This window comes from Oncorhynchus keta, chromosome 10 (genome assembly GCF_023373465.1).
Source record: "Oncorhynchus keta strain PuntledgeMale-10-30-2019 chromosome 10, Oket_V2, whole genome shotgun sequence".
NCBI lineage: Eukaryota > Metazoa > Chordata > Actinopteri > Salmoniformes > Salmonidae > Oncorhynchus > Oncorhynchus keta.
In genome coordinates this window covers 63572993-63645081 of record NC_068430.1, presented here as the reverse complement: position 1 = coordinate 63645081, position 72089 = coordinate 63572993, and the positions used below count along the sequence as shown (strand labels likewise).

At 42.4% G+C, this 72089-nt stretch overlaps 2 protein-coding genes across 6 annotated transcripts in view; both read left to right on the top strand.

Moving 5' to 3' along the window:
• Window positions 1-12500, top strand: part of LOC118371476 (protein kinase C alpha type) — a 234586-nt gene extending 222086 nt beyond the window's left edge. For both annotated transcript variants that reach the window (XM_052527508.1, XM_052527509.1), the window contains one exon: window positions 8649-12500. In XM_052527508.1, the coding sequence (XP_052383468.1) occupies window positions 8649-8819 (171 nt within the window). In that variant the 3' untranslated portion in view covers window positions 8820-12500. The remainder of the gene's footprint in view (window positions 1-8648) is intronic.
• An 11837-nt stretch (window positions 12501-24337) lies between these two features.
• On the top strand, window positions 24338-60360 carry LOC118371475 (voltage-dependent calcium channel gamma-5 subunit-like). Of its 4 annotated transcripts, XM_035756918.2 has the most exons (7): window positions 24338-25391; window positions 40096-40335; window positions 47582-47668; window positions 50599-50919; window positions 55867-56007; window positions 57090-57235; window positions 57713-60360. In XM_035756918.2, the coding sequence occupies exons 2-7, from the start codon at window positions 40140-40142 to the stop codon at window positions 57983-57985; spliced, it is 1164 nt and encodes a 387-aa protein (XP_035612811.1). In that variant the 5' UTR covers window positions 24338-25391; window positions 40096-40139; the 3' UTR covers window positions 57986-60360. The 4 variants fall into 4 exon arrangements, with proteins under 4 accessions (XP_035612811.1, XP_035612813.1, XP_035612812.1 ...); XM_035756919.2 differs by lacking the exon at window positions 50599-50919 and having other exon boundaries at window positions 24434-25391; XM_035756920.2 differs by lacking the exons at window positions 47582-47668; window positions 50599-50919 and having other exon boundaries at window positions 24411-25391.
• The last annotated feature ends 11729 nt before the right edge of the window (window positions 60361-72089 follow it).

Genomic DNA, 72089 nt, shown 5'->3' with positions numbered 1-72089 from the left:
AAACACACATACTGTAGGTCTGAAACACACATACTGTAGGTCTGAAACACACATACTGTAGGTCTGAAACACACATACTGTAGGTCTGAAACACACATACTGTAGGTCTGAAACACACATACTGTAGGTCTGAAACACACATACTGTAGGTCTGAAACACACATACTGTAGGTCAGACACAAACATACTGTAGGTCTGAAACACACATACTGTAGGTCTGAAACACACATACTGTAGGTCTGAAACACATACTGTAGGTCTGAAACACACATACTGTAGGTCTGAAACACACATACTGTAGGTCTGAAACGCACATACTGTAGGTCTGAAACGCACATACTGTAGGTCTGAAACACACATACTGTAGGTCTGAAACACACATACTGTAGGTCTGAAACGCACATACTGTAGGTCTGAAACGCACATACTGTAGGTCTGAAACGCACATACTGTAGGTCTGAAACGCACATACTGTAGGTCTGAAACGCACATACTGTAGGTCTGAAACGCACATACTGTAGGTCTGAAACGCACATACTGTAGGTCTGAAACGCACATACTGTAGGTCTGAAACGCACATACTGTAGGTCTGAAACGCACATACTGTAGGTCTGAAACGCACATACTGTAGGTCTGAAACACACATACTGTAGGTCTGAAACACACATACTGTAGGTCTGAAACGCACATACTGTAGGTCTGAAACGCACATACTGTAGGTCTGAAACGCACATACTGTAGGTCTGAAACGCACATACTGTAGGTCTGAAACACACTGTAGGTCTGAAACGCACATACTGTAGGTCTGAAACACACATACTGTAGGTCTGAAACACACATACTGTAGGTCTGAAACACACATACTGTAGGTCTGAAACACACATACTGTAGGTCTGAAACACACATCTGTAAAACACACATACTGTAGGTCTGAAACGCACATACTGTAGGTCTGAAACACACATACTGTAGGTCTGAAACACACATACTGTAGGTCTGAAACACACATACTGTAGGTCTGAAACACACATACTGTAGGTCTGAAACACACATACTGTAGGTCTGAAACGCACATACTGTAGGTCTGAAACACACATACTGTAGGTCTGAAACGCACATACTGTAGGTCTGAAACGCACATACTGTAGGTCTGAAACGCACATACTGTAGGTCTGAAACGCACATACTGTAGGTCTGAAACGCACATACTGTAGGTCTGAAACACATACTGTAGGTCTGAAACGCACATACTGTAGGTCTGGTAGGTCTGAAACGCACATACTGTAGGTCTGAAACGCACATACTGTAGGTCTGAAACGCACATACTGTAGGTCTGAAACGCACATACTGTAGGTCTGAAACGCACATACTGTAGGTCTGAAACGCACATACTGTAGGTCTGAAACACACATACTGTAGGTCTGAAACACACATACTGTAGGTCTGAAACACACATACTGTAGGTCTGAAACACACATACTGTAGGTCTGAAACACACATACTGTAGGTCTGAAACACACATACTGTAGGTCTGAAACACACATACTGTAGGTCTGAAACACACATACTGTAGGTCTGAAACACACATACTGTAGGTCTGAAACACACATACTGTAGGTCTGAAACACACATACTGTAGGTCTGAAACACACATACTGTAGGTCTGAAACACACATACTGTAGGTCTGAAACACACATACTGTAGGTCAGACACAAACATACACACACAGATAAACACGTGAAAAATACTGTATGAACAAACTCACCAATCTACATTTTGAGATTGAGTCATAGACAGTCCCATCGTATGTATGTTTTTAGTGGTGGTGGTTGTCTGTGTTCTTTTTGGATTTTCCCTTTTAGATTCATGTGAGAAAGAAACATAATAGTATTATCTGATTACTAAAGAACAATTAGGACATTACTATAGACTAACTGATTTTGAAGGATGGAAGAAACAACTGTAGTATTTTATGTGTTGTTGACCAAAGATACAGTGCCTCAAAGTATTCACATCCATCGACTTTTTCCACATTTTGTTGTGTTACAACCTGAATTTAAAATGGACATTTTCTGTCACTGGCTACACGCAATACCCTATAGTGTCAAAGTGGACTTATGTTTTTTGATATTTTTACAAATTAATTCAACATGAAAAAGCTGAAATGTCTTGAGTCAATATGTATTTGTTTTTGCAAGCCTAAATAAGTTCAGGAGTAAAATGTTAACAAGTTGCATGATACGTTTCATGGACTCTGTGTGCAATAGTCGTGTTTAACATGATTTTCTTATGACAACCTAATCGCTTTACCCCACACATACAATTATCTTTAAGGTCCCTCAGTCGAGCAGTGAATTTCAATCACAGATTCAACCACAAAGACCAGGGAGGTTTTTCCAATGCTTTGCAAAAAAAGGCACCTGTTGGTAGAAGGGTAAAAAAAGTTGACATGGAATATCTCTTTGAGCATGGTGAAGTTATTAATGACACGTTGGATGGTGTATCAATACACCCACAAAGACACAAGTGTCCTTCCTAACTCAGTTGCCTGAGAGGAAGGAAACCATTCAGAGATTTCAGCATGAGGCCAATGGTGACTTTAAAACAGTTACATGTGATAGGAGAAAACTGAGGATGGATCAACAACCTTGTAGTTACTGCACAATACGAACATAACTGACCGAGTGAAAAGAAGGAAGCCTATACAGAATAAAACATGCATCCTGTTTGCAACAAGGCACCTAAGCAATACTGAAAGATTTTTGGCAAAGCAATTACATTTTTGTCCTGAATACAAAGTTTTTGTTTGGGGCAAATCCAATACAACACATTACTGAGTACCACTCTGTATAATTTCTTGCATAGTTGTGGCTGCATCATGTTATGGGTATGCTTGTTATTGTTAAGTTTGGAGTTTTTCAGGATAAAAGAAACGGAATGGAGCTAAGCACAGGCAAAATCCTAGAGGAAAACCTGGTTCAGTCTGCTTTCCACCAGACACTGGGAGATGAATTCACCTTTCAGCAGGACAATAACCTGAAACACAAGGCCAAATCTACTCTGAATTTGCTTGCCAAGAAGACAGTGAATGTTCCTGAGTGGCCAAGTTACAGTTTTTACTTAAATCGTCTTGAAAATAGTTGTCTAGCAATGATCAACAACCGATGTGAGAGATTGAATAATTTTGAAAATAATAATGGGCAAATGTTTCACAATCCAGGTGTGGAAACGCTTAGAGATTTACCCAGAAAGACTCACAGCTGTATTCGCTGACAAAGTATTGACTCGGAGGTGTGTGAACTTATGCAAATTAGATATTTCTGTATACAATTTCCAATAAATTTGCCAAAACTGCTATTGGGGTATTGTGTAGATATGCGTTTAAAAATATATATGTAATCCAATTTGAATTCAGGCTGTAACAACAAGATGTGGAATGAGTTGAGGGGTATGAATACTTTCTGAAGGCACTGGATACTAGTAAGAAGATCATCAAAACAACAGTGAGATGCTGAGTTTGTTCTGTGGTAGGATAGAGAGAGAGAGGGGAAGAGTTAGAAATGGAGAGAGAATACTTCAGCAAGTATTTTAATAGAAACAGACAACCATTTATCATACTAAATAGAATTCCTTTAATATGCTTGAGCGCGAGTGGTTTTTTGTGTGTGTGACACAGAGAAATACCCAAAGTACGTCAAATGGCAGTTTATGAGCAATGCCATCTGTCATTAAGAGTAGCACACCGTAGCGTGTACAATGAGTGACATTGTAACAAACATTAAACACAACGAAACTAAGCTATACAGCAGGTTTGAGTCAATTTCATTGGGGTCAACAGTCAGTCAATTCAGGAAGTAAGCTGGAATTGGAATTGCACTTGACTTCCTGAATTAATTTAATAGAATTAGCATTTGCACACGGGGGTTAGGTCTCAAAGGCAAAAAGAGGGGGAGGATGAAAAAGAGGAGAGGAGGTGATGAGAAAAGAAGTTGGACAGAAATGTATTGCCTTTAGTGGAAGATTTGGGAAAACGTGTAGGAGATTTTGTCAAGATCAACATGAGATGTGTGACTGACTGGCCATTGTTCAAACAAGCCAAATAGACACGACAGTATTTGAGGAGACTGATGAAAGAGGGGGATGGAAGGAATTTGTGCAATACTCCTTTCATCCATCTCTTTTGTGGTCACCTTGAGAGCGAGGATGTGTGTGTGTGGGGTCGGTTTGACAAGAGGTCTGTGTTTGAGCGCACAAATCTTTGTGTCTATAGAATGGAGTATGCTGTTGTTTCGGGGTGTCATTTGGTACAAAAACCCATAAACGTCATCGTAATCTGTCAGCGTGAATTCATTTGCGCCTTTCCTTCCACAATATGTATTACAAGGAGATCTGTGTTGTTTTGCGCCACAAAGATGTCACCATATCAGTATGTGCCTTCTCTCTTCTATGTTGATATGTGTTGTGGCTGTTTTCCTCTTCTCTGTTCTACTGTGCCTTGACACAGAGTGACAGTGGGTGGCTGGGAGCCAGTGTCACCTGTCTGTCAGTATAGGAGTCAAGGAGGACACAGGAGTACAGTCAGAGCCCCCAGGCTCACTGAACACACACACACATATACACCGCCCAACTCTGAATATAGGACAACGGGACTTTTCTACTTTGAACAGACACATACCACCACCAGCGTGCTGTGTAGACGACCACACCAACCCAATCAATGGAGGTTTTCCAAGCACAATGGAACACACACAGCCGTACAACAATGTAGACCTCCATAGGGAATCCATAGTGAATTCCACTCTGGAGAAAGAACTTCCACATCCAGACCCAGGCTTTCCATGTTAAAAAAAAAAACACTTTCGCACTATCATGCCAACCCAAACATTACCGTGCTGGCTCGTTTTTTTTTACCTTTCACATTGTCCTTTCGGGCATGGTTCCAGCAACTATGTTGGGTGTATTTCTGAGGTGTCCTAATCAGTGATTGATGTAGATTTCGAGTCAATATATCACCAATCTTCCCCTATCTGCAAGTGTGGCCAATGGAATTACACCTTATTGACATGTAAATTCAACAAACCAATCTGAATAAATAAACATCCAAGTAAATATTTCTGCAGTAGCAAGAGGAAGCATAACCAACCCTGTTACAGGTGCGGAACGAGGCCAGCACAGTACAGCTTGCATCTGCTTGTCTCTGCTAAGTCATGTAAATCAACCCATATCCTTTTCCCATGCCGGCTTACAGTACAGAGAGAGAGATACAGAGAGGGAGGGATATTCCCTGCCAGGTCCCTGGGGAGGTTTAAAGCCCATTAAGTAGGACAAACACACACACACAGTGTAGGTGGAATAACTGATGAGGACAGAGCGAGACGAAGAGGTGCAGCAGGGTTTCTGGTGTAAACACAGAACCACACTGTGAAGTTGGAGAATAAGTCTTTAATTCCTCAGTCCCCACTGCCTGTGTTCTTTGTAATGCCCCTGTGAACTTTTGTGTGTTATTATAGATTTACCATTGTCATTTTGTGTTTGACTGTATCCTTAGCAATGTAATGGTCCTAAAGCGTTTTGAGTTATCTATTTGAATTTACCCAATTCACCAAGGTACTGGCGACAATCCTTAGACTCTTAAGACCCAACCCAAGAGGGAATCACTGCAACCTACCAGTAGCCTCCAAAATAAACCACCATTTTGGGGAAGATTGCCTTTGAAAAGAAATGTTCCACCAAACTCTACAGGCCTTCACGTATCAATTGTTAGAAGGCACACTGTGTCATGAAGTAGAATTGAGGCCTTCACAAGTTCAAGCCACAGTGCCAGGCACTTTAAAGGGTGTCAGAAGTGTGAAGCTACTGACAGCAGTATTTTTGGTGTTGGCGGCCATTTTGTGCCATTTGCGTCCCAGTCGCCCTAATGTTCTTTAGTAATGCCGTAGGGCTAGAGCAGCTGCTCTTATTCAGATGTAATGACATACTGTCATGTAACAATCATTCAAGACGGATGCAAAATACTTAAGCAGACGTATTCTCCAGTCACTCTGGGTAAGGGCATCTGCTAAATGACTCAAATGTATAGTGTAAATCGATTTCTCTGCCAATTTTGCATTCAAGTACACAATACAATTGAAATAAACAACTGAATGCTGGCTTGACTCCATTGAGAACTATGTCATACTGTACATGCATACAAATCAATCACATAATGTACGTTTTCTTGTAGATGACAGAAATGAGATGTACACCCATGCTCCCAGAGCGTTCACAGAGTTGACCTTGGCTTGTTAGCTGTGGAATGCTAATCCAACCACCCTCGCCTGATACGTCTCCATGTTATTGATAGGTTTGGATAACCCTGTATTTACAGTCAGGATGAAAGCGGCTCCCCTTTTCTCACATTCAGTAGCAGAGGTTTGCTCTGCTCTTGTCAACACGCCAATTAACGCTTTGACAGTCGGCTGTTGCTATTTTGATTCAAGTGAACTTCCCGTTTGTCGCAACGCAATCAGCTTTGACGGGGGGGGTCAGATGTTACGTAAAACCTCTACATACAGTGGGGGTCAGATGTTACTTAAAACCTCTACATACATTTACATTTAAGTCATTTAGCAGACGCTCTTATCCAGAGCGACTTACAAATTGGTGCATTCACCTTATGACATCCAGTGGAACAGCCACTTTACAATAGTGCATCTAAATCTTTTAAGGGGGGTGAGAAGGATTACTTTATCCTATCCTAGGTATTCCTGTGGGGGTCAGATGTTATGTAAAACCTCTACATACAGTGGGGTCAGATGTTACGTAAAACCTCTACATACAGTGGGGTCAGATGTTACGTAAAACCTCTACATACAGTGGGGGTCAGATGTTACTTAAAACCTCTACATACAGTGGGGGTCAGATGTTATGTAAAACCTCTACATACAGTGGGGGTCAGATGTTACGTAAAACCTCTACATACAGTGGGGGCCAGATGTTAAGTAAAACCTCTACATACAGTGGGGGTCAGATGTTACGTAAAACCTCTACATACAGTGGGGGTCAGATGTTAAGTAAAACCTCTACATACAGTGGGGGCCAGATGTTAAGTAAAACCTCTACATACAGTGGGGGTCAGATGTTACGTAAAACCTCTACATACAGTGGGGGTCAGATGTTACGTAAAACCTCTACATACAGTGTGGTTCCGAAATTATTGGCACTCTTGATAAAGATGAGCAAACTTTACATAAAATAAATATTAAACTATTGTTTGCTCAAGAAATGGGATATGTATATTATTTTATACTAATACAATTGCTCAGAGAAAAGTATTTAGTTTCAAAAGTAATATTTTTTTAAATGGTAGGGGTCACAATTATTGACACCCCTAAAGATTCTTATAACTAAAGGAATAGTTTAGTGTTTGGTACATAGCATGCAATGATTACATCAAGCTTGTGACTCTACAAACTTGTTGGATGCATTTGCAGTTCGTTTTGATTGTGTTTCAGATTATTTTGTGCCCAATAGAAATGAATGGTAAAAAATGTATTGTGTCATTTTGGAGTCCGTTTTATTATGAATAAGAATATAATATGTTTCTAAACACCTCCACGTGAATGTGGATCCTACCATGATTGTGGATAATCTTGAATGAGTCCTGAATAATGATAATTGAGAAAGTTATATTGTCAATGATCATACCCTCATACCTCTCACCATTACAATAACAGGGGAGGTTACCATGTCTTGGGGGTATGATCTTTGACCATTTGTACTTGTTAAACAAAACATTTTTTTCTGAGCAATTTTATTAGTATAAAATAGTATAATTTCCACATTTTTGTGAGCATACAATATAGCTCAGTATTTGAATTATTTTATACAGTCGTTATTGCTCATCTTTCTTTTACATTTACATTTGAGTAATTTAGCAGACTCTCTTACCCTGAACCACTAATAGTAAGGAGTGCATACATTTTCATACTGGTCCCCTTTGGAAATCGAACCCTACCAACTGAGCCACACTTTAGTGTGTCAATAATTACGGACCCCACTGTACATCCAAACAGGTTATCGGGTCAGGAGCGACTAAGACGTGTTTGACTGTAGAGATCCTGACATCATCTCCCTCAATTCCCTCTGTGACTCTTTCCAAAGTCGTCTTCGTACAGTACAGATTGCTGTTTCACAGCTGCACGCCAATGTTACTTTTTAAAACCATTGGATTCCGTTGCATTAAAAAACATTGTAATCCAGGTGACTGGGGTTTCCTCCCAAATGGCATCAAATTCCCACTACAGTGCACTATTTAAGGGCCCATAGGGCTCTGGTCAAAAGTAGTGCACTATAAAAGGAATCCGATGTCATTTGGGACTCATACTGGGATGTAGAGCATGTCATGTGATGTTAGCGTGGGAACAGGAGGGGGAGAATAGGAATAGAAAGAGCGGTATCCGGTGCGAAATGTCCTGTCTTTCCCTCCGTTCTCTCGTTTAGCAGACCAGGCGATGGAGGTGGAGGGATATCTAATCAAGCCCGGTTTCTATTTGCACATGTATTTCTTCTTACCATTGTGTGTTCCGTATGTTACAGTTGCAGCCACCTACGCCTCCCATTTTAAAACCTTTCTGTCTCTCTCTCTCTTTCTATCCCTCCCTCGCAGTGCGGCAAAGGGGCGGAGAACTTCGACAAGTTCTTCACGCGCACCCAGCCCCAGCTCACGCCCCCCGACCAGCTGGTCATCGCCAACATCGACCAAGCTGACTTCTCAGGCTTCTCCTTCATCAATCCCCAGTTCATGCACCCCTCCCTGGTTTCCCTGCACACCGTATGAGGAGGAGGGGGGGGGGACCACGGACCCCCCTTCCTACCTCCGCTACCTACCTAGTACTAACCTTCCACCAACTGCAGCTTCTTGGTCCAACGTTACAACAACAACGTGGACGCTGATATCGACCACCATTTTGAGTTCCTCTATCAATGTATTAATGATGTGTCCTATAGGAATGGGACTTGGGGCTCTGAGTGAGAGGAGTTGGTGAGTGGAAGTGCTGTGTGTTTATGGTGAGGGGGAGGATGAAGGTTTGAGGAAGGAGATGTATGTAGGGTTGATATACTTTCCCACCCACCTGTTGTGTTTGTATTCGAATGGGCAATTATTTTAAATCAACTCCTATTGAAATTAATCATGATAGGTATTGAAATGAATCATGATATGTATTGAGATGACTGACCTGTTGTTTTGAATGTGTGGGGACAAAACCCATGAAACAATGCCAGTTTTTTAAAAACTGATTCTAGAACGAAGGGTTAACGTCTTGTTATACCCTGTACTGGCTATACTAGTCTCCATTGAAACCCAAGGGAACTACAAACGTAATCTCTTGTTTTGAGATATTGGGTCAGAGTTTGAGCCAAATATGAGGTCAGTACAGGGAGACTCTGTTTACAGTCCTACCTTGTGTTGGTGAGATTTTATTTCAATATGTGTCATAACAGGTGCCCCTATGTTTCAATATGCATCAAATAATACACACCCAGTACGAATATCATGACACACTAACAATAACACACACCTACAGATGTAGGCTCTTCATTTGATCACCCTATTGCAGGAAAACTTTCCTGCATTGCAAACTAAAAAGTGTAATGTATTTGACGTTTAGGCTTTTGAAGTCTAATTTCCACTTAGAAATGTCAGACTTTATTTTCCCTTAAGAAAAATGTATCACCCCCTTTAAAAACAAGGCTATTAATTATGATCCACCTAATAATTCACATTTCCTGTAGCTGCAGGATTATTTTCCTGCTGTAGCAAACTGGCTCAAATTAAGACCGTGAATCTGTACACACAAATTACAGTTACACAGGGATATATTGAACCTTGAACTACAGGTTGTATGGTTATCTTGTCATTAGGTTTACAACTGTGAGTGGACATTCAGACAGAACGCAGTAGAAGTTCTGGTTAGAGGAAGTAGGCAGTGCAACAGTCCCATCTTCTTTAAACACCAACACAAGAATCGCAGGTTAACAGAAGTATAAAGGTCGAGATCAAGTAACACTACTTTGCTGACAACCTTTTTACTATCCTCCCAACTTTGTTGTCACTGTTTGCCCACTTATCAAAAATGGCCATGATTCTCTTTGACGTGAGGAAGTCCTTCAAAGTTAAGTTCCTGAGGGAAAATTCTTGAGGATTTAGGAAGGAAATGACCGAGAACTCTGTTTTTTTTGTTTGTTTGAGAGGTAGCAACTAAATGAAATTGATGTTGAGTTATTGTTTGCTTACTCTATGAACCGTGCAGTATTATTGCATGCTTATACCCTTCTACATGGATATAACACCATTCTAACCATGTTGACTAGAGTATCACATTATTAAAACGTTTAGTTCCCTTTTCTGCTTTAATGTGGTGTCATGCATCCCCCCAATTAGTTCTAATTAATATTTTTATGTAACACATACCAGTGTATTAACTCTTTTGTAAATATTCATGCGTGATTTAAAAAAAAAAAAGGATAGTATCTCGCAGTTTTTATACCAACAACTGAATGTGATTTTATTACGTTAGATAGGTTAACATATTTCTATGTAAAAAACAAAAAAAGTACCCCAAAATATAAACTTTGTAACGATTAGGTAATAAAGTCGGTCGGGATTAGCAAACCGAGAGAAACATCTGGACGTATTTTGCAGATATTATCAAGCGTTTTCCGTTTGCTCTCATCTCAATCGCACGTATCCGATGTTCTTGAATGCGATCGTTGAGTGAGTTGACTGAATGTGTGCCTGGCTCTTGTATCTGCATGTTGTTGGTAGGGATGAAAAAAACGTGATCATGATATAAATGCTGCATGATACTCAGTACCAGTAACCAGGCCACTGGTCAGACAGCAAGGAGTCTCCGCCCAAACACAGATCCAGGATCAGCTGAACCGAAGCCATTCACAATTAGGAGACTATGGGCAAATCTGACTCCAGATATGCGGTTTGGGGAACTCTTAAAGACGTCTCTGTACTAGACCAGCGGGACAACTTGCTCTCTAGTGTGAAGGGGTTTTGTTTCTTCTTATCTTTAGTATTTGTTCGTATAAAAAAATTACAATTTACATAATTATTTTGTTGTTTTTTGGGGGGTTATAGATTCTGCTCAAGTAATTCAGGAATGTTTCTCGGAATTATCACCATAAGAATTCATATCTTCACATCTAACTGTTGATGGATTTATACAATTCCCTCGACTTTTGCTCCTTTTTTGCTCCTTTTCCTAACCTTGTAACTGTGCCAATCCTGAAATAGCCAGAACCCGACAATAGCAGCGTTGCACTAGCTGTAGTCATACCAATGACACGTCATTACCGAAGTCTTGTCAGTACAAAAATCTTGTCAATACCGATGAGTACAGATGTCTCTCCCTGGTAGACTCTTAGTGATTAGTCCAAGAGAGCGTGCCAACGCCACATATCACAACGTCTGTCCGACCCATGTGCTTCTCGCTGAAAATATGTAGCTAAGGGAATGCTAATTCAAATAATGTCGACTTGATTCTGATGCCAGTCAATTTGGCAGTCGAGGGAGTTCTTGTAGTTTTTTTATTTTTATGTCACGTTAGTAGCCTACACCTGCGTGTGCGTTTGTTTACCTTTGTGCTTTATAGCCGGGCAGCAGTATGACGCTTCTGCAACACCATGCCTGCTTACCCCTTACCTTACCTCTCTGTGCCTATCAGTCAGTGTGTGTGTTTACATGTGTGTGTATGTGTGTGAGAGAGAAGGAAGGAAAGCATAAATGGGTGGTTGATGAGTGATTGGGTGAATAAATGAGTGTGTGTGGTTGAGTGAATAATTGGTCAGTGAACAACCCCGTTCCTCCTATTGGCCTGTTAAACCCCCTATCTGGGTAGCTCATCTCCTCTGTTCATCTTTCCATTCCTCCCCCCTTTCTCAGTGCCTGGGCAATCGATCCATTCTCTTATTGACAAAGCCCTCATCCCTTCTCCTTCAAGATCCAATCAGTTCATGACAGCAGTTTTGTGTGAGAAACTCACCTGCCCCTTCCCATCCTCCCAAAACACACTGGGGAGAGAATTGGTTCGTTTTCACCTTCGTTTACATCCTGTGTTATATTTTCCTTTGCCTTAGCTCCTACGCGTGCGTCCCAAATGGCACCCTATTCCCCATACATTGCACTACTTTTGTCTATAGAACCTAGTCAAAAGTAGCGCACTATATAGGGAATAGGATGCCATTTGAGAAACAGTCAAGTCTCTAACCTCTCCCCCATTCTCTGTTGATTCATGTCCAAACCAAGCGCTTCTTCTGTCCCTGTACATAATGATTTAGATATCTACATAGACTTGTAAAAGAAAGAATATATTGTATTTTGCAAATGGTGTATGTTCGTCCTCCCCAAAACCCTTTGAAAGCGAGTCTGGGCTACTTACCTTGTAATCAATAGTGTCATTTGTACCTACTGTATGATAATGCAAATAAAAAATACAAATAATGGCTATTCGGAAGCTGTTGTCTTTTTTACTTAAACATAAACTCAACTCATCAAAATCCACTGTTATAAAAGGTTAGTTCCTGGGAATGACATTACTCTATTTAAATATACTGGGTAACACTTTACGGTCCATAATAAACCATTTAGAAGGCATTTACAAAATGTTTGCTCACCATGTTTGCTCACTACTCCCACATTTGTAAATGTTAGTGCCTTTTGAAATTACACTGGTCACTCCAAACATTTTGAAAGTGTTTCTAAAGTACAAATGGCGCTCACTTTAAATGGCAAAAAGACTACTAATGATTTATAAATGCCTTATAACATGGTTTATTACAGACTCTTAAAATAATGTGACATTTCTGTCAACTCACAATCATCAAGTGTTCTCAAAATGGGATTTGTTTTCTAGTCTTATTCTGAGAGATGCATCTCCTGCAGAACCCCAATATCACTGTCACCGTTTCCTCTCCTTCACTGCTGACTTGGACAGGAAGTTTGCAATTGACGAAACCATTGGAAAATGTGATTTGAGCAAATAAAGTATGAAAAGGCACAGAAATGGGGTTTTAGCTGTGAGGAAGAGAAGATGGCTTGCTTGGGGAAATGTCAGATGGCCTTACCTGATTCTTTGACAGTCAACCCATCTACACTAACAGCACGAGCACAGAATACAACAAGGAAATGACTTTCACTAACAGTTGGTCCAGTTGTAAATTGTTATATGAACACAAAGTCACAACAACATTTCTCATAAATGTCTGGTAAAAATGAAGCCTCCTGATTTATGATCCCTTACGAGAATCAACACATGCAACCAAGATGTATGACATTATGTCCACGATCTCAGTAAGCTTCAGTAACAGAAGTCCAAGTGTCTCTTGCCGTTTGGATAAGCGAGATGACCCTTAACCAAGGTTACCATCATATGCGAGGAAAAGGGGTGAGTACGGACATTAAAAGTTTAACAAGTGAAGCTCTCAGAAGAAGCGTGAACATGAGGTGCTGAATTTTTCATTGTGGACGCTGTGGCACAATCAAAGTGTTTGTCAGCTGCTGGCTTTCTCATTTACAAGCTGGTTGGCACAGGAAGGCCCCTGCAGATGTTCCAGTTACGGAGTTCAACCTGTACTTAATGTCTATCTGGCCCAGACCCGGGCTGTGTCTCAAATGGCACCCTATTCCATATATAGTGCACTACTTTTGACAAAAGCCCACTGAGTGTACCAAACATTAGGAACACCTGCTCTTTCCATGACAGACTGACCAGGTGAATCCAGGTGAAAGCTTTATAAACATCACCTGTTAAATCCCCCTCAATCAGTGTAGATGAAAGGCAGGAGACAGGTTTAAAGAAGGATCTTTAAGCCTTGAGAAAATTGAGACATGGATTGTGTATGAGTGCCATTCAGAGGGTGAAACATTTAAGTGCCTTTGAATGCAGTATGGTAGTAGGTGCCAGGCGCACCGGTTTGAGTGTGTCAAGAACTGCAACTCTGCTGTTTTTTTTCACCCTCAACAGTTTTCCGTGTGTATGAAGACCACCCAATGGACATGGAGTCAACATGGGCCAGCATCCCTGTGGTACACTTTCGACACCTTGTAGAGACCATGCCCCGACGCATTGAGGCTGTTCTGAGAGCAAAAGGGTGTGCAACTAAATATTAGGAAGGTGTTCCTAATGTTTTGTACACTCAGGGTATATAGGGAATAGGGTTCCATCTCCTCTCCCATGTGGACTCATGAGGTCATTACACCTTTGCAACCAGGTCAGACAAACAGAATACAGGAACTATAAAAGCTGTGGTAGGTAGGTAACGGATTTGACGTCATTTCCGGTCACAACTTGCAGGCTTGTTTTCGAGTTGCTGTGCGTTTTGTTGCCAACCTATTTTGCTACCTGACAACTTTACGGTTTTCACTTTTTAATTACCGTTCATATATTTATTTATTTTTTCCTCAACTTTTTCACTCCGGACGCTTTATCTGGACACGATTCGTCAGGACCTCCAACAGCCGAAGCTAAGTAGTAACATTAACATGATGACTTCTAATTGTAGTCGTTGTACTCGCCTTACGGCGAGGATAGCTGTGCTTCAAGCCCAGCTTCAGACGCAATCGTTAGGCAAGGGTAATTTCAGTGTAGGAAAGGATGAAACAGCGTCTGTGCCACCAGTAAGTACAGATAGTAGTATAAATCCCCTGGCACAGTCCCCGCAGCCGGACAACTTTCTCACAGTTTCTGGAAGGAAATGCTGTAGGAAAGCTCAACCTGTGTCGCTCATTCAGCCGACAGAAACGAGTCTTCTCTCGTCTCTACTCCTCCCGTTACGGGGTCTGAGACGCCGAAGCTTCCCACCATTAGCTCTGACAAATTGAAAACTCTAGTCATTGGTGACTCCATTACCCGCAGTATTAGACTTAAAACAAATCATCCAGCGATCATACACTGTTTACCATGGGGCAGGGCTACCGACGTTAAGGCTAATCTGAAGATGGTGCTGGCTAAAGCTAAAAATGGCGAGTGTAGAGAGTATAGAGATATTGTTATCCACGTCGGCACCAACGATGTTAGGATGAAACAGTCAGAGATCACCAAGCGCAACATAGCTTCTGCGTGCATATCAGCTAGAAAGATGTGTCGGCATCGAGTAATTGTCTCTGGCCCCCTCCCAGTTAGGGGGAGTGATGAGCTCTACAGCAGAGTCTCACAACTCAATCGCTGGTTGAAAACAGTTTTCTGCCCCTCCCAAAAGATAGAATTTGTAGATAACTGGCCCTCTTTCTGGGACTCGCCCACAAACAGGACCAAGCCTGACCTGCTGAGGAGTGACGGACTCCATCCTAGCTGGAGGGGTGCTCTCATCTTATCTACCAACATAGACAGGGCTCTAACTCCTCTAGCTCCACAATGAAATAGGGTGCAGGCCAGGCAGCAAGCAGGCTGTTAGCCAGCCTGCCAGCATAGTGGAGTCTGCCACTAACACAGTCAGTGTAGTCAGCTCAGCTATCACCATTGAGACCGTGTCTGTGCCTCGACCTAGGTTGGGCAAAACTAAACATGGCGGTGTTCGCCTTAGCAATCTCACTAAGATAAAGACCACCTCCATTCCTGTCATTACTGAAAGAGATCATGATACCTCACATCTCAAAATAGGGCTACTTAATGTTAGATCCCTTACTTCAAAGGCAATTATAGTCAATTAACTAATCACTGATCATAATCTTGATGTGATTGGCCTGACTGAAACATGGCTTAAGCCTGATGAATTTACTGTTTTAAATGAGGCCTCACCTCCTGGCTACACTAGTGACCAGATCCCCCGTGCATCCCGCAAAGGCGGAGGTGTTGCTAACATTTACGATAGCAAATTTCAATTTACAAAAAAAAAATGATGTTTTCGTCTTTTGAGCTTCTAGTCATGAAATCTATGCAGCCGACTCAATCACTTTTTATAGCTACTGTTTACAGGCCTCCTGGGCCATATACAGCGTTTCTCACTGAGTTCCCTGAATTCCTATCGGACCTTGTAGTCATAGCAGATAATATTATAATCTTTGGTGACTTTAATATTCACATGGAAAAGTCCACAGACCCACTCCAAAAGGCTTTCGGAGCCATCATCGACTCAGTGGGTTTTGTCCAACATGTCTCTGGACCCACTCACTGTCACAGTCATACGCTGGACCTAGTTTTGTCCCATGGAATAAATGTTGTCGATCTTAATGTTTTTCCTCATAATCCTGGACTATCGGACCACCATTTTATTACGTTTGCAATTGCAACAAATAATCTGCTCAGACCCCAACCAAGGACCATCAAAAGTCGTGCTATAAATTCACAGACAACACAAAGATTCCTTGATGCCCTTCCAGACTCCCTCTGCCTACCCAAGGACGCCAGAGGACAAAAATCAGTTAACCACCTAACTGAGGATCTCGATTTAACCTTGCGCAATACCCTAGATGCAGTTGCACCCCTAAAAACTAAAAACATTTCTCATAAGAAACTAGGTCCCTGGTACACAGAAAATACCCGAGCTCTGAAGCAGGCTTCCAGAAAATTGGAACGGAAATGGCGCCACACCAAACTGGAACTCTTCCGACTAGCTTGGAAAGACAGTACCGTGCAGTACCGAAGAGCCCTTACTGCTGCTCGATCATCCTATTTTTCTAACTTAATTGAGGAAAATAAGAACAATCCGAAATTCCTTTTTGATACTGTCGCAAAGCTAACTAAAAAGCAGCATTCCCCAAGAGAGGATGACTTTCACTTTAGCAGTGATAAATTCATGAACTTCTTTGAGGAAAAGATTATGATTATTAGAAAGCAAATTACGGACTCCTCTTTAAACCTGCGTATTCCTCCAAACCTCAGTTGTCCTGAGTCTGCACAACTCTGCCAGGACCTAGGATCAAGAGAGACGCTCAAGTGTTTTAGTACAATATCTCTTGACACAATGATGAAAATAATCATGGCCTCTAAACCTTCAAGCTGCATACTGGACCCTATTCCAACTAAACTACTGAAAGAGCTGCTTCCTGTGCTTGGCCCTCCTATGTTGAACATAATAAACGGCTCTCTATCCACTGGATGTGTACCAAACTCACTAAAAGTGGCAGTAATAAAGCCTCTCTTGAAAAAGCCAAACCTTGACTCAGAAAATATAAAAAACTATCGGCCTATATCGAATATTCCATTCCTCTCAAAAATTTTAGAAAAGGCTGTTGCGCAGCAACTCACTGCCTTCCTGAAGACAAACAATGTATACGAAATGCTTCAGTCTGGTTTTAGACCCCATCATAGCACTGAGATGGCACTTGTGAAGGTGGTAAATGACATTTTAATGGCATCGGACCGAGGCTCTGCATCTGTCCTCATGCTCCTAGACCTTAGTGCTGCTTTTGATACCATAGATCACCACATTCTTTTGGAGAGATTGGAAAATCAAATTGGTCTACACGGACATGTTCTGGCCTGGTTTAGATCTTATCTGTCGATCTCTGTGAATGGTTTGTCCTCTGACAAATCAACTGTAAATTTCGGTGTTCCTCAAGGTTCTGTTTTAGGACCACTATTGTTTTCACTATACATTTTATAATAATAATAAATAATAATAATAATACATTTTACCTCTTGGGGATGTTATTCGAAAACATAATAACTTTCACTGCTATGTGGATGACACACAGCTGTACATTTCAATGAAACATGGTGATGCCCCAAAATTGCCCTCGCTAGAAGCATGTGTTTCAGACATAAGGAAGTGGATGGCTGCAAACTTTCTACTATTAAACTCGGACAAAACAGAGATGCTTGTTCTAGGTCCCAAGAAACAAAGAGATCTTCTGTTGAATCTGACAATTAATCTTAATGGTTGTACAGTCGTCTCAAATAAAACTGTGAAGGACCTTGGTGTTACTCTGGACCCTGATCTCTCTTTTGAAGAACATATCAAGACCATTTCGAGGACAGCTTTTTTCCATCTACGTAATATTGCAAAAATCAGAAACTTTCTGTCCAAAAATGATGCAGAAAAATTTATCCATGCTTTTGTCACTTCTAGGTTAGACCACTGCAATGCTCTACTTTCCGGCTACCCGGATAAAGCACTAAATAAACTTCAGTTAGTGCTAAATACGGCTGCTAGAATCCTGACTAGAACCAAAACATTTGATCATATTACTCCAGTGCTAGCCTCTCTACACTGGCTTCCTGTCAAAGCAAGGGCTGATTTCAAGGTTTTACTGCTGACTTACAAAGCATTACATGGGCTTGCTCCTACCTATCTCTCTGATTTGGTCCTGCCGTACATACCTACACGTACGCTATGGTCACAAGACGCAGGCCTCCTAATTGTCCCTAGAATTTCTAAGCAAACAGCTGGAGGCAGGGCTTTTGCTCCTATAGAGCTCCATTTTTATGGAACGTTCTGCCTACCCATGTCAGAGACGCAAACTCGGTCTCAACCGTTAAGTCTTTACTGAAGACTCATCTCTTCAGTGGGTCATATGATTGAGTGTAGTCTGGCCCAGGAGTGGGAAGGTGAACGGAAAGGCTCTGGAGCAATGAACCGCCCTTGCTGTCTCTGCCTGGCCAGTTCCCCTCTTTCCACTGGGATTCTCTGCCTCTAACCCTATTACAGGGGCTGAGTCACTGGTTTACTGGGGCTCTCTCATGCCGTCCCTGCAGGGGGTGCGTCACCTAAGTGGGTTGATTCACTGTTGTGGTCATCCTGTCTGGGTTGGCACCCCCCCCTTGGGTTGTACCGTGGCGGAGATCTTTGTGGGCTATACTCAGCCTTGTCTCAGGATGGTAAGTTGGTGGTTGAAGATATCCCTCTAGTGGTGTGGGGGCTGTGCTTTGGCAAAGTGGGTGGAGTTATATCCTTCCTGTTTGGCCCTGTCCGGGGTGTCCTCGGATGGGGCCACAGTGTCTCCTGACCCCTCCTGTCTCAGCCTCCAGTATTTATGCTGCAGTAGTTTGTGTTGGGGGCTAGGGTCAGTTTGTTATATCTGGAGTACTTCTCCTGTCCTATTCGGTGTCCTGTGTGAATCTAAGTGTGCGTTCTCTAATTCTCTCCTTCTTTCTTTCTCTCTCTCGGAGGACCTGAGCCCTAGGACCATGCCCCAGGACTACCTGACATGATGACTCCTTGCTGTCCCCAGTCCACCTGGCCATGCTGCTGCTCCAGTTTCAACTGACCTGAGCCCTAGGACCATGCCCCAGGACTACCTGACATGATGACTCCTTGCTGTCCCCAGTCCACCTGGCCATGCTGCTGCTCCAGTTTCAACTGTTCTGCCTTACTATTATTTGACCATGCTGGTCATTTATGAACATTTGAACATCTTGGCCATGTTCTGTTATAATCTCCACCCGGCACAGCCAGAAGAGGACTGGCCACCCCACATAGCCTGGTTCCTCGCTAGGTTTCTTCCTAGGTTTTGGCCTTTCTAGGGAGTTTTTCCTAGCCACCGTGCTTCTACACCTGCATTGCTTGCTGTTTGGGGTTTTAGGCTGGGTTTCTGTACAGCACTTTGAGATATCAGCTGATGTACGAAGGGCTATATAAATAAAATTTGATTTGATTAATGAAATTGCTTACTGTAATGTTTGTGTACTTAATACTTAGAATTTCATATCTGTGTTTGTGTGAAAGCATTTGTGGAAGCAAATTCTTGTACTGTGTACGCTACACTATATCCTGTGCATAATGTCAAATCAACTTTGATGTGGCATGGACAGGCATGGACAGACATAGACAGACATGTGAGTACTATACACCCACCTTATGCAGATGTCTGAGTAGGTTGATCATCAGCTCCATTGCTGGGTAGACTGAAGGACAGGCTGGTGTTGATGAAGAACTATGGTGTCATGGGCAGATCTGTTAGAACTTATCAGAAAGGGCAGCCTTTTTGGCGGATCTACAGAGCGGATATCTACGGAGCGTCTTACCAACCAGCCAGGGGCCAATCAATGAGGTGGAAGGAGCTACATTCATTTCATGCCAATTCAAGGGATGAAATTCAAATATTGTGAACAAGCAGATATACTGTCCATTCGAAAAGTATTCAGACCCCTTGACTTTTTCAAAATGTTGTTATATTATAGCTTTTCTAAAAGTGATTCCTCATCAATCTACACACAGTACCCCATAATGACAAAGCAAAAACAGATTTTTAGAAAGGTTTACAAATTTATAAACAAAAAATTTTGAGAAATATCACACCAGACCCTTTTCTCAATACTTTGTAGAGGCATCTTTGGCAGCAAATACAGCCTTGATTTATGACTACAAGCTTCGCACACCTGTACTTGGGTAGTTTCTCCCATTTTTCTCCTCAGATCCTCTCAAGCTCTCAGGTTGGATGGGAAGTGTCGCTGCACAGCTATTTTCAGGTCTCTTCAGAGATGTTTGATCGGGTTCAAGTCCGGGCTCTGGCTGGGCCACTCAAGGTCATTCAGAGACTTGTCCCGACGCAACTCCTGCATTGTCTTGGCTGTGTGCTTGGGGTCATTGTCCTGTTGGATGGTGAACCTTTGCCCCACTCTTGAGGTCCGAAACGCTCTGGAGCAGGTTTTCATCAAGGATCTCTCTGTACTTTGCTCTGTTCATCTTTCCCTCAATCCTGACTAGTCGCTGCCACTGAAAAACATCCCCACACCATGATGCTGCCCTCACCATGCTTCACCGTAGGGATGGTGCCAGGTTTCCCCCAGACGTGAGTCTGGCATTCAGGCCAAATAGTTCATCTTGGTTTCATCAGACCAGATAATATTATTTCTCATGATTTTAGAGTCCTTTAGGTACCTTTTGGCAAACTCCAAGTGGGCTGTCGTGCCTTTTACTGAGGAATGGTTTGTCCTACCACTTTGCCATAAAGGTCTGATTTAATAGTCCATCTGACAGAGATAGTTGTAATTCTGGAAGGTTCTCCCATCTCCACAGAGGAACTCTGGAGCTCTGTCAGAGAGACCAACGTGTTCTTGTTCTCCCTGACCAAGGCACTTCTCCCCCGTTTGCTCAGTTTGACCGGCGGCCAGCTCTAGGAAGAGTCTTGGTGGTTCCAAGCTTCTTCCATTTAAGAATGATGGAGGCCACTGTGTTATTGGGGACCTTCAATTCTGCAGAAATGTTTTGGTACCCTTCCCCAGATCTGTGCCTCCACAGACTCTACAAACAAGCAAGATTTCTGGCTCTCACAGACCTGTAACTTCTTCTTTAAGAAGCTCCTCTGTCTTCCACTCGTTACCTGTATTAATACCACCTGTTTGAACTTGTTATCAGTATAAAAGACACCTGTCCACAACCTCAAACAGTCACACTCCAAACTCCACTATGGCCAAGACCAAAGAGCTGTCAAAGGACACCAGAAACAAAATTGTAGACCTGCACCAGGCTGGGAAGACTGAATCTGCAATAGGTAAGCAGCTTGGTTTGAAGGAATCAACTGTGGGAGCAATTATTAGGAAATGGAATACATACAAGACCACTGATAATCTCCCTCGATCTGGGGCTCCACGCAAGATCTCACCCAGTGGGGTCAAAATGATCACAAGACCGGTGAGCAAAAATCCCAGAACCACACGGGGGGACCTAGTGAATGACCTGCAGAGAGCTGGGACCAAAGTAACAAAGCCTACCATCAGTAACACACTACGCCGCCAGGGACTCCAATCCTGCAGTGCCAGACGTGTCCCCCTGCTTATGCCAGTACATGTCCAGGCCCATCTGAAGTTTGCTAGAGAGCATTTGGATGATCCAGAAGAAGATTGGGAGAATGTCATATGGTCAGATGAAACCAAAATAGAACTTTTTGGTAAAAACTCAACTCGTCGTGTTTGGAGGACAAAGAATGCTGAGTTGCATCCAAAGAACACCATGCCTACTGTGAAGCATGGGGGTGGAAACATCATGCTTTGGGGCTGTTTTTCTGCAAAGGGACCAGGACGACTGATCCGTGTAAAGGCAAGAATGAATGGGGCCATGTATCGTGAGATTTTGAGTGAAAACCTCCTTCCATCAGCAAGGGCATTGAAGATGAAACGTGGCTGGGTCTTTCAGCATGACAATGATCCCAAACACACCACCCAGGCAACGAAGGAGTGGCTTCGTAAGAAGCATTTCAAGGTCCTGGAGTGGCCTAGACAGTCTCCAGATCTCAACCCCATAGAAAATCTTTGGAGGGAGTTGAAAGTCCGTGTTGCCCAGCAACAGCCCCAAAACATCACTGCTCTAGAGGAGATCTGCATGGAGGAATGGGCCAAAATATCAGCAACAGTGTGTGAAAACCTTGTGAAGACTTACAGAAAACGTTTGACCTCTGTCATTGCCAACAAAGGGTATATAACAAAGTATTGAGAAACTTTTGTTATTGACCAAATACTTATATTTCCACCATAATTTGCAAATAAATTCATTAAAAATCCGACAATGTGATTTTCTGGATTTCTTTTCTCTCATTTTGTCTGTCATAGTTGAAGTGTACCTATAATAACAATTACAGGCCTCTCTCATCTTTTTAAGTGGGAGAACTTGCACAATTGGTGGCTGACTAAATACTTTTTTGCCCCACTGTATATATTTTTTTAATACATTTGCAAACATTTATAAAAAAACAGTTTTTGCTTTGTCATTATGTAGATTTGATGAGGAAATTTAAAAAAAAAAAAAAAATTTTAGTATAATGCTGTAACAAAACAAAACATGGAAAAGGGGAAGGAAGGGGTCTGAATCCTTCCCGAACACACTGCACTATACAGCACAAGGCTTTACAATGACTTCACCTGAAAGAGCAAGAAGCTCATGATAGTCCCATGGAAACATACAGCTCTCTGTCTCTCATTCTCTCTCTCCCTCAAGAGGTCCAAAGCTGTTACTTGTACTTTGTGAGACAGAAAATTGTACAAGTGTACATCATGCTCTTCAATGTTTATTAGTTTCAACATAAGTAACACCCAGCCATGACATCTTAGCACTCTGACGTGCATACGTGCGTGGGTGAGTGGGGTGGTGGGTAAGGAGAGGTGTCATTAGATTTGTTGAATCTCTCTCTCCCCTTCTCTCTCTCTCTCTCTTAATCTGACTCTACATTTTAACAGCAATTAACCCTCTTCAATAAGAGAGTCTTTGCTGTCAGTCTGGTATAATTGAATTAATAAAACGCTAGTGATGAAGAGCCATGGGATCCCTCGATGCCTTATTAAGCCATCATGGTCCTGTCCCAAATGGCACCCTATTCAGTACACTACTCTTGACCAGGGCTCTTGGGGCTCTAGTCAACAGTAGTCCACTATTTTTGGGAAATGGGAAAGGTGCCATTTGGAACGAAGCCCATATCATTGTGTCAACGGCTTCCCTGAATCTGAATCTAATTAACTGTCTGCTTTGCTCTACCAGTAACCACTAGGGATGTCTGCTCAACATCTGAGCTGCTATAGTCTGGAGCCCTAAAAGTCTGTTCATTGCTCTAGTGTGAGTATTGAAATGGGAGTTTTGGAAGCTCTGTGAAAACAATGGCACTGTATGTTGAGGGAACTTGTTAAAAGGTCCAGCTCTCTCAAATCCAAATTCCTTGATTAAAATGAGAAACATTGTGTCAATATTGCCAAAGCATCAATGTATGCAATATTCTTGAAATTGTAAGGTAATAATAAAACAATAAATAATCAAATAGAATAGTTCAAATGAAATAGAAATAACAATAGAATGATAACAGTGGATAGTAATATAAAATAGAATCAATAATTGTTTAAACATGGAAAATAACAAGCAACTATTATTACTACTAAAATGAATGCTACCACCACTGTTATTTACACTAATACCACAACTATCCCTATGATTACTATTACCAATACTATAATTTCTACCAAAAATCTCTCTACTCACTCACACACACACACACACACACACACACACACACACAACCCCTGTTTAGTGTTACCAAAGTGTAGTGACAGCCACTCCTCTTCCCCAGAGTGTGTAATCTCATTTAGTGTGCCACTGGTTTGAGAACAAGGCCCAAAACAATACTAATTATCTATTTATCCAATTATGAACACACCAACCTTGACATTCTCTCCCCTTCACTCTCAGGGTGCATCCCAAACAGCACCCTATTCCCTATATAGTGCGCTACTTTTGACCAGGGCCTCAGTGCATTATATAGGGAATAGTGTCATATTTGGGATGCAGTCTCAGGGCCGGTTGCTTCATATTTAATGTTCAGCTACGATGGGGATGAAGTATAGTGGTTAGGTAATGTCCCTAATGAGGGGTTAATGAGAGGAGTGGAGTTTTGAAAGGTTGCTGGTGCTGAGTTATAGAATTAGAATTCCATTCAGTTCTATGTCTATGGTTGTAGCTACCACGGCAATTTGTTACTTCAAAAACGTTCGAGGTCTTTATAATCCATTAGGACACATATTTATATCAGCAACATTTTATACACTGCCTGTGGGGCATATTCTGGCCCTGTCCATTGAGCTGAAATGTTACCAAAGCAACGCTTTGACTGCGAAAGAACATGGATAGACGGGAAGAATAACAGGTCGTAGCTTCACTGATGCCAGAACAAACATACATAATCATTTAGCTTTTGCGAAATAGGCCTAACAAATTGTGCCAGGAAAAGTAGTTCTCCCTTTGGTGGAGAGGGAAATGCAAGGAGCGATATAATAGCTGAGATGCAATGAGACATGTATATGTGGACAATCAACGTTTTCCAGCCAGCTTTTAATTATGGATACGACACTGATAAGCCATATGCTCGTAAATAATTGGATAAATGACCATATGCGTCTCCTTTGGGTGGGTCAGTGCTACATTTAGTTGTAATGCTTTGTAAATGTTATGCACACATAAATACCATAGTCAGACATAATGTTTAATAATAATGTAGTAAATAATTATAACTTTTTAAAATGAAAAGGGTTATGATGCCAAAGTCACCCACGGGTACTTGTCTTGAATGTCACATGATGGAAGCTTCGTCGTGGGTTTGATGCTTGATTGAAGAGCTGTGTCGTATTCAGCTCACTCGAATCCAGAACGTTGATGAAGAAAAGTCTATGGGTGCCAATCTCTTCACCGTAGTTTTATCCAAAAGAGGGACATTATTTGTGATCTGCATTTCGCAAAAGCTCACTTTGATTTCGTTTAATCAGTGAAGCTTCATAGGCTAACCATATCCCCAGAGGCTGCCGCTGCCCAACTGCTGGCGCCAGGCTGAAGTGGAGTGCGCAACGAGTATTGTCCTGTTGTGGGGCACTAAGTGCGCGACACATCCACTGCTTCTCCGCGAGTCTGTAGACAAGTGTAGAGCGACGCGAGAGGAACAGTATTGTAAGAAAAATAGCGCTTTCCTCGACGAGACTTATTTGTGAAGGTAAACTATGTTTATTTGAATTATTTCCTTTCCTTGTGAAGTGTCTTTAGTAGGCTGTCCGAAATGGGTTCAGTTGACATATAGGTGCTCAGAAGCGCCTCTTTAGTTTGTTCGTCTCCACGTGATATACTATTGTTTTCTACATTCACTGCTTTGTAAAAAAATACTTATTTTTAGAAGCTTACGCTTATTCCTGGGATGTAGGCTCTAGCAATGTAAAAAATGTAACTGTAAAGGTCGAACAATGATACAATAAATACTATCCTTTGTATAAATATTCAAATCCATTTAGTCAGCTATTGAGTTTAAGGTGGAGGGAAAACCTTCACTTCCATAAACAACTTTTTACCATATCGATGTGAATACGAACAGGTAGTTTTTACGACTGTGTGGGAATGATATTTTCAGCATGAACTAATGTGTAAGCATAGTTTTTTTTAAAGACAAGTCTGGAATTGACGTTGTAGATATAATTGCAAGCCCTTGCTTTGAAAATCGAAACGATATTGAACTCATCCCACTTGGTAATTTAATTTAGGTTTAGTGCGTTACTGAAGAGCAGGACCAGGCAGACGTTGGTGGAAAGTGGAGTCCGTATCGATTTTGTTTGGTGGTTTGAGTATCTGTGATGCTGTTATACGTTTGATAGCATATTTCACTATCACTGTGATCAAACTCCCAAACCTGAAACGATCGAAAACGTTCTAACTTTACCTTACTGAATAGTGTTATTGACTGTGTGTTTGTTTATTCCATGTTTAACTCTTGTGTTGTGCTTTGGTTTATCTTGGCCAGGTCGCAGTTGTAAATGAGAACTTGTTCTCAACTAGCCTACCTGGTTAAATAAAGGTGATTTTTATTTATTTTTTATTTTTTAAGTAATAGGATACATACACGTGCACATTAACACAACCATTGCCAGAGCCCATTGGGGCGAGTTGGGCAGCACATGGTATTGGCATGTGTGCTTTAGTTGCATGGGCACACAATCATGGAATAGTCCCAATCAGTATTATCCAGTGAAAGTCTAACAGGTTAGGTTGGGCTACATGTTGTTCATGTAGATAATCAACAAAATCAAGGATCGGAATGAGAAATTGGGTGATTTTGTCTTGTGCTTTACTTACAGTTGATTATTATTTACAATCCTGCGACACTTGTGACAAAGGCGTTCCTTGCATGCCAGACTTGCCCTTTGCATCCCCAGTTTATACCGTGATAGTTGCCATAATCGGCAGGTAGCTTAGTGGCTAGAGCGTTGAGCCAGTAACCGAAAGGTTTCTGGATCGAATCCCCGACCTGACAGGGTAAAAGTCTGTCGTTCTGCCACTGAACAAGGCAGTTAACCCACTGTTCCTCGTTAGGCCTTCATTGTAAATAAGAATTTGTAATAGGATACATGCACGTTCACATTAACCCAACTTGCCTAGTTAATTAAAGGTTACATAATCAAAGACCAACTAACTGTATCGTTTTGAATAAAACTGACTTTTAAAAATTGCTGTTAAAGTCATAATAACTCATTTCTCTCTTACTTCATTATCTGCCAAGTCTATACATGCCTGTAGCCTTGGAGACTGGCAGTCATGAACACGGACCAATGTTATTTAACCTTCTGGCGGTTACCACAGGCTAATTCACAGCCGATGTACACTGACACAGCGTCAGCATCTGCTTGACAGGGAGCTAATACCACTCTCCCTCTTTTTCTGTTGGAGGTCCCATATCACAGGGCCTGCCTCTTTTTGTACAGTCTGTCCTGCTGTCTGTCCGCTTTACACTATTACACTGTCTCAGCCAGCCTGCCTATGCTTCTGTCTGTCTGTCTGTCTCCTCTCTCCTATGGCACTGTCATAACAACACACTGACTCGTGACTTTTACATCTAAGTTCTGTTTTTTCCGACTGGCTCATTAGCCTATTCTGTCACACCCTGATCTTTCACCTGTCCTTGTGATTGTCTCCACCCCCCTCCAGGTGTCGCACATTTTCTCCCATTATTCCCTGTGTATTTATACCTGTGTTCTCTGTTTGTCTGTTGCCAGTTCGTCTTGTTTGTCAAGCCTACCAGTATTTTTTTTGGTGTCGGCTTCTGCTTTTCCCCAGTCTCTCTTTTCTCATCCTCTTGGGTTTTGACCCTTGCCTGTCCTGACCCTGTATCCACCTGCCTGCCCCTGAGAACTGCCTGCCTGCCTTGTACCTTTGCCCCACCTTTGGATTACCGACCTCTGCCAGACCTGAGCCTGCCTGCTGTCCTGTTCCGATGCCGCTGTTGCTGTAGTAAACATTGTTACTTCGACACGGTCTGCATCTGGGTCTTACCTTGATACCTGATATATTCTTCCTTAATGTGGGAACCTTAGTATTGTGCTGCACACAAAAGATACACGGCCAAGTTAAGCACTAAAAGAGAGAGTACGTGGTCTCATTACAAAGCCAGAGAATGTGCCATTTCTCCGGGTGACTGGCTGTGTTTTGCCATTTGCCCCTCAAACATGACGTATGCTTCTATGTTATGATGAACCGTGGGAGAGTTCATCGTTGCATACAGTTTCAATGTCCTACAGCTGAGGTATAAAGATACTAGTGTATGTGTTTTATTTGAAGTGAAAATACATTTGAACAGATCCCATATAGATTTCTGACATAATCAACAGTGGAGTGTCATCTGAAAGATTTTATTTGAGAAAATGATCACCACACTTACTCATTTTATTTTTGGATCAGTTGATTGACAGGCTGCTGACATTCTAGCCTTGTTTGAAGAGGCAGAAATACTTTATTTGGATAGTCCATCTGTAGATGCTCTACAGATTATCTTTACGCTAACTATCTACTAACTCCAACCTTAACCCTTATCTTTACCCTAAATATAACCCTTACCCTACACCAAACCTTAACCCTAACCCTTATTCTAAACTTAACCCTGACCCTTATTCTAAACTTAACCCTGACCCTTACTGTAACCTTTGCAAGCAGTTGCTTATCAACAGAGTTTGCTGATAGTATGACCATCTGTAGAGCACTTACAGACGGAAAATCGGGACTATCCAAATAAAGTGTGACCGAAGAGACGAGCACAGCAAAGAAACACTGGCTGAGATCTGTCAGGGAGATGCCTTTGGAGCAGCATAAAAGGCTCGGAGCGAGGCAAGCATGGCTCAAGCCTACTAACATGTTCTGACACGAACTGTCCCCGGGCACTCAGTCAGAGGCAGTCCCTTGTTGCCTCTGAACCCTAAAGACTCGAGGCTGGTAAGATGCCCTCTGCAGAGTCTCCAGAGGTTTAACTGTTGGGTTGAGTTTGCGTTCAAAAATGAAATACTCTTTTTCTTTTTGTTGTTGTTGTGGAAATATACATCTTTAGATGGAGGGCCGTTGGAATGTTGTTTTGGGAGCACGGTGGTGAAATAACATGACCTTTATGCCGTCCCCTTGCCTGGTATTTATTTTCGTGCTAAGCGACAGGTTTCGGGATATTTTTATAGCCAAAAATACAGCGTTACTAACAACAGTCTCTTGTGACGTATAGTAGATACTCTTGTAAGCATGGTGCTGGGGAAGCGTACCGGGAGTCTCGGAGTGTTTTGTAGGTCAGGAAGACTGTTTGACGTATGCGTATGACTGATTTAGCACAGCCCTGTAGTGCCTATGCTACTGTATGCTAGTGTTATATACAGGGGCTATGGAGTGTGATGATTGTGGCTAGCTAACTGCTAGCTCCCTCCATAGCTGTGTTGGGGCTCCATGTCATGTCCCCCATGTCCAGCCACTGTCCACAGGGCTCTATAGTCCTCTGATGCTGTCCACCCCACTGACCGCCAACTCGCATCAGTGGAACACACAAGCCATGTTACTCTGGAGACGGTGCATAGCGACATCCGGCCGTCATGGAAACTGGGTCAGTGGCTTTCACGAAAGGAGTGTACAGATGAATCCTTGACAGTGACAGAGAAATAATGTTTTTTTTTTTTTTAACAGACATTTTGGTTAACATTAATTTCTGTTCTACTACTGACAAATGTTTGAGTAACTCCAGATGTTATTGTGTTGGATTATAACCAGGTCCTAGTGTGACAATCACGTTCAGTGGTGGGGACCAAGTCAGTTGGGTAATTGATGCCTAAATGGCTGTTTATACTGTTGAATTTGCATGAGCTGCTATGTTCAGAATGCTTGGTATTAAAATGAGCAGGTATGTTCAGAATGCTTGGTATTAAAATGAGCAGGTATGTTCAGAATGCTTGGTATTCAAATGAGCAGGTATGTTCAGAATGCTTGGTATTCAAATGAGCAGGTATGTTCAGAATGCTTGGTATTCAAATGAGCAGGTATGTTCAGAATGCTTGCTATTCAAATGAGCAGGTATGTTCAGAATGCTTGCTATTCAAATGAGCAGGTATGTTCAGAATGCTTGCTATTCAAATGAGCAGGTATGTTCAGAATGCTTGGTATTCAAATGAGCAGGTATGGTCAGAATGCTTGCTTTTAAAATGAGCAGGTATGTTCAGAATGCTTGGTATTCAAATGAGCAAGTATGTTCAGAATGCTTGGTATTCAAATGAGCAGGTATTTCAGAATGCTTGGTATTCAAATGAGCTGGTATAGCCTATTAGCAACATCTACAAACACAGTCGATGACATGTAAATCAAACTCTACAAATCCCAAATTACACTAGCCCATAGATCCTAACAAGGACGGTTCCAAGCAACCAATGGATAACACCATAGCCTAAAAATATCAACATCAAAAGACTAAACATAAATTCCATATGTGATCCTGACCAGTGACCACCCTTTTTCCATGAGGCTGTGAGAGTTATTGGAACAGAGTTCTGATTCATTGCAGGTTGTTTACCCCCCCCAATCATTGACTTTCCGACCGTTGTGTTGAAAAACGGTAGTTGGCTTTTGGATTGAATAGAGGCTGATGAGGCTGGGTGCGTGCTAATTGAATGGACAGCGAGAGTACTGACTGACCTAGTTCCATTAGTGATGATGCAGTGGGTTCCATTCCACTGGGGACAGTTAGATGCATGGTCAATCTGATATCTGCTGTGGCCATACAGCATTTACTACGATGCGGCCTCCGCCGAAGTCAGAGCAAACTTACTTTTTGCACTTCGCGGAGCAGAGCTGTTGTCAAGGAAGTGAGTTTGTTTATACAGAACCTCCCGCCCCAACCTACCGTCAACCAATCGTGTCAATGCGGAGCTGTACGGAGCCATCCGCGTTATTACAAAATTTGAGAGGTGAACTGCGATGTGTTATGGAGCTTGATTTGGGCTCTGTATTCCTCCGGAGCCTCCGACCACATTTTCGGATCAAGCATAAATTTCCTTTTGGACTCCGCCCTCGCGTGGTGAGTGGCGGGAGACACCACAGAACAGACCTGGGTCATGTTCATAAGGCACCAACTGGAGAAAAATGAAACAGAACTGGGACTTGTCGAACAAGAAACTATAATTTTAGTTTTCTTTTGCAGAATATTTTAAAGCATTTTCTATTGCTTGCTTTATGAACATAACCCAGAGTAGGTGCATGGTCAAAATGGCTTCAGGTGCAGTCAAATAAGACTGTTTAGGTTTCTATAGTAATAAAAAATACTAGACACTAAACAGAACAAGATTGTTGCTGTTGGGTGTTCATCCGTGTATTGGATTCCAGTCACAGAATGGATGTGCCCTTCTTCTTCAAAGGTAGTTTGTTATAATGCAAAGAGGGATTATGAGGCTTTTTGGATCTCCCGGCTTTGGCCCTGGAAGCTTTGAACATCTAATGAGAAACATTGGTCAATAGACAGTTTTCCTCGGCTCAATCGCCATTCATAATCCCGTACGGGCAGGACCAATGTTTGGACTGAATTAGTATTCATAGTAGATTGAATGAGGCCTGTTGATCTCTTTGTGTGCGTGTGAATGGACATGATGCAGAATTTGGTTATTGGCTGTGGGTATCCTTTGATCTAATCTGAAAAGTGTGTGTGTGTGTGTGCAGATGCAAGCATGTGTGTTATGTGCATTTGTCAATAAGTTTCTTGGAAACCAATGACTCACACATAGAACTGGCAAGTTGGACATCATCATAGCTCCCTGTACTCCCCACTGTACCATGGCAACCGGTATTAAGCCTTTGCCAAGACTGTGCTTCATGTGGCAAGGACGGGACACAATGACACTCAAACAATGATATATTCCAAATTGTCAACTGGGTGGTTCTAGCCCTGACTGGAGATTGGCTGAAAGCTGTGGTATATCAGACCGTATACCATGGGGTATGACAAAATGTATTTTTACTACTCTAATTGTGTTGTGTCGTGACTAAGAACAGCCCTTAGCTGTGGTTTATTGGCCGTATACCACAACCCCTTGGGCCTTATTGCTTAAATAGACTCCCTGTTTGGATCCTGTCTTTTGTCTAAGATGTGACACTTATAAGTGGATCCATACCAATCTAGGAAACTTGTTTAAAAAAAAAAAAAATCCTAAATCAAAACACCACTAGCTACTGATGATAAGCATTTAATCGTGCTATCATTTGGGTGGGCAGAGCAAATGGCTCCTCAAAAGGATGCGGCCACTAGGATAATGATATCTAAGGGATTCTGAAATAACAACTAAAATATTACATATTAATCTTTTCTTTCTCATTTTCATGTTGAGTTAGAGGATATTGTTCTGCCCTAATGGCATCTATTTCACCATGACACTTAGACGTCAACTAGATTAGACTGCATTCCCACTTCTGACTGCCTGGTATTTTCACTGTAGAAAAGATAAGTCTGTCTGGATATTTCTCCTAGTCTTTTACTTGTATATGGGCCAAAGGTCCACAACACCCTGCACTGGTTGCTTTCTCCTGGTATAAGAGTTCATGAATATTCAACAGAATATGCTAATTTGCTAATAACTTCCTGTGGAAGTAGCTGTTTGGACACTTCATAGAACCGGTTAACGAGCATTAATGTACACAGGCAAATCTGTACAAAAAAAACGAACTTTTTTTTTCTTCCCCCAACTGAAAGCTTTAAAATATTTCTACTCTATTTCTTCTGAATTTCAGGTCCATATTGGTTCAAATCCTAGAAGTCCTCATCTTTTAGCATCAGATAGTGACGATGTAGCAAAGCCAGGCATGGCAAAGTTATCCCTGCCTCCACTTGTCTCTGGTCCATTCCATATGTCTTGGGCCCTTCTTTCCCCATCCAAACACTTGTCGAGCCCCTCTGGCAACCAGCCTCCCCATCTGCGACAGCCAGCCCGAAAAGCCTGCAAACGTCACCTTCCAAATACAGTCCCATAGAGTTGGAATGGAGAATCACACACTTTTACCCTATTCCCCCAGCCACTTTAATATGGACAGACTATTTCTGACTGATCGCACAAGGACTAATGACGTCTGTACATTTTTAAACCATCTTGCACTGATGATGCGTGATCAACAGTCAGGCTTGTTCTGTCATTTAATGTTCTGTCATTTATTCGGTCATTATGTTTTGTATAATTTAGTATTCTGTCATTTGGTGCTCTGTCAGTATTGGGATTTAGTGTTCTGTCATTTTGCATTGTCATTCAGTGTCCTGTCGTTTAGGCATAGCGTTTTGTCATTTATAGTTCTCTATTTGAAATGTAGTTTTGTCTACACCAGGAGGTAGGCCTTCTATACATTGAAGCTCAAACTGCCTTGATAGATCTCTATTTTTAGAGGTTTGGTAATGATGCCTTGTGTGTGTGTGTGTGTGTGGGGGAGTAACGAGTGCAACTGGATGCTAGCATCGAATGTTAACCACCCTATGATAAAACACAGTAGCCTGTCAATGAATGGCCTTGTGCGTCACACGCAAGCTAGCGCGCCACATGCTAGCAAAGCCTCTGGTGTTGAAAGGCTGGTATTAATATCTAAGTGGACGTGTGGGTAAGAGCTGTACTGAATGGGGACTGATTGGCTACCTGGTAATGGCCCTCATTTGCTTTCCCCTCATTGCTTACACCTGCTGGACCTTTGTGCTAAAAAGTCCCATTTGATTGACTGGTGAGTCTATGGCTGTGTCCCAATCACTTTATCACCTCCTCGTCTCCTTTCCTAGCTGACCAATGGTAATTTTCCACCTCTGAGTGAGCTACGTGGCCCAAATTTACTTTTGGTCTGAAGAGAAGGCCTATGGACCTTTTTGCCTTCATCCACTTCTAATTAAATGGAATTGATTTTCTAATTGTCCAAATGATAAAGTGGTTAATTGGTAATGATAGAATAGGCCAGTCTCATTACACGCTTAGCTGCACCATAGTGAGTCAACCGTAGTGGGAGAGATGTGTTGCATCCACAGTCAGAGATCAGATGAGATATTTATATTACCACTGTCACACCAATGGCTCTGACTCAGTCCTTTGAAACAATGAACTTGCAAAAGCCCTTTAAATGAGATGCATTAGTCATCTTATGCATTCGTACCCATATATTATCAATATCGTGATACAAAGGGGCCGTGAGGCCATGTTATCAATATCGTGATACAAGGGGCCGTGAGGCCATGTTATCAATATCGTGATACAAAGGGTCCGTGAGGCCATGTTATCAATATCGTGATACAAGGGGCCGTGAGGCCATGTTATCAATATCGTGATACAAAGGGGCCGTGAGGCCATGTTATCCATGCCGTGATACAGGGGGGGCCACGTGAAGTAGAGGTCGGAATGGCTGATAAATTAGGGCCGATTTCAAGTTTTCATTACAATCGGAAATCGGTATTTTTGGGCGCCGATTTGCCTATTTTATTAATTTATTTTTATACCTTTAACTAGGCAAGTCAGTTAAGAACACATTTATCACACACTTATTTTCATTGACGGCCTAGGAACGGTGGGTTAACTGCCTTGTTCAGGGGTAGAACGACAGATTTTCACCTTGTCAGCTCGGGGGATCCAATTTTGCAACCTTACAGTTAACTAGTCCAATGCAATAACGACCGTCCACAAGGAGTGCCTGTTACACAAATGCAGTAAGCCAAGGTAAGTTGCTAGTTAGCATTAAACTTATCTTATAAAAAACAATCAATCATAATCACTAGTTAACTACACATGGTTGATATTAATAGATATTATCTAGCATGTCCTGTGTTGCATATAATCTGACTGAGCATAAAAGTATCTAAGTATCTGACTGAGCGGTGGTGGGCAGAAGCAGGCGTGTAAACATTCATTCAAACAGCACTTTCGTGTGTTTTGCCAGCAGCTCTTCGTTGTGCATCAAGCATTGCGCTGTTTATGACTTCAAGCCTATCAACTCCGGAGATGAGGCTGGTGTAACCGAAGTGAAATGGCTAGCTAGTTAGCGAGCGCTAATAGCGTTTCAAACGTCACTCGCTCTGAGCCTTCTTGTAGTTGTTCCCCCTGCTCTGCATGGGTAATGCGGCTTTGATGGTGGCTGTTGTTGTTGTGTTGCTGGTTCGAGCCCAGGGAGGAGCGAGGAGAGGGACGGAAGCTATACTGTTACACTTGCAATGCTAAAGTGCCTATTAGAACATCCAATAGTCAAAGGTTAATGAAATACAAATAGTATAGAGGGAAATAGTCCTATAATTCTTAGAATAAGTACAACCTAAAACTTCTTACCTGGGAATATTGAAGACTCATGTTAAAAGGAACCACCAGCTTTCATATGTTCTCATGTTCTGAGCAAGGAACTGAAACGTTAGCTTTCTTACATAGCACATATTGCACTTTTACTTTCTTCTCCAACACTTTGTTTTTGCATTATTTAAACCAAATTGAACATGTTTCATTATTTACTTAAGGCTAAATTGATTTTATTGATGTATTATATTAAGTTAAAATAAGTGTTCATTCAGTGTTGTTGTAATTGTCATTATTACAAATACATGTAAAAAGAAAAGAAAAAAAGGCAGATTAATTGGTAGCAGCTTTTTTGGTCCTCTAATAATCGGTATCGACGTTGAAAAATCATAATCGGTCGACCTCTAACATGAAGCCATGCAAATCGTTGCAAAGAGAGAAAAACAAAGCCTTAATAGACTGGTATTTCTCTCACACACACACTCCCACTCAAAAACAGCCAGTGACAGTAAACAGACAACTCATTATGTAAAAGGACTGCCTTTTCAACACATATCCCCATGCATGCCCAGAAATCAGGCTTCCAGCTAGCGTGGGCAACAGCTCCTGCAACCAAGTGATCAGTGCTGCTTATGACTGATGAGCATCAACATCAATATGCTGTTGCATATGTCACGCCATCAAAGTGTAAGAATGCTGGACTTTTGCTTGACTAGATCATGTTGTGTTAATCAGATGGGTCTTGACTGGATCATGTTGTGTTAATCAGATGGGTCTTGACTGGATCATGTTGTGTTAATCAGATGGGTCTTGACTGGATCATGTTGTGTTAATCAGATGGGTCTTGACTGGATCATGTTGTGTTAATCAGATGGGTCTGGACTGGATCATGTTGTGTTAATCAGATGGGTCTTGACTGGATCATGTTGTGTTAATCAGATGGGTCTTGACTGGATCATGTTGTGTTAATCAGATGGGTCTTGACTGGATCATGTTGTGTTAATCAGATGGGTCTTGACTGGATCATGTTGTGTTAATCAGATGGGTCTTGACTGGATCATGTTGTGTTAATCAGATGGGTCTTGACTGGATCATGTTGTGTTAATCAGATGGGTCTTGACTGGATCATGTTGTGTTAATCAGATGGGTCTTGACTGGATCATGTTGTGTTAATCAGATGGGTCTTGACTGGATCATGTTGTGTTAATCAGATGGGTCTGGACTGGATCATGTTGTGTTAATCAGATGGGTCTGGACTGGATCATGTTGTGTTAATCAGATGGGTCTTGACAGGATCATCTTGTGTTAATCAGATGGGTCTTGACTGGATGATGTTGTGTTAATCAGATGGGTCTTGACTGGATCATGTTGTGTTAATCAGATGGGTCTGGACTGGATCATGTTGTGTTAATCAGATGGGTCTTGACTGGATGATGTTGTGTTAATCAGATGGGTCTTGACTGGATCATGTTGTGTTAATCAGATGGGTCTTGACAGGATCATCTTGTGTTAATCAGATGGGTCTTGACTGGATGATGTTGTGTTAATCAGATGGGTCTTGACTGGATCATGTTGTGTTAATCAGATGGGTCTTGACTGGATCATGTTGTGTTAATCAGATGGGTCTTGACTGGATCATGTTGTGTTAATCAGATGGGTCTTGACTGGATCATGTTGTGTTAATCAGATGGGTCTTGACTGGATCATGTTGTGTTAATCAGATGGGTCTTGACTGGATCATGTTGTGTTAATCAGATGGGTCTGGACTGGATCATGTTGTGTTAATCAGATGGGTCTGGACTGGATCATGTTGTGTTAATCAGATGGGTCTTGACTGGATGATGTTGTGTTAATCAGATGGGTCTGGACTGGATCATGTTGTGTTAATCAGATGGGTCTTGACTGGATCATGTTGTGTTAATCAGATGGGTCTGGACTGGATCATGTTGTGTTAATCAGATGGGTCTGGACTGGATCATGTTGTGTTAATCAGATGGGTCTTGATAGGATCATCTTGTGTTAATCAGATGGGTCTGGACTGGATCATGTTGTGTTAATCAGATGGGTCTGGACTGGATCATCTTGTGTTAATCAGATGGGTCTGGACTGGATCATGTTGTGTTAATCAGATGGGTCTTGACAGGATCATCTTGTGTTAATCAGATGGGTCTTGACTGGATCATGTTGTGTTAATCAGATGGGTCTGGACTGGATCATGTTGTGTTAATCAGATGGGTCTTGACAGGATCATCTTGTGTTAATCAGATGGGTCTTGACTGGATCATGTTGTGTTAATCAGATGGGTCTTGACTGGATCATGTTGTGTTAATCAGATGGGTCTTGACAGGATCATGTTGTGTTAATCAGATGGGTCTTGACAGGATCATCTTGTGTTAATCAGATGGGTCTTGACTGGATCATGTTGTGTTAATCAGATGGGTCTTGACTGGATCATGTTGTGTTAATCAGATGGGTCTTGACTGGATCATGTTGTGTTAATCAGATGGGTCTTGACTGGATCATGTTGTGTTAATCAGATGGGTCTTGACTGGATCATGTTGTGTTAATCAGATGGGTCTTGACTGGATCATGTTGTGTTAATCAGATGGGTCTGGACTGGATCATGTTGTGTTAATCAGATGGGTCTGGACTGGATCATGTTGTGTTAATCAGATGCGTCTTGACAGGATCATCTTGTGTTAATCAGATGGGTCTTGACTGGATGATGTTGTGTTAATCAGATGGGTCTGGACTGGATCATGTTGTGTTAATCAGATGGGTCTTGACTGGATCATGTTGTGTTAATCAGATGGGTCTTGACTGGATGATGTTGTGTTAATCAGATGGGTCTGGACTGGATCATGTTGTGTTAATCAGATGGGTCTTGACTGGATGATGTTGTGTTAATCAGATGGGTCTTGATTGGATCATGTTGTGTTAATCAGATGGGTCTTGACAGGATCATCTTGTGTTAATCAGATGGGTCTTGACTGGATGATGTTGTGTTAATCAGATGGGTCTTGACTGGATCATGTTGTGTTAATCAGATGGGTCTGGACTGGATCATGTTGTGTTAATCAGATGGGTCTTGACTGGATCATGTTGTGTTAATCAGATGGGTCTTGACTGGATCATGTTGTGTTAATCAGATGGGTCTTGACTGGATCATGTTGTGTTAATCAGATGGGTCTGGACTGGATCATGTTGTGTTAATCAGATGGGTCTGGACTGGATCATGTTGTGTTAATCAGATGGGTCTTGACTGGATCATGTTGTGTTAATCAGATGGGTCTGGACTGGATCATGTTGTGTTAATCAGATGGGTCTTGACTGGATGATGTTGTGTTAATCAGATGGGTCTTGACTGGATCATGTTGTGTTAATCAGATGGGTCTGGACTGGATCATGTTGTGTTAATCAGATGGGTCTTGACAGGATCATCTTGTGTTAATCAGATGGGTCTGGACTGGATCATGTTGTGTTAATCAGATGGGTCTTGACTGGATCATCTTGTGTTAATCAGATGGGTCTGGACTGGATCATGTTGTGTTAATCAGATGGGTCTTGACAGGATCATCTTGTGTTAATCAGATGGGTCTTGACTGGATCATGTTGTGTTAATCAGATGGGTCTGGACTGGATCATGTTGTGTTAATCAGATGGGTCTTGACAGGATCATCTTGTGTTAATCAGATGGGTCTTGACTGGATCATGTTGTGTTAATCAGATGGGTCTTGACTGGATCATGTTGTGTTAATCAGATGGGTCTTGACAGGATCATGTTGTGTTAATCAGATGGGTCTTGACAGGATCATGTTGTGTTAATCAGATGGGTCTTGACAGGATCATCTTGTGTTAATCAGATGGGTCTTGACTGGATCATGTTGTGTTAATCAGATGGGTCTTGACTGGATCATGTTGTGTTAATCAGATGGGTCTTGACAGGATCATGTTGTGTTAATCAGATGGGTCTTGACAGGATCATGTTGTGTTAATCAGATGGGTCTTGACAGGATCATCTTGTGTTAATCAGATGGGTCTTGACTGGATCATGTTGTGTTAATCAGATGGGTCTTGACTGGATCATGTTGTGTTAATCAGATGGGTCTTGACTGGATCATGTTGTGTTAATCAGATGGGTCTTGACTGGATCATGTTGTGTTAATCAGATGGGTCTGGACTGGATCATGTTGTGTTAATCAGATGGGTCTGACTGGATCATGTTGTGTTAATCAGATGGGTCTTGACAGGATCATCTTGTGTTAATCAGATGGGTCTTGACTGGATCATGTTGTGTTAATCAGATGGGTCTTGACTGGATCATGTTGTGTTAATCAGATGGGTCTTCTCCCCCAACAAGATTTAGATGCAAGTGGCTGATTCCACTGGTTGTCATATGGTGTATGCACTGGATCATGTTGTGTTAATCAGATGGGTCTGGACTGGATCATGTTGTGTTAATCAGATGGGTCTGGACTGGATCATCTTGTGTTAATCAGATGGGTCTTGACTGGATGATGTTGTGTTAATCAGATGGGTCTTGACTGGATCATGTTGTGTTAATCAGATGGGCTGAATTATGGAATATGAGGAGTAATTCACAGGCCTCCCCAGCACTATTAGTGGTGTGTGGTTTTGGCCTGAGGCAAAGCGAGGGCAGACAGACCTGCAACTGCAGTTAAAAGTTCAGCTTTTTCAAAATCAGGCCAATGTTCATGAAGCAGGATACACTGTATGGCTCTTCTAAAAGTATGTTGAGAGATCAGGGCACTAGGCTAGATTTAACTTACTTTAAAAAAAATACAGCTAAACAACTGACAAAGTAATACACTAATATAAAAGTACACTAAACTATGATACACCGATTAGATGTCAGGATGGAAAGGAGAGCAGGGTGGATTACTGGGACATTTTACATATTGAGACATGCCTGGCAGGCAGAGCTGCCTCCCAGGTAACGCTCATGGCTTAAGTTTGTCTGGCAATTGACAACTGGGACGCAGACATGACCATTGGGTCTTAGCCATTGTCTTACAATTGACCATTAGGACATAGACATGGCCTTATCATTGACTACTATGACACCGACCACTACCTTTTTCTATTAACTCCATCCTCTCTGTCTCCCTGCAGCTCCTCTTTCTGCCGGCGGCGCTTCCTGCAGTTGTGGATGTGGTATGACCCTGTGTGGCAGGAAGGTGTTGACAGTGCTAAGCAGCGTGTTCGCTGTGTGCGCCCTGGGCCTGCTGGGCATCGCTGTCAGTACTGACTACTGGCTCTATCTGGAGGAGGGCGTCATCCTGCCCCTCAATCAGAGCACTGAGTTACGCATGTCCCTGCACTCGGGCCTCTGGAGGGTCTGCTTCACAGCTGGTAAGTTAGGGGTAGACGTTGCCCCTTAATTACAGATCTAGGATCAGTTCAGATTAGAGATGCATATGTCCCTGCAGTCAGAGCTGAAAAAAAAGATATATGCTTTGTCACCAACACCAGATAGGTATAGTGAAATTTGTGGTTTTACGGGATCAGCCATACACTCTTAGAAAAAAAGGGTTCCAAAAGGGTTCTTCCGCTGACCCCGTGGAGAACCTATTTTGGTTCCAGGTAGAACCCTTTTGGAACATACAACTTAAAAAGGTTCTCCTATTGGGACAGCCAAAGAACCCTTTTGGTGGAACCATTTGGGTTGTATGTACCTTTTCTACAGAGGGTTCTACCTGGAACCAAAAAGGATTATATCTGGAACCAAAGAAAGGTTATTCTATGGGGACTGCCATATACCCCTTTAAGGTTCTAGATAACACCTTTTTTTTCCCTAAGAGTTGAGTTTAGTAGTACGGCGCCCCTGTAGCAAATTAGGGTTAAGTGCCTTGCTCAAGGACACATAGTCAGATTTGTACTTTGTCGGTTCGGGTAATAGAACCAGCTTTCGGTTACTGGCCCAACGCTCTAACCGCTAAGCTACCTGCCACCCTAGATGTTGCCCCTTACCCTTAGGCACAAATCTAGGATCAAGGTATAGTCTGCCCCTTAGGTGTCCCGAGATCATCATAACCATTCAGGGACACTGACCATTGTTTACTTCAGTATCTGAAGTTTCTACGTCTGATGACTGGTAGCTTCTAGCTGGCCTCTGTGCCAGTCTGTTTCTGTTTTGGTAAGTGATGACAGGAGTTGGCGAGAAGGAGAAATAGGCTGGCACTGCAGGCTGGTTCACTAGACTCTTGAGAGTCAAATGTTCATCCTCTTCTCTCTCCACTCCCTCTCGGCTACGTCCCAGTGACCTGTCCTTGAGTTACCCTGTCTCCCCATGTTGGGTTATTACCATGTCCTATCAACTCAGCCTGGCTGCTCTCTCACTCTAGGATGCTGACTGTGAAAAAAAAATCATGCTCTTCTCCATTCTCTTTTTCCTTTGTCACTACCCCATGTGTCCCATTGCTGACGTGTTCCTCAGCGCTGGCCAATGCCACTCGTCATTCCAGCATACAACACCTGCATTATTATCCAGGCCCATAAACTGGCCCGCTTTCTGAAGACGCAGTAGTGACCCTACTAGCCAAGCTAAACCAACACCCCTGTTCACCTTCTCCTCTGACTGCTAAAAGCCTTGTTTCAAGGGGAACTAACACAGGCTTTTCTCCACCCCGCATGGTTACCTTGTGCCCTATCACAGGGAAGCTCTACCCCTTCCGGCCCCACCCCATCACTGCACTGAGACGCCACCCCTTTTCTCTCTGAGCGACGCTATCTTTCAAAGTGTTTCCAAGCAGTAAAACAGGTGTTCACTTCCTCTCTGATGTACTGTCGTCTCTCCCAAGGTAGCTGAGGCTGACACAATCAAATGTAGCCAGTGCATTAACTAATGAGCTAACATGTACTGTATTTAAAATGCATGCACTTGCCAAGTAATATTTGTCAGGACAATAAACAGGATTTGTTTCTATATTGCCATTATACCAGTGACGGCTGGTGGAGGTAGAAATGGGGAGGACTGGCTAATTTCTCCCCTCACCAGCATTATACTTCCCAGGAAGTATCACAGTGACATGATGGTACAAAGTGACATGATGGTACAAAGTGACATGATGGTACAAAGTGACATGATGGTACAAAGTGACATGATGGTACAAAGCACATTTACATTTACATTTAAGTCATTTAGCAGACGCTCTTATCCAGAGCGACTTACAATGTACTTCCATGTAAACATGTATTTTTTAGCCCTCCGTGTCTATCCTGACCTCCACATGTTCTCAAGCAACACGCTGTCAACATGAAATGTTTCTGTGGTGATTAAATAGCAAATGTTTTGCCTTGGTCCAAAAGACCAACTTCCAATGCAGGACTAAGGAGCCATTATTTGTGTTTTAGCGGCGATTTAATGACCTTGTTGCTAAACTGCCCCAGCTAGCTGTCTGTTTGACCCAGAAACTCTAGGCTTATGTTTAGTTAGGCCCAGTGTGTCTGTCCCTATCTGACTCAGTACTGTTATGATACATCATTACAACATAAAGAGTGAATGGGGGCTGTGTTATGCCCAGTATTGATGCTGCCGAGCGTCCGTTGAGTGGTAGTGTTAAATGCAGCTTTTGGTTCCAGTCTGTTTGATTTGTGTTTGTATTGACTCTGGTCAATCCACTGATGTATAAAAGCTAACTTCTCTCATGTCCATGAGACTGGGAAGAAGATGTTCTGACTAGGGTGCTATAGTAGTTTAGAAATGGCAAACAGGTCACTGGTTGATCGACATGCACATAAGACCAGTTTCCTGGACTGGAAGACATTTTTCGAGGAGATTTTCCATTGAACATGCTTTTTAGTCCAGGAGTATGACTAGTATGAGTCCGGTAAACCACCTCATGACGAGTAAGAAAAATGAAGGGGATTTGTTATATTGAGTTAGAACAAACTGAAATAAGCCACCTATCGACTTTGGACCATAGACATTAAAACCAGTAGATAGTGCTAACGCTAATGTCATCCATGCATTCCGTATGGACAATTTGAAGGGCGCCATATTGCTGAATGGCACTTCCTCGTAGCCTACCCACCTGTGATTGGTCTGTTTCAGTACATGGTCCTGTATGACAACAAATGTAGTTGTCAGAATGGATCACTGTTTAATTCAATCTATTGATTTGTAGCAAACTTTCAAATAATTCACGTTGGGTTCGAACTTGATCATAATAAACTAATTTTAGAGACTAAAACCTCCCTCAATTTTGGGGGTGTTCTGGCGATTTAGAATTTATGTAGGCTTTCTTGGGCAAACCAGGACTTTTGGCACCGCGAGGTTGCTACGAAGTAGACGACCAGCAGAGCTTGTTACTTCACACTCCAGACCAGAAACTGGGGCCCTGCTTTGGACATGTAGGGGTACTGTACACAAGTACAAATACATGTCCTTTTCTTTCATTCCACCAAACCATCTAACCATGGTTCACCTGTTCACCAAGTCCTCCTCCTGGCCTAACCAGGTACAATGCTGGGTGCTTTAATTTGAATGTTGTTTTTCTGGGCAGAGCTGAGTAGTATTTATGAACATATATACTGTAGTATGTCTAAAAGTTGCAGTCTGATTTGATTCCTTTTATTATGTAATACATTTTACTGCAGTCCATCATCGCCACAGCAATAGTTGTGCAACATCATTATAAATCCATTTGCTGCCATCTCTATATAATTGTGACTTGTCTAGTGTTACTGTCAATGGTGTATGTCATCGTTGACACAATATGGCATGCGTTCCAAATGCCCCCCTTTTCCCTACATAGTGCATTACTTTTGACCAGAGCCCTGGTCATAAGTAGTGCACTATTTAGGGAATAGGGTGCCATTTGGGACAGGCCATTATGGCTTAATAAGGCAGCGAGGGATCCCATGGCTCTTCATTTGCCTTCTAGTAATTAAATTATACCAGACTGACAGCAAAGACTCACTTATTGAAGAGGGTTAATTACTGCTAAGATTCTGCAGCGTGAGAGAGAGATTCAAACCCACGCACACACATACACACACACACCATCACCTGTGGGTAGGGTGAAATTAAAATAAACACTCTTTCGTCACAGGACAGGGTGATAAAATGTCATGGCTGGGTGTTGGCACAAACACTTGTATCTTCCTCGTTCCTGATCTAACAACCCTGGTGTCTGTCTGTTTAAATCCATTAACACAACTCTATGCAACAGTTCTCTGTTATGTCTATTCCCAACTCTATGCAACAGTTCTCTCCTATATCTATTCCCAACTCTATGCAACAGTTCTCTGTTATGTCTATTCCCAACTCTATGCAACAGTTCTCTGTTATGTCTATTCCCAACTCTATGCAACAGTTCTCTCCTATATCTATTCCCAACTCTATGCAACAGTTCTCTGTTATGTCTATTCCCAACTCTATGCAACAGTTCTCTCCTATATCTATTCCCAACTCTATGCAACAGTTCTCTCCTATGTCTATTCCCAACTCTATGCAACAGTTCTCTCCTATATCTATTCCCAACTCTATGCAACAGTTCTCTCCTATGTCTATTCCCAACTCTATGCAACAGTTCTCTCCTATGTCTATTCCCAACTCTATGCAACAGTTCTCTCCTATATCTATTCCCAACTCTATGCAACAGTTCTCTCCTATGTCTATTCCCAACTCTATGCAACAGTTCTCTGTTATGTCTATTCCCAACTCTATGCAACAGTTCTCTCCTATGTCTATTCCCAACTCTATGCAACAGTTCTCTCCTATATCTATTCCCAACTCTATGCAACAGTTCTCTGTTATGTCTATTCCCAACTCTATGCAACAGTTCTCTCCTATGTCTATTCCCAACTCTATGCAACAGTTCTCTCCTATTCTCTCCTATATCTATTCCCAACTCTATGCAACAGTTCTCTCCTATATCTATTCCCAACTCTATGCAACAGTTCTCTCCTATGTCTATTCCCAACTCTATGCAACAGTTCTCTCCTATATCTATTCCCAACTCTATGCAACAGTTCTCTCCTATATCTATTCCCAACTCTATGCAACAGTTCTCTCCTATGTCTAATCCCAACTCTATGCAACAGTTCTCTCCTATGTCTATTCCCAACTCTATGCAACAGTTCTCTCCTATATCTATTCCCAACTCTATGCAACAGTTCTCTCCTATGTCTAATCCCAACTCTATGCAACAGTTCTCTCCTATATCTATTCCCAACTCTATGCAACAGTTCTCTCCTATGTCTATTCCCAACTCTATGCAACAGTTCTCTCCTATGTCTATTCCCAACTCTATGCAACAGTTCTCTCCTATATCTATTCACAACTCTATGCAACAGTTCTCTCCTATATCTATTCCCAACTCTATGCAACAGTTCTCTGTTATGTCTATTCGCAACTCTATGCAACAGTTCTCTCCTATATCTATTCCCAACTCTATGCAACAGTTCTCTCCTATATCTATTCCCAACTCTATGCAACAGTTCTCTCCTATGTCTATTCGCAACTCTATGCAACAGTTCTCTCCTATGTCTATTCCCAACTCTATGCAACAGTTCTCTCCTATATCTATTCACAACTCTATGCAACAGTTCTCTCCTATGTCTATTCCCAACTCTATGCAACAGTTCTCTCCTATATCTATTCCCAACTCTATGCAACAGTTCTCTCCTATATCTATTCCCAACTCTATGCAACAGTTCTCTGTTATGTCTATTCCCAACTCTATGCAACAGTTCTCTCCTATATCTATTCACAACTCTATGCAACAGTTCTCTCCTATATCTATTCCCAACTCTATGCAACAGTTCTCTCCTATGTCTATTCGCAACTCTATGCAACAGTTCTCTCCTATGTCTATTCCCAACTCTATGCAACAGTTCTCTCCTATATCTATTCACAACTCTATGCAACAGTTCTCTCCTATATCTATTCCCAACTCTATGCAACAGTTCTCTCCTATATCGATTCACAACTCTATGCAACAGTTCTCTCCTATGTCTATTCCCAACTCTATGCAACAGTTCTCTCCTATATCTATTCACAACTCTATGCAACAGTTCTCTCCTATATCTATTCCCAACTCTATGCAACAGTTCTCTGTTATGTCTATTCGCAACTCTATGCAACAGTTCTCTCCTATGTCTATTCCCAACTCTATGCAACAGTTCTCTCCTATATCTATTCACAACTCTATGCAACAGTTCTCTCCTATATCTATTCACAACTCTATGCAACAGTTCTCTCCTATATCTATTCCCAACTCTATGCAACAGTTCTCTCCTATATCTATTCCCAACTCTATGCAACAGTTCTCTCCTATATCTATTCCCAACTCTATGCAACAGTTCTCTCCTATATCTATTCACAACTCTATGCAACAGTTCTCTCCTATATCTATTCACAACTCTATGCAACAGTTCTCTCCTATATCTATTCCCAACTCTATGCAACAGTTCTCTCCTATATCTATTCCCAACTCTATGCAACAGTTCTCTCCTATGTCTAATCCCAACTCTATGCAACAGTTCTCTCCTATATCTATTCCCAGCTCTATGCAACAGTTCTCTGTTATGTCTATTCTCAACTCTATGCAACAGTTCTCTGTTATGTCTATTCTCAACTCTATGCAACAGTTCTCTCCTATATCTATTCCCAACTCTATGCAACAGTTCTCTCCTATGTCTATTCCCAACTCTATGCAACAGTTCTCTCCTATATCTATTCCCAACTCTATGCAACAGTTCTCTCCTATGTCTATTCCCAACTCTATGCAACAGTTCTCTCCTATGTCTATTCCCAACTCTATGCAACAGTTCTCTGTTATGTCTATTCCCAACTCTATGCAACAGTTCTCTGTTATGTCTATTCCCAACTCTATGCAACAGTTCTCTGTTATGTCTATTCCCAACTCTATGCAACAGTTCTCTGTCATGTCTATTCCCAACTCTATGCAACAGTTCTCTGTTATGTCTATTCCCAACTCTATGCAACAGTTCTCTCCTATGTCTATTCCCAACTCTATGCAACAGTTCTCCCTATGTCTATTCCCAACTCTATGCAACAGTTCTCTCCTATGTCTATTCCCAACTCTATGCAACAGTTCTCTCCTATATCTATTCCCAACTCTATGCAACAGTTCTCTGTTATGTCTATTCCCAACTCTATGCAACAGTTCTCTGTTATGTCTATTCCCAACTCTATGCAACAGTTCTCTGTTATGTCTATTCCCAACTCTATGCAACAGTTCTCTGTTATGTCTATTCCCAACTCTATGCAACAGTTCTCTGTTATGTCTATTCCCAACTCTATGCAACAGTTCTCTGTTATGTCTATTCCCAACTCTATGCAACAGTTCTCTGTCATGTCTATTCCCAACTCTATGCAACAGTTCTCTGTTATGTCTATTCCCAACTCTATGCAACAGTTCTCTCCTATATCTATTCCCAACTCTATGCAACAGTTCTCTCCTATGTCTATTCATCTACATTCATGCCATTTAATTCCTGCACAATTCCATTGATTAACTCTACTTACCCCCTTTTTTAGCGATGAGCCCCAAGTGTGTGGGCTTTGTATTCACACGTTAAAGGTGTAGTAAAGGTTTAATAAATGCCTTCTCCTTTGCTTGTGTTGTAGGAGATGAGAAGGGCCGTTGTTTCACCATTGAGTATGTGATGCCCACCAACGTGCAGCTGACGTCGGAGTCTACAGTTAGTGTGCTGAGTAAGTGAAGACTTGTCATATGCTCAACTCAGTGTCATCTTCCTCTGTTCCGAGGACATATCAAGTGTCTTAGAGTAGGAGTGCTGATTTAGGATCAGTTTGACCTTTTTAGATCACCATGTACAGTATGAGATAACATGGACAGGCGGATACGTTAGGAATACGGACTCTGGTCCCGAGCACAAACACACCTGTTCTGTTGTGGGAGGGCATAAAGGTAGGGCCAAGAGTTTTTCCTGACTGTATGACCTGGCAAGTCATTAACGATCATATAACCAGAGCCCAGAGTTTTTTCAGATCAGATCACATGGTCAGGAAGAGCTCCTGGCCTAACTCCTAGGCCGCCAGACAGACTGCTGTCACTTTAGGCCTCAAGATATTTCTGTTGTTAAAATACATTTTTAAAAACTTTGACATAAGTCATAATGTCAAACAAAAGGCATGTTGAATTATCATTATGACAAATAGTGAATTCTGTGGACAATGATGCGATGCACATACTGTATGTCATATACTTATGTCATTCCCCTAGAGAGACCGAAGGTACTCATGGTATGCATGGTGTATGCCAGGGGTAGGTAACTAGATTCAGCCGCGGGACAATTTTTTGTCTGAGTGGATGGTTTATTATAATAATAGTGCAAATTGACCACAAGCCCAAAAAGAGATTTTGAATTTGAAAATAACAATTTCATACCTTCATTACATTGAGACACGATCACATAAACTCAGCAAAAAAGAAACATCTTCTCACTGTCAACTGCATTTATTTTCAGCAAACTTAAATCTGTCGTTCTGCCCCTGAACAGGCAGTTAACTCACTGTTCCTAGGCCGTCATTGAAAATAAGAATCTGTTCTTTACTGACTTGCCTAGTTAAAAAGGTTAAAAAAATAAAATGTGTAAATATTTGTATGAACATAAGATTCAACAACTGAGACATAAACTGAACAAGTTCCACAGAAAAGTAACAGTCAATATCTGGTGTGGCCATTGCATCTCCTCCTCATGGACTGCACCAGATTTGCCAGTTCTTGCTGTGAGATGTTACCCACTCTTCCACCAAGGCACCTGCAAGTTCCTGGACATTTCTGGGGGGAATAGCCCTCACCCTCTAATCCAACAGGTCCCAGACACTCTCAATGGGATTGAGATCCGGGCTGTTCGCTGACCATAGCAGAACACTGATATTCATGTCTTGCAGGAAATCACGCGCAGAATGAGCAGTATGTCTGGTGGCATTGTCATGCTGGAGGGTCATGTCAGGATGAGCCTGCAGGAAGGGTACCACATGAGGGAGGATGCCTTCCCTGTAACACACAGCGTTGAGATTGCCTGCAATGACAACAAGCTCAGTCCGATGATGCTGAGACACACCACCTCAGACCATGACGGACCCTCCACCTCCAAATCGATCCTGCTCCAGAGTACAGGCCTCGGTGTAACGCTCATTCCTTCGACGATAAACACAAATCCAACCATTACCCCTGGTGAGACAAAACCTTGACTCGTCAGTGAAGAGCACTTTTTGCCAGTCCTGTCCTGGCCTGTCTCCCTGTAGCGCTGTCTTAGGCTTCTCACAGAATGGACATTGCAGTTTATTGCCCTGGCCACATCGGCAGTCCTCATGCCTCTTTGCAGCATGCCTAAGGCACGTTCACGCAGATGAGCAGGGACCCTGGGCATCTTTCTTTTGGTGTTTATCAGAGTCAGCAGAAAGGCCTCTTTAGTGTCCTGTTTTCATAACTATGACCTTAATTACCTACTGTCTGTAAGCTGTTAGTGTCTTAACGGCCGTTCCACAGGTGCATGTTCATTAATTGTTAATGGTTCATTGAACAAGCATGGGAAACAGTGTTTAAACCCTTTACAATGACGATCTGTGGATTTTACGAATTATCTTTGAAAGACAGGGTCCTGAGAAAGGGATGTTTCTTTTTATTGCTGAGTTTGTCTTTTTTTAGTGGAAATACTTGAACAGATTTGGTCAATTAAACCAATTTTTAGCTGAATGTTGCCAAACCCTACCGTATGTTCTGTGTAAGAGAAAATGTAGTAAAAAATAATAAAAAATCCATACGGCACAGGCTTGGGATGGACTGAATGGATGTAAAGTAGAGTAGTGCTACAGTGGTCCCAACTGACACACATCCACAGAATTCACACATCTCCCCCCCATATAGATGTATGTTTATGCTATTCCTGACTTGCCTCTTGAGGCATGGCTTATTCCACTCTAACAAGGGATAGGGAGGGAGATATGAAAAATGCAAGGTGCTATTTATTTTGCGAGAGATGTCCCTCAGGCCAAATGCAGGCACTAGGACCCTGGAGACACACTGTCAGAGGAGACGCAGTTTGAGTATATGTAAAATACAGTGAGAGAGATTCCCATAAGGCCTAAAGTGAAGAAGGGGAGAATGAAGATTTACAAAACTCAGAAAGCAGTAATAAGACCTGTGGGGTTCTGTCTCACAATTTAAATAATTTGCAAAAACCCACAGACCAGACCAATATACTACCAGACACAATTGTATTCATTGAACAAGCATGGGAAAATGGGAAACAAACCTTTTACAATGAAGATCTGTGAAGTTATTTGGATTTTTACGAATTATCTTTGAAAGTCCTGAGAAAGGGGCGTTTTCTTTTTTTGATGAGTTTATGATGATGGGAACTGAGAACTCCTCACCATTTTTAAGCTGGCTATTGAAGAGTGGGTCCACTGTTTAGAGAGAGCTAATCACCAATTAGACCACTGAAATTTGGAGTACTTAAGAAGTGCTAAGAGGCTCAACCCCAGACAGGCTCACTGGTTGCTCTTCTTCACCCGCTTCAACTTCAACTTCACCGTCACCTATCTGTCTGGCAAGAAAAATGTGAAGGCCGATTCCTTATCCCGTCTATTTGACTCCCCTTCCTCTAACCCAGCTCCCGAGCCCATCCTGTCTCCGTCTTGTGTCATGGGACCCATACAGTGGGAAATCCAATCAGCCATCCAAGAGGCCCTACGCCACGACCCAGCACCTCCCGACACCCCTGCAGGCAAGACCTACGTTCCGGCGTCCGTCAGACCCCAGCTAATGCTGTGGTACCATACCTCGCTGAGTTCTGGCCATCCCAGGGTCACCCAGACCACGGAGCTACTGACACGCAAGTTCTGGTGGTCATTCCTAACAGCAGACGTCAGAGATTACGTGCTTTCCTGTCCCGTCTGTGCATGGGCAAAGAGCCCTCGCCAACTACCTACCGGTAAGCTTGAGCATTTACCTACACCACACAGACCATGGTCCCACATCGCCATGAATTTCCTCACTGATCTGCTAAACTCTTCAGTTCTCCAAGGTGGGTCGACTCATCCCCCTTCCGTATCTACATAATGCCATGGAAATGGCCGAGTGCATGTTCCAACAGATGTTTCGTCTGTATGGGATCCCAGTTCGTCTCCAGAGTGTGGCGAGCCTTCTGCGACCGGCTGGGGGTCTCCATCAACCTATCCTCCGGATACCATCGCCAAGCCAACGGGCAGCCGGAACACCTGAATCAGGAAATAGGGAAGTACCTTCACCAACACTGCACCCACCAACTACACGAGTGGAGTCGCTGTCTAGGCTGGGCCGAATAAGCACAGAACTCCCGGGTGCACTCCATCGTACTCCTTTTCAGTTTGTCCTCGGACACCAACCCACGTGTTCCCATGGGAGACAGAGCCCGGAACTGTGCCTAACATCGATGAGTGGTTTCGACAGTGTGAGCAGGTTTGGGAGACCGCACATCGGCACCTACATCAAGCTTCCCTCTCCCAGAAACGGTTTGTCGACCTACTCTGCACTTCCAACCTGGGCAACGTGTGTGGCTCTCTACCCGGGACATTCAGTTTCGTGACCCCTGCAAAAAGTTTAGTCCCCGGTTCATTGGTCCTTTCAAAATTACACAACGCATCAATCCTGTCACTTACCGTCTCCAGTTGCTCCGCCATTACCGGATCTCCTCGTCCTTCCATGTGTCCCATCTCAAGCCTGTGAGGTACAGTGGCTCACCCTCTCCATTTGATGTCGGCGGTGCACCGGCTTATTCAGCCAAGTCCTCCTTGACTCCAAGCGCCTGGGTGGTCGTATCCACTACCTGGTGGATTGGGAGGGGTACGGACCTGAAGAACGGTGCTGGATCTCCCCCCAGGACATCCTCAACCCAGCTATGATCCTGGCTTTCTACCGTAACCGTCCTGACCACCCAGCTCCACGTCCCTAGGGAGGTCCCCTGCTCAGCTTCCTAAGCCGTCAAGAGCCGCCCATGGAGGGGGGTACTGTAACGTCTGCTTCCAACTCACTCTCAAACACGCAGATCCCCTGAACGCAGCTCACTTTCCAGCCCACTTTCCAGCTCATTTTCCAGCCCACTTTCCAGCTCACACTCTCAAACACGTAGATCCCCTGAACGCAGCTCACTTTCCAGCCCACTTTCCAGCTCACACTCTCAAACACATAGATCCCCTGAACACAGCGCACTCTCCAGATCCCAATCACCTGATTTCTGATCACCTGTTCACACACTATTTAGTTCAGCTCTTTGCACCCCATCATTGTGAGGTCTTGTTTGTTTTGTGACACACTTCGGAGCTCTATTTTACCATGATTTAATCCTCCTGTGCATGATAGTTTTGGCTTGCCTCATTAACGACACCTTTTGACTATTCCCTGCCTGTACTTTCGGATTTCCTGATCTCATGGACAACGTTACAAGCCTTTTCCCTGACTGTACTGTTGCCATTTACAAGCCCCTGTGTATGGCCTTCTGCCTGCCTCTGGACCCAGCTACCTGCCTCCTCCTGTGGTCCTTTACAATAGACACCTGCTGCGCCCTGCGCTTGAAATCAGCTCTCTGTCTCCCATCGTGTTCATTACAGCTGTAGCATAGACCTGCCTCTTTACCCAGGCTATGAAAATTGACCTATGGTCTGCTCCTGCTTCATATCATAGTTGTTTATGTATTTATTTAGCCTGGCAAGTCAGTTAAGAACAAATTCTTATTTACTATGATGACCTACCAAAAGGCCTCCTGCGGGGACGGCGGCTGGAATTTAAAAAAAAATATATATATAAATATAGGACAAGAGACAACACTGCATGAAGAGAGACCTAAGACGACAACATAGCAAGGCAGCAATACAACATGATACATGGTAGCAGCACAAAACATGGTACAAACATTATTGGGCACAGACAACAGCGCAAAGGGCAAGAAGGTTGAGACAACAATACATCATGCAAAGCAGCCACAACTGTCAGTAAGAGTGTCTTTGCCATGATTGAGTCTTTGAATGAAGAGATTGAGATCAAACTGTCTAGTTTGAGTGTTTTGTGCAGCTTGTTCCAGTCGCTAGCTGCAGCGAACTAAAAAGACGAGGAACCCAGGAATGTGTTTGCTCTGGGGACCGTTAACAGAGAGTGACTGGCAGAACGGGTGTTGTATGTGGAGGATGATGGCTGCAGTAGATATCTCAGATAGGGGGAGTGAGGCCTAAGAGGGTTTTATAAATAAACATCAACCAGTGGGTCTTGCGATGGGTATACAGAGATGACCAGTTTACAGAGGAGTATAGAGTGCAGTCATGTGTCCTATGAGGAGCATTGGTGGCAAATCTGATGGCCGAATGGTAAAGCACATCAAATCGCTCGAGAGCACCCTTACCTGCCGATCTATAAATTATGTCTCTGTAATCTAGAATGGGTAGTATGGTCATCTGAGTCAGGGTTAGTTTGGCAGCTGGGGTGAAAGAGGAGCGATTACAATAGACGAAACCAAGTCTGGATGTTACTTTAGCCTGCAGCGTTGATATATGCTGAGGGAAGGGCAGTGTACAGTCTAGCCATACTCCCAAGTACTTGTATGAGGTGACTACCTTAAGCTCTAAACCCTCAGAGGTAGTAATCACACCTGTGGGGAGAAGGGCATTCTTCTTACCAAACCACATTTGGACCTGTTTTGGAGGTGTTCAGAAAAAGGTTAAGGGTAGGGAGAGCTTGTTGGACACCAAGAAAGCTTTGTTGTAGAACATTTAACACACAATCCAGGGAGGGGCCAGCTGAGTATCTGTATATAAATGGATGAGAGAGCTTCCTACTGCCTGAGCTATGTTGTTGATGTAAATTGAGAAGAGCGTGGGGCTTAGGATTGAGCCTTGGGGTACTCCCTTGGTGGCAGGCAGTGGCTGAGAAGGCAGATTTTCTGACTTTATACACTGCACTCTTAGGTAATTAGCAAACCAGACCAAAGACCCCTCAGAGACACCAATACTCCTTAGTCGGCCCACAAGAATGGAAAGGTCTACCGTATCAAAAGATTTGGCCATGTAAATAAAAATAGCAGCACAACATTGCTTAGAATCAAGCGCAATGGTGATATAACCATAACCTGGGCAGAAACCAGATTGCATACCCAAGAAAATACTATAGACATCAAGAAAGCCAGGGGAATAAGAGGGCAAAACATTGGGGATAGTCACATTAAAGGGGTGGGAGATGAGGAAATGTTGGATGGGAAAGAGGCATGGATGAGTCTTAATGAAGTGGTGATTAAAGAACTTATTGAGGTCTGACCCACAGAGAGAACTGCTCCTTAAACTAACTTTGGCCTTCCGGATAGCCTGAGTGCACTTATTTCTCATTTGCCTGAACGAGAGTCAGTCAGCCTGAGTATGCGTATGCCGAGCCTTTCACCAAATGTAATTCTTGAGGTGGAGTAACTCTAAAAGATCACAGTCGAACCAGGGGCTGAACATGTTTTTAATTCTCATTTTCTTTATGGGGGTGTGGTCGTTAACAATACCACTGAAAATATCAAAAAAGAAGGTCCAAGCATCTTCGATAGAGGGGATCAAGCGGATTCTATACCATTTTACAGAGGCCAGTTCACGAAGGAAGGCTTTGCTCATTAAAGTATTTTAGCAAGTGTCTATGAAAAATCAGGACAGGTCGTTTCACTGAGCAGCCATTACGAACACAGGCTGTAAAACAGTGATCACTAAGGTCATTACAGAAAACACCAGAGTGATTCCTATCAGGATTATTTGTGAGGATAACATCAAGAAGAGTAGCCTTTTCTGGGAGTTGGAGTCATACCTTGCGGGATTGGTAATAATCTGAGAGAGATTTAGGGAGTCCCATTGCTTTAGGACTTGGTCAGGTCGATTAAGCATGTCCCAGTTTAGGTCACCTAGCAGGACAAATTCAGACTTGGTGTAGGGGGCCAGGAGAGAGGTTAGGGCAGGTAAGGTACAGGCCGGTGCTGATGGAGGACGATAGCACCCAGCAACAGTCATCAAGGAGCTATTTGAGTTTAATAGTTAGTTTAATACTTAAAACCAGCAAATCAAATTGTTTGTGGACAGACTTGGTGGAGACAACTGAGCACGGAAGGTGATCCTTGGTTAAGAATGCCACTCCCCCACCTTTGGCAGATCTGTCTCGCTGAAAAAGGTTATAACCAGAAAACATCCGTATTCAAAACACTCTCTTAACCACGTCTCAGTGATGACCAACACATCTGGATTGGAGCTGTGAACCCACACTTTCAATTAATCAATTTTAGGTCATAAGCTTCTAGTGTTAACGTGGAGAAAACCCAGGGTTTTACGAGAGCAGAAGTCAGTGAAGCAGATATTAGAGCACAAGTCAGAATTGGGGCTTGCAGTTATATTGGTATGGTTAATGGAGAATCCAGGGAGAAAACATTCTCACAGTGGGGGTCCCAGCAACATCTCCTTAAGTTGAGATGCCTGTGGAGACATCCCAGGCAGTGGAACCACCCCTTGGTGTGTGCAAATGGAATGACACCAGGAACAGAGGTAGCTATATTGCTCCTTGTTTGTCAGAGACCTCAAGAGGGAAAAGCAATCAACTGTGAGAAGTTGAAAAAAAGTTACAAAACCAATTTAACCAGGAAAAAAATCTAGTGTTTGCTATATGCTATTCACTGCTTTAGGATTCTTTTACTGAGTCAATCAAATCATGTTGTGCTTTATCTCAGTGGTTAGATAACACATTTAATTGACTCGTATATTTAAACTCTTTGCAGAACAGACTCATCACAATAGATTGACTTGGATGAATTGACTGAATAAATGAATGAACAAACTCATGAACAAACGAACAAACGTAGTAATTGTATCATCCATTCTTTCTCCTTCCCCTGTTCCAGAGATGATCCGTTCAGCCACTCCCTTCCCCCTGGTGAGTCTCTTCTTCTTGTTCATTGGTTTTGTCCTGAGCAATATCGGACATATCCGGCCCCACCGCACCATCCTGGCCTTCATCTCCGGAATCTTCTTCATCCTCTCAGGTAAATGACATATCACTTCTGTGAATGCATTTTGTTGAAACAAGAGATCCTTCACATTATTTATTGAGTTTAAGTGCCAGTTTCCTGGAAAACAGATTGAACCTAGTCCTGGACTAATGAACTATTTAAATGGAGAATCTCTGTGAGGCGGAGCGGCACAGGGGAACCAAACAGCAGACTCAGACGAAGAAACGGAAATGCAATGAACCAAGGTATTTAGTGTAACACAGGGAGATATGGAGTGCAGATCCGGGGAAGCTCGGATGAGTTGTAGGAAACTAGATGTGGAGGCTGAGGTTGGAGTGAGCTGGGTTGGGACAGGGTCCAGAGGGGAATCCAATGGAGTGGTGGTGTGGTGAATCCAGAACAGGGTAGCAGGGTGGTGAGATGTGGGACAGGAGCTAGAGTCAGAGCAGCAAAATGAGCAGAGATTACGTTCTGGCAGAGTTGAAGTGGCAGGACTGAGTATTTGTAGAGGTCTTGATTCTGGAACGGGTTGCAGCTGGTGGGGATCTGCTCTGACTCCAGCACACCTGTCTCCAACCACACAATCACACACAGGGAGAGAGTGAGAGAGGGAGAGAGTGTACTGGGGCAGTCGCTGCAGGTCAAGGAGACACCAGATGAACACGAGGGCGTAGCAGGAGCAGATGTGACAGATCTCCATGGACAATGTGTGTTATTCCAGGACTAGGTTTAATCTGTGTCAAGGAAACTGGCTCAATATGGTTTCATTTTAAATCCCCAGGACACATTCTTTGGTTTTTCATCTAGTAGTGATTTGCATGCACAATTGTTACTGGCATTACCATAGAATGCAGCCCTTGTTGCGTAGTAACAGGAAATTGGGGTCCTGTATCAGTGATCACACCATGACAGCTATACTACCCATTTCTATTTCTAATGGAATGTTGCATATCATTAACATACTGTACAAGTACGCAAATATATCACCATAGAATTACAACATCCTGCTTATGCAGAAGAATCTGTATTCTTCCTATCACTTGCTCTCTCTCTTAAACACACTCGTTCTCTCGCGCCCCATTCTCTTCTCTCCATCCGTCCTCTCTCTCTGCTAGGTCTGTCTCTGGTGGTGGGCCTGGTGTTGTACATCTCCAGTATTAATGATGAGATGTTGAACAGGACCAAGACCAACGAGGCCTACTTCAGTTACCAGTATGGCTGGTCCTTCGCTTTCGCTGCCATCTCCTTTCTGCTCACTGAGGTAACTTCCTCCTTGCTTCTTCATTACATTGTGGGCCCAATCCCAAATCCAACCCCATAGCCTAACCTACCCCCTAGAGCCTATGCATTTTGCTTACACCTGTCAATGTAGAGTAGTACATAGGGCAGCATTTCCCGAACTGCACGTATTGGTTAATTTTGCCCATCTGATTCAAATAATCAAAGCTTGATGATTGGTTGATTATTTGAATCGCCTGTATAGTGCTAAGGAAAAAACTAAACGTGGCATCCCGAGGACAAAGTTTGGGAAATGCTGACATAGGGTCTAGGGGTCTATGTAGAACAAATATTTTGCGCAATGATACCCATATTCTTAAGTCTGATACAGATAAGGGGACATCTAGGTTGATTGGGCAATTAACTGTTCTTCAAGGCACAACCCTGCCGTTGTGATATCATTTGTTGAAGAGGATACTGTAAGTTATCCTGCTCCCTTGCATCTGTCATGTATCTCCAGACGGCCGGCGTCATGTCCGTCTACCTGTTCATGAAGCGCTACACGGCCGAGGAGATGTACAGACCCCACCCGGGCTTATACGGGCCGCGCCACAGCAACTGCTCCGACTACTCTGGTCAGTTCCTGCACCCGGACACCTGGGACCAGCACGGCCGCAGCCCCTCCAGCATCTCCAGCGAAGCCTCGCTCCAGATGAACCACTCTCTCCACTCCAACTACCCAGCGCTCCTCAAGTGTCCCGAGTATGACCGCATGTCCTCCTCACCATGCTGAGGCCTGCGTGAAGCCCTGGAGCCTGGGCAGTGGGTTGTACACACATCCCCAGGAAGGGAGAGTCTGACTGAGGTGGTAGACTAGGTTGTTCGGTCTAGAGGAGGGCGATTGAGAGGGCTGATGGGGAGGCGCCTAGGCTGCGTTTTATGAGAGAGGGGGGGGCGTATCTTTTTCCATGTGTGTGACGACCTCTTTTGAAGTCCTCTTGTAGTACAGTTTTCTGAATTTTGACACATTTGGGAGATGGCGACCCCCACAGCCGACCTTCCATTTCTGGTTTTACTCATAGTACAGTAGAAGTAGTGATTCTCAATCAGACCTTGTTCACCTTCGCCGTACAGTACGTTCTCCATCTTGGTCAATATAGAAGCCGATATCTCCCCGGTAACCCTTCTGTCAACTGTATAACTTGTAAGATAATATACTATAAGTGGGTAGATTGAAAGTGAAACGTTTCTCTCTTTATTATCTATTTATTTTGACTGTGGGTTTAATCATCCCGTCAGAGAGCAGGATGTTCATTACACGTAATTTATCAATTTAAATCTTTTTTCTTTCATCGTCCATCTCACGCTCAGCACTGTTGTACTGTTAATAAAGACAGAGATAATGTTTGTATATGTTTGAATGGAAAGAAACCAGGGAGCTACTACTACATCCATGGAGTCCAAATGGAGTCCCTGCAGAATTACAGGATGTACATAATGCAGTGAAAAGGGGGGGGGTGTAAAGGGATGATGAAGCTGAAGGAGAGAGAAAGGAGAATAGTGTGTGTATAGCCCCAGAACATGGTTTGATAGTCATTGTGACCATCAGATATGGAGAGCCAGTTTGAATGTAATGTAGCTGATGAAGGATGCAAAGTTGATATAAGCTGATCCTGATTTTGCTGTTAATAGTGCACCAGGCACTTACTTATACACTACTGGTCAAAATGGTTTTTATTTTGTTTTTACTATTTTCTACATTGTAGAATAACAGTGAAGACATCAAAACTATGAAATATCATATACAGTATGTAATCATGTAGTAACCAAAATATTTTATAGTTGAGATTCTTCAAATAGCCACCCTTTGCTGATGACAGCTTTGCACACTCTTAGCATTCTCTCAACCAGCTTCACCTGGAATGCTTTTCCAAACGTCTTGAAGGAGTTCCAACATATGCTGAGCACTTGTTGGCTGTTTTTCCTTCACTCTGCAGTATGACTCATCCCAAACATCTCAATTTGATTGAGGTCGGGGGATTGTGGAGGCCAGGTCATCTGATGCAGCACTCCATCACTCTCCTTCTTGTTCAAATAGTCCTTACACAGCCTGGAGGTGTGTTGGGTTATTGTCCTGTTGAAAAACAAATGATAGTCCCACTAAGCCCAAACCAGATGGGATGGCGTATCGCTGCAGAATGCTGTGGTAGCCATGTCTTAAAGTAATGGACTGTTGTTTCTCTTTGCTTATTTGAGCTGTTCTTGACATAATTGAGAGAATGCCAAGAGTGTGCAAAGCTGTCATCAAGGTAAAGGGTGGCTTTTTGAAGAATCTCAAATATAAAATATATATTTTTTAACACTTTTGGTTACTACCTGATTCCATATGTGTTATTTCATTGTTTTGAGGTCTTCACTATTATTCAACAATGTAGAAAATATAAAAAATAAAGAAAAACCCTTGAATGAGAAGGTGTTCTAAAATGTTTGGCCGGTAGTGTACCTGTAAAATAATCTGCTTTTTGGCAATGGAGTAAATCACTGGAAATGTCAAATGTATACTTAAAACAAGTTTTCTATCAGATTGCATATGCATAGTTACATAGGGGGGTCAGGTAGCCTAGTGGTTAGAGAATTGGGCCAGTAACCGAAAGGTTGCTAGATCAAATCCCCAAGCTGACAAGGTAGAAATCTGTCGTTCTGCCCCTGAACAAGGCAGTTAACCCACTGTTCCTAGGCCATCATTGTAAATAAGAAATTGTTCTTAACTGACTTACCTAGATAAATAAAGGTTAAATACAAAATTAAATAAATGTAAGCAGTTTGTCTTTGGATTGTTGTGTGTGTCCCAAATGGCACCCCATGGCCCTGGACAAAAGTAGTTTGCTATGTAGGGAATAGGGTGCCATTAGGAATTTGACATTGATTAATTAAGGAGAGGCCCTGTTAGAAAAAAATCTTACTGTGTTAAATGTGACTAACTTGAAAATACATCTTGTCTCATATACATATATTTAAGTTATAGTATTTATGCCATAGTAAGACCTCATTATTTGTTCAATCTTTGTATATTTTTAAGTCAATTATCAATCTAGAGGACACAACTATTGTCGATGTTCAATGTTGTGACTGATGTTAATATTGTTAATAAATAACAATTACTATGTTTTTTCTTGTTAAGTGGTCTCATTGACAGCCTAGAAGTTTCTACCCACAGTGCGCAAAGGGGGGGGGGGATAGCAAAAAAGGAGAAGGGTATTGGAGTGGAGAAGCGTGTGGCTCAGTCTGAAAACATCCGATAGTGTTGTGGTTGTTCAACAGGCAACATTTCTACATTGGATCTTCATAAAATACATACGGCATGTTTCCACTTGATAGCTTTGTTCAGTTTGAAGGATAAATCGTATATTTTGAGAAAAAAATCCAAATGTTAAAACTGCCAAACAAATATGAACTATCTCCACATTGTCAAAACACTATTTGAGTTGTTTCTTCAGATTAGAACAGTCTTCTCGTTACAATGTATTTGTGTTAACACTGTATATATTTAATCATAAACATATACATAGACTGAAATACATTTTGTATAGACTATTACATGTGTAAGTTATAACCGTCTGGATGTTCTACTCATTGGTAGCCATGCTAAGCCATAGAACCATTCATTTATGCAGTATTTATATTATGCCTGTGGTTATAGCTGCTTTGCCTCTTGCATCGCATATTCAAAATGTGAGCTTTTGCATTTGTTGTAATACGCATAATATTTGAGAAAATATTAAAGTCAGAGAAGAAGTCATTGGAAATTGTTGAAATGTCTTTTTTTTTATTTTTTACAAAGAGTAATTTTCATGATGTTCGATGTGCAATGTACTGTATTATATCTCTGAAAATAAATAAATAACTGCTGTATTTGATGAAGTACCTCAAGGTGGAACTTCTTGTCTCCTCTTAAAATAAATGAATGTGTCCACTTTATACTTCTCTACCTCAAGAGACAGATTATCTCAAATCAAATGTTATTTGTCACATGCTTGGTAAACAACAGGTGTATACTAACAGTGAAATGCTTACTTCCCACCAACGCAGAGAGAAATACTAGAGGAATAAATAAAAAGAGTAATGATATGTGTCAGGATTATCTGTTGATTTGTGTGATGTGCTTCACATGGTCTCCCTGTAGTATAGTGGTTCCAGGGATATTAGGACTCCTGTGGGGGTACTTGGCCTATCCGTAGGGGTAAGATTCGTGAGACCATAGGACTACTGGTAAAATACACATGAGGGGGTACTTCAGGGGTACTCCAGGCAGAGAGAACTTCAGTAACCAAAAAAGGTAGGGAACCGCTGGTCTAGCAGTACAGTACAGTGCCGTATATTTTGTACACTGCATGGCCAATGCTCTTTACTAGTATAGTAATTGATGAAGAATTCCCTTTAGACTATTGAGATGTGCCCATTTTACACTTTTGTCCCCATTTAAAGAGTATTGAGATGCACCCCTCATGAGTATTGAGATGCACTCTTTTTAACACATAATGGGGGCTGATTCAGACCCGAGTGATGCGTACTTAAATGGAACATAATTATTTTACACTTTCTCAGTGTAAGAAATTAATGCTTGTAGTGTTACAGTAAATCTTTTTTTTGGGGTGTTTTAACACTGTATGGTGTAAAGCCTAATTAGCATATTTCTCAGGTTGCATTTTCTTTTTGAATAAATTAAGTTAACACCCATGACTGTATTTGTTTGTGACAGAGACATGATTGTTGAACTCTTTCCTTTTAAAGGCCTCTGACTTTCCCCAAGTGAGTTCCTGGGTGAATGTTATCATTAAAATTATACTCTGACAATATATTACATGTATCATAAGGTCTTACTTATTGGCCTAGTTGATGATCTAGTTTAACCCTCACACAGTGGTGTTAGGAAACCCCTTGTTTACAGGCCACATCAGGCCTGCAAGTCACATTATGCTGGCTTGCAAAGTGATGTTTAATTCCTATTGGAATCCAGCTAGAGTTGGACTTTTTATTCACCCGCAAGCTGCATTCAGAATGACTTAGTTTAGTTTATTAATTCGGCCATTTTAAAAAACAAGCACACATAAAACTTAAAAGCCATACATGCACAAGAATAAAATCATCGAGGATAACGCGCAATAAAGTCTGGGACTTATTTCCATTGTGGTCCTCTTGAGACAAGATGGCTAGACAAGATCGAACACAGTACGGCAGTGAAATAATAAAGCAAAAACAGAGAAGAAGAACCTCTCATCATTCCAACATCATAGGGGTTATTCATATGGGCACAGAAGACACCAAACATATTTTTACTTTATTTTTAAATCTGTCCAGAGGAGACTTCATTAAAAAAAACTACCGTAACCATTTAAACCGGAACAAGCATTTCAGTAATAGGTGCAATAAATCAAATTAACTGATTGGATTATTTGTTTTAAATGTAGTGTCGGGTTCGATCCTCGGCTGTATCACAACCGGCTGTGATCGGGAGTCCCATAGGGCAGCGCACAATTGACCCAGCGTCGTCCGGGTTAGGGGAGGGTTTGGCCGCGAGGGCTTTCCTTGGCTCATTGCGTTCTAGCGACTCCTTGTGGTGGGCCGGGCACCTGCTGGCTGACCTCGTTGTTAGGTGAATGGTGTTTCCTCTGACACGGTGCGGCTGGCTTCCAGGTTTAAGTGGGCGGGTGTTAAGAAGCGCAGCTTTGCGAGTCATGTTTCAGAGGACACATCACTCGACCTTCGCCTCCCGAGCCCATTGGGGAGTTGCAGCGATGAGACAAGATCGAAATTGGGGAGAAAAAGGGGGTAACATACTAAATAAATAAAAATGCACTGTATGTTATGTTGTGTCTTTGCTAGGCCGAATTAAGTGATATGACATGCTATTCTATAAAATAATTTATTTGTAATGAACATTACCTGATTAAACTAAGTCGGGAAACCACGAAAGAATGTTTATAGAGCTGTTATCTTCCGAATAAACTCTTAAAGACCTGGTAATCTTTTACCTCAATAGCGGTCCATCATTAATCATCACCATATTCAGTCTCATCTGAACGTCGTAAATTCTTGGTTATCTTCACGAACCCTGGCTAACAAGTTGAATCAGCAATACAAAATTTGGTTTAATTATTTATTTACTAAATACTTAAATAATCACACAGAACTACATATACACAGGATGGATCATACTTTGATTACTAATTATGTCATACAAGAAAACGCCCCTGGTGGACGGAACCAATATGACGGCTGGATACACAAAGAAAGGGGGTTGGGTTTGAATGAAAGCGCGGGAAGACTGAGGAACAAAAGGTTTGGGTCTCTATCGGACCAAATGCAGTTTTGCTATCTTAAATACAGAATCTTATGCATTCTAAAAATCACGCCCATTTGGAAAAGGAAAATGCATGAAATATTTACTCTGAGCTGCGCTTCGATAGGTTGGTTGCAGATGGGATCTCTTTTGTCCTTTGAAGAATATGTCTTGTGGTAGAACGGATACGTTGTTGTACCGTCGTCGTGTGGTAGAACGGATACGTTGTTGTACCGTCGTCGTGTGGTAGAACGGATACGTTGTAGAATCCTGTCTTTCAGAGGAGATTGTCCATCCTATCCTAGCCCACGTTTACAGCTGCTGCTGCTAACTCAACGGCTAGGAGGTATCACTTCTTTAGTGAATAAGAGTTCAAAGTTCATACCAAGTTGCCATACTTTAAGCTCATGCTATATTCTGGCTGGTGTAGTCGACATTCATCCTTACAGTGTGTCGATCGTCACTTCCACATTAAATTCACCTTTTTTAACGTATGGACAGCAGTCCTCACGTCACCGGGAACACGATGCTAATTTCATTAGGTTATTGTTGTTCAACCAGAGCTCACGCTGAGGTTGGCTTAGTTGTGTAGTTGATATTAGCCCTTTTAACGTATGGACAGCAGTCCTCACGTCCTCGGGAACACAAAGTTACATTTTCGTAAAGGGGCTTATATAGTGGTGGGAGAGAAGGGCGTGTTTCATAGTTTACAACCAATGTCTGTTCACTTGGGCGGGGCCACTGAGTGAGCAGAGTTTTTACTTTATGAAAACCATTCTCTAATTTAGAAGCTAAAATTACATTTAATATTTTCACAAATAGTTTCATATTTAAACATTTAAATTGCACAACAATTCCATGATATTACACAATATTTCCAAGATACAGTTTGTCATCCTATCATCAGTAATAATGTCTCAGACGACAACGGATCTGACATCATATTCTTTTCAGCTGGTTGGATTACCGAAATATGGTTCCGTTCCCCTCCCCTTTTGATGTTACCAGACTCTCTCCATGTTAACAAAGGGCTTCCAACATTCTCATCTGTAGAGTAGAGAGAGAAAAGGGAGGATGGTATGTATGGGGGTCATCAACCTCGCCAACAGGGCAACGTCATGACAGTTATTTATCGTTCTGTAGTTAATCGATCAATGTACATGCAAACACAGATGTTAAAAACAATCCTAAAAACGTGCAGTAGAGCATGCTGGCAAATATTATAATAATGGGTGTGGTTTTGATAGGACTGTTTTACTCGCCACAGTGTAAAACAATAACTCTGGTTATTAACACCAGCACTGGGGGGTTATTTTACACCACTTAGTGTAAATTTCACATGTACAGAGTGACTGTAACTCCTGAATCAACACTAGAAATGTTACATTAAGTGGTGTATTAAAGTATTGAGATGTCAGCTTTTTTGAGATGCACCCTTTTTAAAGATTATTGCAGTGTTATCACCCCTCTGTCATCAATTCAGATGTTCCATCCCAAATGGCACCCTATTCCCTACATAGTGCACTACTTTTGACCAGGGCTGGTCGAAAGTAGTGCACTAAGTAGGGAATAAAGTGCTATTTGTGATGCACCCTGTGTGGATAAACAGAGCGAACATCATCCACCTTTTCAAGATCCAAATGTGATGACATGCAGAAGATGGGGAGCTGTGGCACTGTACTACAATGCCATCTAGTGTAGAAAGACAAGTCAGGGCTTCATCTATAGAAACACCATTCATTGTCACTGAAAACATGTTATTTCATCTACTTTGTGATCATTCTATATTTACCATGTTAAACTAAAAAAAACAGTCTCAACAAAGACATTCAAATATTTGTCCAAAACATATCAACTGTGGACCATGGAGGAAAAAACATTAATCTTTGGTGAAATATCAACCGTTCAACTGAGTGATTATTACAATGAGATCTTTTTACACAGAAATGTTATGTCTCTCAGCTGAGTCCGTCTTCATCTGTGACGCCTCAGTCCTAGCCTCTGGGTGACAGGAGAACTGAGGAAGGTCAGAGGATACTCACACTAAACTCTAACACTAATGTTGAAACATGTTTAGCATAAACCTGCCGTGCATGTACACACACACACACATAGAAAAAAAACACAGTAATCATCAATGTGACAACGATGTCAGGACCCTGTACATACACCTGTCAGCTTCACCGTGGGGACATTGTGGCCCTCTGTCAGCGTCACCGTGGGGACATTGTGGCCCTCTGTCAGCGCCACCGTGGGGACATTGTGGCCCTCTGTCAGCGCCACCTTGGCCGTCCATCTGGAATAGATGGTGATCAGCTTTCTGTTTACTTTCTTAACATCACCAGAAGGCACAGGTGAACTGAAGGTCTCCGAACAGTCTGCCGAGGTGAGCTGACAGGTCTCCGAACAGTCTGCCGAGGTGAGCTAACAGGTCTCCGAACAGTCTGCCGAGGTGAGCTAACGGGTCTCCGAACAGTCTGCCGAGGTGAGCTAACAGGTCTCAGAACAGTCTGCCGAGGTGAGCTAACGGGTCTCCGAACAGTCTGCCGAGGTGAGCTGTCTGCCGAGGTGAGCTAGCAGGTCTCCGAACAGTCTGCCGAGGTGAGCTAACAGGTCTCCGAACAGTCTGCCGAGGTGAGCTAACAGGTCTCAGAACAGTCTGCCGAGGTGAGCTAACGGGTCTCCGAACAGTCTGCCGAGGTGAGCTAACAGGTCTCCGAACAGTCTGCCGAGGTGAGCTAACAGGTATACGAACAGTCTGCCGAGGGAATGAGGAAAGGGGGCGAGAAATAGAGGGGGATGAGGGAAGATAGGAAGAGAGAGGGATGGCTAAAGGAGAGGGCGGGTGCATTATTCAACTCTACTTCGCCCAAACCAGCTATTGATCAGGAATTCTGAGATAGAGCCCTCCCGAGTGCTCGGGGCGCTACTACAGACCTGGGTTCCTTCCTGGGCTGTGCCACAACCGGCCGTGACTGGGTGTCCCATAGGAAGGCGCACTATTGGCCCAGCGTTGTCCGGGTTAGGGGAGGGTTTAGCTGGGGGGCTTTACTTGGCTCATCGCGCTCTAGCGACTCCTTGTGGTGGGCCGGGTGCCTGCGGGCTGACCCCGGTCGCCAGTTGAACAGTGTTTCCTCTGACAAATTGGTGCGGCGCGTGTTCAGGAGCAAGGTTAGGCGGGTCATGTTTCGGAGGACGCATAACTCCACCTTTGCCTCTCCTGAGCCCGTTGGGGAGAAAAATAAGAACGCTGAGATAGACCTCATTAGACAAGGACTATTATCATTACTATGGCCCTGGATGCCCTCTTCCTCAATAGCCTTGCATAAACCCCACTGTATATCACTGTACGTGAAGGCCCTGAGACTATATGTTACAGGCTAACTAAAGCTACATACTTGAATGTAAGAACTTCCAGCGATGGGCCCATTGTGAAAGAGGGTAAGGTTGATTAACCATCAAGCTACCAACATATTTGACATCTATTACCAACTGGGGTCATTTTGACCCCAAGAAGAAACTATTGGGGAAATCAACAGTCATAGCAAAGCATGACTCAAACAGGCTTATTTTTGCAAAATTACACAAATTAGCACATTCTGTCAATGAAAATACACATTTCCTTTTTGTAATGTGAACCTTGTTTTCTAAAGTACACTCTACATTAGTACTATGCTGAATAAAAATATAAATGCAACATGTAAAGATCCTATGTGTCATGAGCTAAAATAAAAGATCCCAGAAATTTTCCATACACACAAAATATGTATTTCTTTCAAATCTTGGGCACAAATTTGTTTACATCCCTGTTAGTGATCAATTTGAAGTAAATATCAGCCTGTAATATTTATGTGGTAAAAAAAAACTTCCATTAAGGGGGCAGTACACCAACATTTGAAATTCTTAATTTTACTGGCAAAAAGTGATTCAATTCACTTTAAGAAAGTGATCCTGAGAGACATTGACCAAAAACATGCCTTCGTTTTCTTTATTTACTTACCCCACAGCCAGCATCAGCATCGCTTCTAGTGAAACAATATCATAACAAGTTGCACATAGAATATTGGAGGATATTATAGGAATTTGGGTATTTATACAACAGTGCCGTTCAAGATGCGGGAGGACATTTTTTTTCATGAGCATGGCCTTATTTCTATTACAGCATATTGGATGACTGTCATTCATATTCCATTCACCCAGTTCAGTGTAACAGCGATAGGTTTAGGCTACTATATGATACTCAAATTTTCCCTGTACCCATCATGACGTTGCTACAACCTAGCCTATGAATGAACGTTTAGGTGACAGATAGTAACACATTCAATACTGCCTTGCAGAATCTTGCCTGCATTAGTCCAACAGTTGCAAACAAGAGTTTCTATTTGACAAATTCAAGTGTGTGTATCCCTGTTTCGTTCTGTTTGCTTCCATTTAAGAAACATTTCAACAGAATTGGTGGAATGAATTCACCCTTGATCACGCGTAAACACAGTTCACTTTCATAGCAGCCATGTTGTATTCCTTCTTGCATCTATGTGCTCTCTTCCTCTCACCTTTTCCCTTCACTTGTGAACTTCAATGCACAACACATCAGCTGTATGTCACCTGGCGAAAAAACCTTTCCAAGCCAAACCATATCATAACCGTTACAGACAGTCTACATTGTTCTCACCATATTAGCTAAAGTAACATCATAGTCAACATAGCTAATAGAACTAATGTGTCAGTAAACCCGCTACCATCATGCAGTAAGTAACATTACAGTGTATAGTCAATAAGCAGTTTAGCTCGGGCCCTGGCAATACATTTGTAAAACCAAAAGCTTACCTTGACTTGGAAGAGTTCCAGTGTTGTGTTGGATAGTCACAGCCAGCTAGCTTCATTTTCTAGCCATGTAAGTGAAACTGAAGGTGACAAGAAATGATGAAATATCTCTCTTGCTTCTCCTTCATTTTGGGAGAAATTCATGTCCTCTGGTTGTTGTCATAATTACTGTTTAAGTCTATGGAAGGGGGTGAGAACCATGAGCCTCCTAGGTTTTGTATTGAAGTCAATGTACCCGTAGGAGGATGGAAGCCAGCTGTCCTCCGACTACACCGAAGAGCTACCTTACAGAGTGCTGTTGAGGTTACTGTAGACATTCATTTTTATTTTTATGAAATTCACTGAGGAGGATGGTCTCCTTCCACCTCTGAGGAGCCTCCACTGTTATATAACATTTTCAGTAGAATATATTTTTTGTTCATATAATACACACAAATACAGCACTGTGTACATTCAGAGGGTATTTGTTGTACGGTTCTACCAAGTATTCATACCACTGAGACTTTTATGAGCTGTTTTGACTGCAACTAAGCATATGTCCTAGGCAATTTTGTCCATTATCGGAAACGCTAATTTGGACTCACCAGGTTCATCCAGGTGAAAGCCATGATCGCTTATTGTCACTTAAAATGACCCCATGTCTCTCGCGTGGCTCAGTTGCTGGAGCATGGCACTTGCAACGCCAGGGTTGTGGGTGTGATTCCCATGGAGGACCAGTATGACTCAATATTAGGAAGGTGCCCTTCACTTTTGGTATACTAAGTGTATTTATGAAATTACTATAGGCGGAATTAGGTGTTTGTGGTTGGGGTCAAGACCCCAAAGGACCAGAATTGGGTTTTCTTTTTTAAGTCCATATTGATAGAGAAATTATTAAGATTTGTTAAGAAAAGGTTGATTGACAAAGTTATGAAAATGTTGAAGAATTTCATTAATAAACTATCTTTGGGCTATGATTTTTTTAAATGACCCCAGTCGGTAACTTGACGTAGATTAAAAGTGCATTACGAAGTAACTCACCGATAACAAATCCAAATGGTGCGTACTTAACAATTGACTGATTTGGGAATTGTGAAATGATTGACAGCCTCATTTCATTATTCCAAAACGGTCCAAAGGAAATTACAACATCAACCAAATAGCACTCACTCCTAATCCACACAGACACCCAGACTTTGTGTGTACCACAGAATTAAATGGCACAAACCACCGCTGCAATATAATAATGTTATATCAGGTTAGCCGTTCCCTCTCATACTTTGGGAACTTGGCAGAAAACGGTTTGATCTGTTTCCTTTGTTTTTCTATTCCTCTGTTTCCTATCCCTCTTGTTAGTGAGAGAGATAGAGCGGTAGACAGACAGCCAGCCAGACAGCCAGCATAATAGTTTCAGAGTACTGCCCTATCTCCAACATGACGCACATCAGCACACGGGAAAATGAAATCGCCTGGGTGAATCATGAGCCTGTGTATCCTAAGCTGAAATGCACAGAGAGATTTCTATTGAGATTTCTATTGGCCGAGCGATGCCTCCTGCTTTGTTAGAACATTGGAATACAATTAATGTCCTGCGTTTTATCGTGTGTAATATAACTGAGCAAATGAAGAAAAAAACTTGATGCATATAAAATGTTGTGAACAAAATGTTTTTTTTTGTGTGTGTGCGTGTGCGTGTGCGTGTGTGTGTGTGTGTGTGTGTGTGTGTGTGTGTGTGTGTGTGTGTGTGTGTGTGTGTGTGTGTGTGTGTGTGTGTGTGTGTGTGTGTGTGTGTGTGTGTGTGTGCGCGTGCGTGTGTTCATCCGTGCCTCCTTCCCTCTGCCTTCCCTGTCTGTTGCCCGGGCAATTATCAAAAAGCTCATTTGTATCAAGGTATAACAGCTTGGGTACCTGCTTGAAATATTTAAAAAGAGCATCTTGCTTTTAATCATTGGTGTACCTCTACAGGATCCAAGCTGATTCAACTCGGGGGAGAGGAGACACAGCCCTTTGAAAATCAGGCTCCCACTTCAACCCCTTCGTCTTTAAACCTCCAAAACACTATGACTAAATAATAGCACATCACTGAGTCTCTCTGTAGCAGGACTTTTTCAAAGGCAATCGCCCACCGAAGGTAATCTTTCCTGCACGGTTTTATGTCAATGGTCGAGGGAAACGTCACCACGTTTAACGAATATGAGGTTAAAGAGTGGTGAAGTTTCCCTTCAAAAGATCCTAAATGTTGCAACTTGACAATTTTTCCTGTATGGTGGAGGTGTCCATCATTAACAACACACAAGGCTACATTAGTGACGTTTGAGTACAGAATTCTGTTTCTAAGCAGCTTACCACAGCCTGAGGGATTGGTTTGTTCTCTTTATTCCCTCTTCCTTTGTGCCTTTCTTTCTTTCTCTCCTCCCCTCCTCTCTTCTGCTCCAAGCCCCGTCTAGACACTCACTATCTACTCTGGCATCATAGGGGGAAGCCATCTCTATACCCAGGACCATACTGGACCTGAATGACACCCTATTCCCTCGACTCATTTTGGGTTCCATCTAGAACCCTCTGTAGGAACCCAAAAGCATTCTACCTGCAACCAAAAAAGGTTCTTCAAATGGTTCTCCTACGGGAACAGCCGAAGAACCCTTTAAGGCTCTAGATAGCATATTTTTTTCTAAGTGTGTAAATAATATGATTTTTAGGTGAGGTTTACCAGAAGAAAGTTCTACAAATTATTGGAGTCATTCCAACAAAATCAATGTCATTATTTGAAATAACTGGACATCATATTAGCTTCAAAAGAAGCCATCTTTAAGATATCCACTTGCACATAGCATTCTTGGAAGTGCTACGCTCACAGATACAGTCCACTCGGAAAGTATTCAGACCGCTTGACTTTTTCCACATTTTGTTACGTTACAGCCTTATTCTAATATTTTTGAAATTGTTTTTCCCCCCTCACCAATCTACACACAATACACCACAGTGACAAAGCAAAAACAGGTTTTTAGAAATGTTAGCAAATTTATTACAAATAAAAAACTGAAATATCAGCATTCAGACCCTTTACTCAGTACTTTGTTGAAGCACCTTTGGCAGCGATTACAGCCTTGAGTCTTCTTGGGTATGACGCTACAAGCTTGGTACACCTTTATTTGGAGAGATTCTCCCATTCTTCACTGCAGATCCTCTCAAGCCCTGTCAGGTTGAATGGGGAGCGTCGCTGTACAACTATTTTCAGGTCTCTCCAGAGATGTTCGATCGGGTTCAAGTCCGGGCTCTGGCTGGGCCACTCAAGGACTAACGTGTTAGTAAACCTGCTACAATCATGCATTAACGTTAGCGTATAGTCAGTAAGCAATTTAGCTGGTATACGCTCCCCATCCCAAAGCCACTCATGCGTTGTCTTGGCTGTGTGCTTAGGGTCTTTGTCCTGTTGGAAGGTGAACATTCGCCGCAGTCTGAGATCCTTAGCGCTCTGGAGCAAGTTTTCATCAAGGAACTCTCTGTACTTTGCTCCGTTCATCTTTCCCTCGATCCTGACGAGTCTCCCAGTCCCTGCCCCTGAAAACATCCTCACAACATGATGCTGCCAAGACCATGCTTCACCATAGAGATGGTATTGGCCAGGTGATGAGCGGTGCCTGGTTTCCTCCAGACATGACGCTTGGCATTCAGGCCAAAGAGTTCAATATTGGTTTCATCAGACCAGAGAATCTTGTTTCTCATGGTCTGTGAGTCCTTTAGGTGCCTTTTG

What these genes read in the sequence shown, in the direction of transcription:
- LOC118371475 (XM_035756918.2), top strand. Translation starts at nt 40,140, where the DNA reads ATGACCCTGTGTGGCAGGAAGGTGTTGACAGTGCTAAGCAGCGTGTTC. An exon ending in GAGGGTCTGCTTCACAGCTG is followed by an intron (nt 40,336 to 47,581) that starts GTAAGTTAGGGG and finishes CTTGTGTTGTAG; the next exon opens with GAGATGAGAAGGGCCGTTGT. An exon ending in GTCTACAGTTAGTGTGCTGA is followed by an intron (nt 47,669 to 50,598) that starts GTAAGTGAAGAC and finishes CCTCTAACCCAG; the next exon opens with CTCCCGAGCCCATCCTGTCT.